The 66701-nt window shown below is 43.6% G+C and overlaps 2 protein-coding genes and 1 long non-coding RNA gene across 5 annotated transcripts; 1 reads left to right on the plus strand and 2 right to left on the minus strand.

Moving 5' to 3' along the window:
• Positions 1-31689: 31689 nt before the first annotated feature.
• Positions 31690-41661, minus strand: GLUL (glutamate-ammonia ligase). Of its 3 annotated transcripts, none has more exons than XM_057552799.1 (8): positions 41503-41639; positions 40337-40450; positions 38313-38491; positions 36832-37008; positions 35128-35274; positions 34585-34712; positions 34180-34379; positions 31690-33610 (listed from the first exon to the last, which is right to left on the minus strand). In XM_057552799.1, exons 2-8 carry the CDS (start codon positions 40345-40347, stop codon positions 33292-33294), a joined length of 1161 nt encoding a protein of 386 aa, XP_057408782.1. In that variant the 5' UTR covers positions 40348-40450; positions 41503-41639; the 3' UTR covers positions 31690-33291. The 3 variants fall into 3 exon arrangements, with proteins under 3 accessions (XP_057408782.1, XP_057408788.1, XP_057408798.1); XM_057552805.1 differs by having other exon boundaries at positions 36847-37008; positions 41503-41638; XM_057552815.1 differs by lacking the exon at positions 40337-40450 and having other exon boundaries at positions 41503-41661.
• Positions 41662-41878: 217 nt separating this feature from the next.
• Positions 41879-45313, plus strand: LOC130708834 (uncharacterized). The gene is made up of 3 exons (XR_009009242.1): positions 41879-41989; positions 42345-42985; positions 44181-45313. It is a non-coding gene; the product is annotated as an uncharacterized LOC130708834 (long non-coding RNA).
• Positions 45314-47612: 2299 nt separating this feature from the next.
• LOC102998223 (transmembrane epididymal protein 1A) lies at positions 47613-48557 on the minus strand. Its single transcript, XM_028164755.2, is given in 3 exon segments — positions 47613-48278; positions 48280-48326; positions 48329-48557. Coding segments are annotated over 3 exon segments (942 nt in total).
• Positions 48558-66701: the final 18144 nt, after the last annotated feature.

The raw sequence follows: 66701 nt of genomic DNA on the forward strand, positions 1-66701 counted from the left end.
TGATTTCATGATCCATATTCTGTTTTTCTTATAACAGTTTTGTATGGACTTAAATTTGATACTTTTCTGTTGCTCATTTTTATGTGAATTAAATTTTCTAGAACTGTTAGAAGGAGCCTTGATTCAGGCAGCTTCTCTAATTTCAAAGAGCCTCCTCCTCTGTTGTTTTGGGTAATATTGAAAACCAAACAAACCAAAACAAAATGAGCCATGGTGGCTTTTTTTCTGAGATTTCCTGGTTCTGTTTTCCTCTACCACTTTGCTTCTCTTTCTGCATCTCTGTTGTCCTATTTTGTTGTATTTTGAATCCACTCCCAGCAGTTTCTCCTCAAATAAGACTGTGTCCAGGAAGGGAACCTAGAATGGGCAGTTTCAAAAGTTCAAAGGGACTGATGTGCTCCAGCCCTGACCTTAACCCAGGCCCTGAAGTCACCCACCAGCAGAATACTCTTCTCAGACTGGCCTCCTGTGTCTTCCAGTGAATAACTGTTGGCTATTTTGTGATTCTCCTGTCCTCAGGTCCATCAAGTCCCTTGCTTTCCTCTGCAGAGAAGCTGATACTATGCAGGTCTGTGGCTTTTGGTGATTTGTTTTGTCCATTTCTTTTTTGGGGAGTTGTAAAAACACCTTGTCACCTAGTTTTTTGCTTTTTTTTAATTGGAGTATAGTTGCTTTACAATGTTGTGTTAGTTTCTGCTGTGCAACGAAGTGAATCAGCTATATGCATATATATATCCCCTCCCTCTTGGGCCTCCCTCCCACCCCACCTCCACCCCCCAATCCCACCCATCTAGATCATCAGAGAGCACCAAGCTGAGTGTCACCTAGTTTTGAGCTAAATGATGTCCAAGAGTTTTAGTTTTCATTCTAGTTTCTCTGTCTGTTTTTATGTGGAGATTCAGAAACATCCCAAAAGTATGCCACCACTGCTGCTGCCATCTTACCAGAATGATCCTTTTGAATCATGTCAGATCATGCCACTTCTCAAAAATCCTGAAATGACTTCCCATTTCACTTAAAGTGAAAGCCAAGGTCTTTACAATGGCTTACAAGACCCTGTAAGGTCAGTACCTCCCCCCATACTCCTCACTTCTTTGAACCCTTCTTCTATTCTTCCCTTCTTTGCTGTCTCCCCTCCAGCTACGCTGGTTTCCTTGCTGTTCATTGAACAGGCCAGACATCTTCCATCTTTGCACCTTTGCTCTAGAAGTTAACTCTACTTTGACCACTCTTCCCTCAGATAGAACCTAAGTTAACCACTTCCTTCAAGTCTTTGAAACCTCTTTCTCAATGACATCTAATCTGACCACCCTGGCTAATAGTGCAACCTCCCCACCGGCACTCCTGATCTCCTTTGCTCTGCTCTTTCTTTCTTCCATAGCATTTAACATCTTCTAACATTAAACATTTTACTTATTTATGATACTTACTTATTATTTATTATCTATATTCCCCTTGCTAGAATAGAAAATCCATGAAAGCAAGAATGTTAAGTCTGATCTTTTCTCTTATGCCTGTCAAGTTCCCAGAACAATGTCTGACAGGTATAGTTGCTTAATAAATGCACAAATGAATAAATAAATGAATCAGCCAAGGGTGTGGCTTGCTCTAAGCCAGCCAGTAGAGAGCTGCTTTGGTGTGTGCTGGGTCACCACCTCCATCACCCTTCTGCCCTGACCCCTCTGGATGCCATGGTCCACAAGCTTATTGTCTGAATGAGTATCAGGAACAGCCGGGCAGAGCATCATGAATTCTCAGAAGGCAAGTAGTGTCAGAAACATTCTTTCTAGGACTTATGAGTTCAGCCCAAGCCAGAAATAGCATCCCAGCACCCCATGTGCCTTCCAGCATTTCAGCAATTCTGCTCCTCATCCCACCGGAAGAGCAGAGGAGCCTGGAGGGCTGAAAACAGAGAGACAGCCCCAGGCCTTGAGAAGGAGCTCAAAGGTAGGGAAGATTTGAATTCATGACAATCTCCCAGCCCCCGGGTGCCAGCCCAGGCCCGCTGTGTTTTGTTCGAAGACCAGTAAGTGGAGTCAGTTGTGTCCTTGTCTCTTTGGATGGAATTCGTGACCATTATTTACGTGGTGTTCTCAGCTTAGTCTCAGGGAACAGATGTCATGTGGCCCATCTTGTAGCTGTTCCAGCAAAACTAATGAAGTCAGGACCGACTAAGCAAGCATGGGACTCAACAGTCTTCCCTTCTAAGCAAACCTAGTAGGTCTCAGGCAAGAGGAGAGAAGGAAGCCTAAGGTGGAGGCCATTTAACAGGAAAAGTCTCTCCTAAACTCTAATTAGTCTTGGAAAATGCTCCCTGAGCTTGGATGCCTGAGAGATCATTGTCCAATCAGGAAACTGCAAGCCTATTTGTCAGGGCCAAGAAAACAGGTAAAAGGCCAAAATTGAGGTCGTTTCCAGCCCTAAGCTTAGGATCTCAGCTCTATCCTTCACTTCCTATTTATTCAGTTCCTATTTGTACGGAAACTGCAAACACAGCAACCAAGATGAAGTCTCATACTCTCTCCACGTTGTCATGGGTGGGATCATGTCACAGTCTCCCCGAACCCTTCTCTGCCCTATCTCCAGGGCAGTACAAACCGCATGTTTTTGAAGCTCTTTTTTCTTTTCTTTTTTTCCTTTCTTATTCCCAGCTGGTGGATGAATATTCTTTAACCAGTAAAAATGAGTGGGCCCCACTTTCATTAACTAAGGGTGGGCCAAGAATCCTCAGATCACAGGAACGTGAAACTCAGACCATCTCTCAAGGTTTCCAGAGATCCCCTGACCTTGGACCAAATATTCAGTGGTCCCAACCATCACCCCACAGCCACAAGGGTTCCCAACTCAGCTGAGAAAAGGACTACTATGCAGATAGTACCTATGATATCTTACTTATTCCATGTAAGCCCCCTTGAGATAAATACCATTATGCCCTTATATACATGAGGAAACTGAGTTCAGTGAAGTTGAGTGGCTTATCCAAGGTCATGTAGTTTGGAAAAGGCCCCGTCAATTTTTACTGCCTTATGACATTTCCTATCTAGGCTATACAAATGTGTTCTCTGTGTTCAAGGGTGTCAGGGACATTCACCTCTGAAAGGTTTCTGAGATGTTATGGAATTAGGACTTCAAAAATAGAGAGACCAGGGAATTCTGTGGTGGTCCAGTGGTTAGGACTCAGCACTTTCATTGCTGTGGCCTAGGTTCCATCCCTGGTCAGGGAACTAAGATCCCACATGCCACTCGGTGCAGCCAAAAAAATTAAAAAAATTACAAACTAAATAGATAGACCATGCATCCTGGTTTCCCCAGGAGATTCTGATATCCCAGTGTTATTATTAATATTGTCCTCTTCTCAAAATTGTCTTAGTTTGGACAATGTTACGTAGTCACCCTATCCAAGATAGACTAGGAGCAAAGGAATAGAAAAAACTACAAAAAGAATTGCTCAAGAGGTCACTGAGCAGTAGGCATGGAAAAGGCCTCATTAGGGCTTTGATGTTCTCAGGGTCTGCCCCACCCCTGCTACTCCCGCCGGCTTTGCCTCAGATGCTCTCTTCCAAAATGCTCATACGCCTCCTTGCACAATGCCAGAGCTATGACCTACAGGACAGGAGGAAATAAGGCTGGAACATGCCAGAGGATTCTTATGACACCAGATGACCCTTCCAGTGGATCCCTGCCTTACTGTGAGCAAACTAATTCTCCAGGCAGGAGACCCACGTCCTTCTAACGCTAACAGATAAAGGACTCTCTCCTGTGGAGGAGAAATCTAAGAGACCACCAAGGTTTTGAATGTCCTGTTTGACCAAAGCTTTTACCCCACAGGGGAGCTCCCCCAGAGATTCTCCTCAATCACATAATGAAATGACACATGGAAAGAGCAAATATTTAGAGATCAGACATACGAGTTTGTATTCTAACTTGTCCACTTATGAGTTGGGTGACCTTGGGTACGTTTCTCAACTTTTCTGAGCTTCAGCTTTCTTTTTTTTGTTTTTTTGGTTTTTTTGGCTGTGTTGGGTCTTCTTTGCTGAGTGTGAGCTTTCTTTAGTTTAGTTTACATTTCATTTCGGTGAGCGGACTTCTCATTGTGGTGGCTTCTCTTGTTGTGGAACACTGGCTCTAGGCCAGTAGGCTTCAGTAGTTGCAGCACGTGAGCCTTAGAGCGCATGGGCTTCAGTAGTTGTGGCATCCGGGCTTAGTTGCTCCGCAGCATGTGGGATCTTCCCGGACCAGGGCTCGAACCCGTGTCCCTGGCATTGGCAGGCAAATTCTTAACCACTGCGCCACCAGGGAAGTCTCAGCTTCAGCTTTCTAATGCATCTGAAAAATGGGTATAAGAATGCCTACTTTGCAACGTAATTACAAAATATCAGATGAGATTATGTGCAAAATATCTGGCACACAAGAGACTCTTATTAATAGCAATGATGATGATGATGATAATGAATGTCGTCTTTCACTGATAGCAACACAGCAACGCTGGTCTCTGGGCATAGAAGGAATATCCCAAAGGCATAAACTCCAAAAGGAATAAGCAATAAATGCTCCTCAAGCAGTCAGAAGATTTGAGGGGAAAGGGTTCAATTATTTAACTAATTCAAACTAAACTGAGATTTACTTGGCAATTAGTGTGTGCCAAGTAAGATAACAGATACTGGGCATTTCAGGGATACATATAAATGAGTTCATGCCCTTAAGCTGCTCACAATCAAATGGAGGAGGTGACAGGTTAAGAGGGGACATGTGGAGAGTTCCCTGGTGGTCTAGTGGTTAAGATTAGGGGCTTTCACTGCTGTGGCCCGGGTTCAATCCCTGGTCAGGGAACTGAGATCCTGCAAGCTGCGCAGCACGGCCAAAAAATAAATAAGTAAATTAATAAAGTCACACAGTTTCATTAAAAAAAAGATGGGACATGTGTCCACACCTCACCATGATGTCAGGCAGAGTTTTAAAACACTGTCAGAGCAAAGAGGATGAGACTGGCCAGTGTGGCTTAGCAGGTGCAGGAACTCATAGAAAAGTAGGAAAGTGAACTGACCCTGGCTAGCTAGGCAGGATTTCTAGGCATCTGACAGCATGTTTATAGCCTAGGCTGAGAAAATTTGGTTACATTCTTCCCTCTGCAAAGAAGACAAGTTGTTTCTCAAAAAGGAAGATAAAGGAGACTCCATACTCCTCTTCCATTTTCTCATCTGAAGTCAGTATCCAATTCTAAAACTGGATACACATCTTGAGAGACACCTAGACCACAACACAGAACTTTTGATGCAGAAATTAATCAAGATTTATATATAAATTCACATATAAAAAATGGTTCAACTTCATAGAGTTCACTTTGAGACATTCAATGGAAAACACAGCATTAAATCACAAAATAAATACACAAAATATGACTTATCAGAGGTAAAAAGATAAACAGTACTTGAGACATGTCACTGCTAAGAAATATTAACCAAGGTCACTGGCTGGAAAGAGGAATTAGAAAATTCATTGGGGCTTCCCTGGTGGCGCAGTGGTTGAGAATCCTCCTGCCAAGGCAGGGGACATGGGTTCGATCCCTGGTCCGGGAAGATCCCACATGCCGCGGAGCAACTAAGCCCGTGCGCCACAACTACTGAGCCTGTGCTCTAGAGCCCGTGAGCCACAACTACTGAGCCCACATGCCGCAACTACTGAAGCCCGCGTGCCTAGAGCCCGTGCTCCGCAACGAGAGAAGCCACCGCAATGAGAAACCCGCACACTGCAATGAAGAGTAGCCCCCGCTCACCGCAACTAGAGAAAGCCCGCGCGCAGCAACGAAGACCCAACACAGCCAAAAATAAGTAAACAAAATAAATAAATTTAAAAAGAAAAAAAGAAAATTCATTCATTAGCCTTCTGCTTCTACTAATATTCTCAAACGTTGTTTAAACTAGTTAAGTTAGAACTTTTTGATTAAATAAACAAAGAAGTAATTAGCTCTGAATGGAAAATGAAACAGAAGCATAATTCAGCTTCCTTGTTTTTGTTTGGATATCAGCTTGTAGAGCATGAAGTGTTTCTATGTCTGCTACTGGCCATCTTGTCCAATTTTCCCCCATTTGCTCTAAGTCTGAAGCAATAGTTCTCAAGGTCGGGAAATTGCTCCCCAGGGGACATTTGGCAGTGTCTGGGACACTTGATTTGGCAGTGTCTGGGACATTTGATTGTTAAAATGGAGGGGGGTGGGAAGTGCTATTGGCATGTAGTGGGTAGAGACCAGGGACGATGCTAGTCATCCTGCAATTCACAGAACAATTGGATAAGCAAAAAAGTCATCCAATATGGCAGTAGTGTTGAGGTTGAGAAACTGGACAAAGTCTGGGTAAGCTGAGAAAGGCCTTGCAAAGAAAAAAGAGAAAATAAAATTCAGGAAATCCATAGCTTTCTTAATCAGGAAATTGCGAGAAGAGTGTTAATATGATTTTAATACTTAAAATCAAAGATCCTACAGCATTTTGAGAAGAGCAGATTAGAAACTCCATAGTTGCTGTTCAGGTTCTGCAGTGATTCTATTTTATGAACTCCAAATTGAAACCATGGTTTGATAAAAATTTTCCAATTCTGAATAATGAATTTATGTGAACATTTTAAACAGTAAAAAATATACTACATGTGTATGTATGTGTTTATCTATATCTGTATTTATATATATATATACACACACATATATACATATGTAGATATAATCCCATTCATTAAAAAGAATAATACTATGGAAACAAATATCCATCAGTGAAGGACTGCTAAAATAAATTATGGTACATATCTTTATATCAGAGTATTTGTGCATCCATTAAAAATAATAAAGATGAAAATAGAAATATGATATGCTTTAGGATCTTACAACAAAAATTTTAAAAGAAGAGTAGATTTAAAAATTGGCAAATTATTAATAATTGTTGAAGCTGGATGGAGGTTATATGAAAGGTTACATTTTCTATATACTAAGTTTTAAATTTTCTATTAATAGAAAAAGTCAAAAGTAATCATTGGGAAGCACTCTATGTTTTTATATGGAAATATCTTCAAGATATAATGTGAATAGAAAGAAGTGAGGAGCAGGATGGGGGGACACAGTGGGGAAACATACATCTGTAAGTACCTAAATAAAGAAATTATGGAATGCTATCCAAAAATGAATTAAAGTGGTTACGTGGGGGGCATGGAGACAGAAGTCAGGAACTAAAAGGATGGGGGATAAGGATGGCAGCAAGACTTTTCAATGTATACCTTTTTGTACTTTTGAATTTTTGAACCCTGTGAATGTATTACATATTCAAAAACTTAAATGTATGAAATAAGAGTTCAGCAGATAGAAATGAATCTGTCCTCAAAAACTGGGGACATGTTGTTGCCATAGTTACATTCCAGCCTTGAAGAGAACTCAGACTACTTTCACAAAGATTATCTCATTTATCTTCACAAAAACCCTGAAAAATTAAAAACGGGCATGGGGGAGGGGGAAGCAGGAATCTTCAGTCTGATACAGGCTGGGCACGTCACATGAAACAGGAATTAGGTTTGTTCTCCCTGGATCTTAGGGACAGGAAAGAACCAAAGTATAATGGTGAAGAGAGAGAGGGGAATTCCCTGGCGGTCCAGGGGTTAGGACTCCATGCTTTCACTGCCAAGGACCCAGGTTCAATCCCTGGTTGGGGAACTAAGATCCCACAAAAATAAATAAATAAATAAAAAAGAGAGAGAGAGAACATAAGACTCAACAGAATGAACTTTTAACAGAGAAAGCAGTCTAAGGCAGCCCTCAGAAGTAGCCAATTGCCTGCGTAATCTCCATATAAAATCTTGGTGGAGCATGCAATTTAACAGACATTTATTGAGCTTAGACTGTGCTAGACCCAAAGGTAGAATGAAGTTAAAGATGAACAAACCAAATTCTTAGATTTGGCTATCTCTGCGGGGGAGGAGAGGGATACTTGGCAATATCTGTAAAGATTTAAAATGCCTGGGACTTCCCTGGTGGTGCAGTGGATAAGACTCCACCCTCCCAATGAAGGGGCCCCTGGTTTAATCCCACATGCATGCTGTAACTAAGAGTTTGCATACCTCAACTAACACCCAGCGCAAACAAATAAGTAAATAAATATTAAAAAAAAAATGCCTGCATCCTAAAACCCAGAAATTTCATTTTATGGTATCTACATGTACAAAAGAGGCATATGTATAAGGATAATTTTTGCATCATTGTTCTGCAGTATCCTAAGTTGGAAATGACCTATATGTCAATTAATAGGGGATTGACTGGCTAAAGAAACCAGAGTATTATATATTCATAGTAGGAAATACCAGGAAGCAGTTTGGAAAAAGAAAATAAAAGACAGCTTGAGAAAGCTATATGTAATAAAAGAATAGATTGCCAAAATTTATGGTTGAATTGGAAAGAAAAAAAAAAAGTTGAAGGATTATCCATACAATATGATACAAGTAAAATTGTTTTAAAACTTCGTATTTTCCATGTACACATATACATGTATGCAATACGCAGGAAAAGGTCTGAAGGAAAACCAAAAAGTGATAACAATAGTCACTTCCAGGGACTGGGAAAAGGAATGGTGAAGGGATGCCTTTAGCCTTCTCTGTAATCTTCTAAATTTTTACAAGGCCAGTGAATTTATGGATCACTCATTTAGTTAAAATAGTTGCTTTCATACTTAAAAGCAGAGAAAAGGAGAAGGTAGCATCCTTTCTCAATAATGCTGGGAGATGCAAAAGCCATCTTTAGACCATGAGAAGAGCCACCTACTAAGGACGGTGGAGCAAAAACGTCTAAGGAGTTTGGTACCTTAATTACATCCTGGCATTGCTGCATAGCCTGGGCAGCTACCTATGACTTCTTGTTCTGTGAGAAAAATAAACCTTTTGGTTAAGCCCACAGTCAGGTTCCATGCTGACAAGTGTTGTCTAACAAACACACGGGACTCTGGAGAGGTTCATTTTGGGGAAAGAATAGAGGTGCCTGAAAGGCATTAGCCTAGCTTGGCTTTGAAAACGCAAAAGAATTGCTGCTCCACTCCAAGGTTCCCTGGGACCACCAGGCCCAGAGCATGTGCCAGACACACTGGGCATCAGATAGACCCACAGCCCTCAAAGCCACGGGGAAACATGGAATGGGGGGGGGAGCGCTGGTGCACGGGCTTCAGGTCCCCCTAAGCAAAAACACAGGGCAGAAGGACAGGCTGCTAGAGAGCTGAGTATCTGCAATTTGACTCCAGCGTTCAGGGCCATAGATCTCACTCTACATATAGCAGCAGCAAGTGTGGGGGAAGAGCTGGCGCTTAGGCAGCTGTTTGTTTTGAACCTGCCTGGGCAGCTCCCTGAACATTTATTTCAAAAGCAGGCAAGGGAAGGGGACATTTCAGGGGTGGAGAGAAAGAGCTTAGGAGAAGGGAAAAGAACGGCACACACCCTTGAAATGGATTATATTCCCCAAGGCAATCTTGGTCTTTTCAGATGGGCCAAATCTCCCCTGATGGGATTCCTGGAGGCTGACCACACCCTAGACCTGGGCTCAGCCTAGGGTCAGCCAGACTAGAGCTAGACTAGACTGGAGGCTGTTTGAATGTCAAAAGGAGACCAAAGTGTCAGTCACTGACATGAAAGGGGAGGAGTCTTTTGAGAAGGAGTCAACTGGGTGGAGCTACTCAGAGAGGCCTGGGAAGATGGTGGTGTGGCCAGTTGGCCAGGCCGTGTAGGCAGGTGGGGTTGGCCATTGTTTCCTAAAGTCTGGCAGTGAGGAAAGAAACAAATATGGTAGCAGCTTTAACAACACGGTGGAGCTGAGGAAAGAAGGGAGGTCCAGGCAAGAGAGGTAGCCAGTAGGACCGAAAGGGCACACAGAGTGGGAATTTTAGATCGTGGCAGGCTGCAGCCATGCCTGCTCTGCCACCCCATCTCCTAGGGTGCCTCCTATCCTTTTGTTTGCTCTTAGGGTCCTTTAATCTTTTTTGCTTTTAGGATCTCCCAGAGAATTTGAACTTCAGCTAGACAAGCTTAAAAATGAAACTTTTTTTTTTTTAATAAATTTATTTATTGTATTTATTTATTTTTGGCTGCATTGGGTCTTCGTTGCTGCACGCGGGCTTTCTCTAGTTGCAGCAAGCAGGGGCTACTCTTCGTTGTCATGTGTGGGCTTCTCACTGCAGTGGCTTCTCTTGCTGCGGAGCACAGGCTCTAGGCGCAGGGGCTTCAGTAGTTGTGGCACGCGGGCTCAGTAGTTGTGGCTCGCGGGCTGTAGAGTGCAGGCTCAGTAGTTGTGGTGCACGGGCTTAGTTGTTCCACGGCATGTGGGATCTTCCTGGACCAGGGCTCGAACCCGTGTCCCCTGCAATGGCAGGCGGATTCTTAACCACTGCGCCACCAGAGAAGTCCCAAAAATGAAACATTTTTAATGTCCAAAGACATGTTATAATGGTAAATGCCAAGTGACAAGGGTAGTGTGATCATTTAAAGGATGAGACACAGAAGCCAGCTCTCAATAGAAACTTGAGAATATTTCCTAATGACTAAAGAGAGGTCAGCAGCCTAAAACTTGAAAGTGAGAAAGGAATTTGGACCACCTAATCCAACCCCTTTACTTTATAAATGAGAAAACTGAAGGTCAGAGAGAGGAAGTGAGTAGCCCAAGTCACACAGCTAGTTCAGGTATTATAAAAGCAAACACAGAGCACATATACCAGGAACTTTACGCTTTCCATCCACTAATTCATTTAATTTTTACATCAGCCCTATCAAGTGGATATTCTGAGGCAAAGTAATTCGTCTGAGGTCACACAGAGACAGTAAGCTGCAGAGCTGGTATTTGAGCCCACATAATCTGGCTCCAGAGGGTCTGTGCTCTTAACCACTTTTTATTCCCTTGCTTCCTCAGTAGCTTTTTCTCCACTCTCCCAAGCTACCTCCACCACCCCCCATCCCTCTACTTCCTCACCACTACTATCCGCACCCCCCCCACCCCCGCCTGCCATCTCCTTTCAATGTCAATAGGATGTCCTTGCTTTTCTCCTGTGTTCGTGTTCGGATAGAGGCAGGAGAGAAGGCTGGTTTCCTGTGGTGTGAAGAAAATGGCAGAGGAAGAGTAAAGGGCAGATGGCCACCATGGAGGCCAGGCAGGGGCTGAGGCATGAGCCAACGAGGATCAGGGCCTAAGCCTCTGCTGAGCTCCTGGGGTGAACTGGCCTCATCTCCCTCTCTTGTTTGGAACAGGAAGTTGGAATGTGGGGTTCGTAGAGACTTGGTGAGGTGGGGATGATGAGCGCCAGGAAACGGTGTGCAAAACTTTGATCATATGCATTTTTTCACATTACACCTCCTCCAGTACATAAGCTGCTGTAGAATGAACCAGACTCTGCGTATTGTCCTCTCCCACATCTCCTGGGATCCCAGGAAAGACATCCATGATAGAGGCAAGAGCACTGGGGCTGGAGTTAGGAAATTAGGGTTCAGATCCTGGCTCTGCCACTTAACTAACTGTGTGGCCTTAAGAAAATCACATCATTTCTTGGAACCTCAGTTTCTTTTTTTTTTTTTCTTTTTGGCTGCGTTGAGTCCAGTTGCTGAGCAGACTCTCTAGTTGCGGCGAGCGGGGGCTACTCTTCGTTGCAGTGCGCGGGCTTCTCATTGCGGTGGCTTCTCTTGTGGTGAAGCATGGGCTCTAGGCTAGCAGGCTGCAGGAGTTGCAACATGCGGGCTCAGTAGTTGTGGCTCACAGGCTTAGTTGCTCCGCGGCATGTGGGATCTTCCCGGACCAGGGCTCGAACCCGTGTCCCCTGTATTGGCAGGCGGATTCTCAACCACTGCGCCAGCAGGGAAGTCCTGGAACCTCAGTTTCTTCATCTGTTGAGAATAACTTACCTCTCACCTAGAGGAGTTGTGATAATCAGATGAACACTTGCTGCGAGCAAGTGCACCCAGCTCAAGCTTGGCATGGAGTTGGCCTTCATAGACTGTTGGTCACATCTGAATCTTGGGAGACGGGCAGCCCTAGCTCTCAGGGAAAACCTGAGCAAGATTCCTAGCTACAGGGTCTTAGTGGCAGCATGGTTGAAAGAGAGCTCTGGGCTATTTGATTTGAAGCTCTATTTGCTTAGCAAGCACACCCTTTTTTGTTTTGTTTTACTTAAAAATTCTATCTTGTCATAACATAAACCTCCCTATTAAGAAATCAATTTTAAACATTTTCGTTATAAAGTCCTACATTCTCATTACTAAACATTTTAAAATGTAGGAAAATCAGCCATAGTTCTACCATTTAATTTTAACATTTAACATATTTTTTCCAGTGTTTTTTCAATGTGTGCTTTTTTTTTGATTTTGACTTTGGTAAGATGCTGATAAAAACTAATTAGGTTTTATTTTCTTCTAGGACAAAATTGTAAATACAAATATATATATGTATACCTATAATAAATATAATATAAATATATAATATATAAATATATAAAATATATATATGAGAGTGAGAGACAGAGAGAGAGACAGAGACAGGGAGAGAGAGGGAGGGAGAGAGAGAGGTTTATCTTCAGGAACTGGCTCACAGGATCATGGAGGCTTGGCAAATCCAAAGCGGGTGGAGATTGAGGGAAGAGTTGCAGTTTGAGTCACAGGAGAGTCCCTTCTTGCTCTGGGGAAGTTACTCTTTGTCCCACTTCAACAGATTAGAGGAGGCCCACCCACATTATTAAGGGTAAACTGCTTTACTCAAAGTCTACCAATTTAAATGTTAATCTCATCCAAAAACACCTTCACAGAAACCAGGGGCAGGCACCATGGCCCAGGCTAGTTGATATATAAAGCTAACACTTTGGTACTTCCATGGTCGTCCAGTGGTTTAAGACTCTGCGCTTCCACTGCAGGGGGCGCGGATTCGATCCCTGGTCGGGGAGCTGAGATCCCACATGCCACATAATGTGACCAAACATTAAAAAAAAAAAAATTAACACTTTGTAAAAGTTTTTTATAAATAAAATTTCTGAGGGTTGAATGGAGCTCTGTGTAAGCTGCTTCTCATACCATAACAGTATTTGTGGAAATCATGCCAGGTGCTGAACCCTGGGCAAGTTTACTTAATTCTAGGAAGAGTTTTCTAGTAGGTGTGGTAGTACGCGTGGAGTGCTTTACTCTCTGGAATGAGCAAGCTCACTGCTTTTGTTTAGATTGTAAGATGAGGATAGGAGTTCGCAGTAGAGCTGATGGAAACTGTGGATGGAGGTGGTTAAATCACATGACTTTCCCTAGTGAGGTCACTTGGCTTGAAGGAACCAGGTGGGACAATGACATCCTGACAGCACCTCTTAAGGAGACAATGAAATGTTCTTGGGTGTTTCTCTAGATTGTGTCCTCTGGAAAGCATGCAAGTTTTGACAAAGCTCCATCACCCTCAGGAGAGGGCTTGGGGCGGCCAAGGCAATAAAGGGAATTAAAACTCTGGCAAAGGTGAAAAAAGACTTCAGGCCAAAGTCCCCTTCCCAAAGAATGGGAGGTGGAGCCATGAGCCCTGCTATTTCTATCTTCCCAGAGATTACCAGGATGGCTGGCAGGCATCTCTGTCAAGAGAAATTTGCAGAGCATGAGAGCCAGTAGGTCAGAAGGATCTGAGGAAGGAATGGCCCCACCCCTGCCCCACCTCCCAACACACCCACCGCCAACAGCCTCCGTCATCAGCAACTTTAGTCATCCCCTTAGCAGGAAAGGTCAGTTGATTTAAATAGCTGTGGCATCCGCAGCAACTTTCCTGGCCTAAGAAAGGAAACCCAAGCCACAAGAGATGATGTGCCCACGGCTCTACCTATGGTGGCAAGGACAGAAACGGAGGTTAACGAGCATTTGTTAGACATCGGCTGTGTTCCCTACTAGTGTGCTTTGGCGCATCCACAGAGTGACCTTACTTAATCCCGAGGGCTGTATATCATTACAAACATGTTGTAGGTGATGAAAAATCTCAGCAAGATTAAATGACTTGCCCAAAGGTAAGAAGATCAGACATCGCTCCTTCGCTGACTCGGTGCTGTAGACTTACGGCCATGGGGCTGAAAAGTGTAGACTTTTTCTTCTGAAAAGATGATAAATGCATGATTTTTTTAAAACTCCAAACTGTAGAGAAAAGCAACCACAAACAATTCGCTCTTATCCTTGTCTCAAGGAAGTCACCATCAGTACTTGAAAATTTTACCAGGAATAATTTATGAATATAAGCATATAATTGTGCCTGGGAGTGTGTGTGTCTGCTTTTGGTGTGCGCCCACCTTTGCTTTTTCACTTAACAATATAGGTCCAATTTCCCTATCAGTACACATAGACCTCCTTCATTCTTGTTAACAGCTGCGTAATACCTATGAATGGGCCTTACTTATCTAACCACTTGGTTTCAATAGTTTGCTAATATAAACAATAGGGCAATGATCTTTCCTTACAAGTATTTATGCATATATGCAACCATATATATTTCTAGAAGGATATTTGCTGTGTCAAAAGGATATGTGCATTGGAAAGAGTAATTTTTTTTTTTTAGTTTTTTTAAATATCTTTATTGAAGTATAATTGCTTTACAATGTTGTGTTAGTTTCTATTGTACAACAAAGTGAATCCGCTATACATATACATATATCCCCATATCTCCTCCCTCTTTCGTCTCCCTCCCACCCTCCCTATCCCACCCCTCTAGGTCGTCACAAAGCACCGAGCTGATCTCCCGGTTCTATGAAGCAGCTTCCCACTAGCTATCTATTTTACATTTGGTAGTGTATATATGTCAGTGCTACACTCTCACTTCATCCCAGCTAAACTTCCCCCTCCCCGTGTCCTCAAGTCCATTCTCTATGTCTGCGTCTTTATTCCTGCCCTGCCACTAGGTTCATCAGTACTGTTATTTTAGATTCCATATATGTGTGTTAGCATACGGTATTTGTTTTTCTCTTTCTGACTTACTTCACTCTGTATGACAGACTCTAGGTCCATCCACCTCATTACAAATAACCGAATTTCATTCCTTTTTATGGCTGAGTAATATTCCATTGTATATATGTGCCACATCTTTATCCATTCATCTGTTGATGGACACTTAGGTTGCTTCCATGTCCTGGCTATTATAAATAGTGCTACAATGAACACTGTGGTACATGTATGGGAAATAGTAATTTAAATTGCCAGATTGCCCTCCCAAAAGGATGTCCCAACTTCCACCTCCACTAACAATGTCTGAGAGACTGCTGGCGATCCCAACCTGCCATAAGACCGAGAACCTTTCTACATTGTATCTGACAGAACCAGTGCCCAGACCCAGGACTTCTGTTTTTAATTCTAGTATTTGTTTATTTTTCCTTTTATGCAAAATTACCTTCCACATAGACATGGTCTAAAGGAGATGGGAGAAAGTCAGAATTTAAATGAAACAGAAGGGATAGTGTCTCTACCTTTGGAGCTTAGCTCCTAGGAGTAAAGAAAGCAATACAAACTTTTGAACAAATCACTAAACAACTCAAGGTCCAATGGCCAGCCCTCTTTCTGAGCCTCAGAAGTCCAGCGCTTGCATGGATCTACTTTATGGTACTACCTTGTCTCCACTGAATCTCTCCAAGGTCTTCCCTGGGCCTCACTGGGCTTGTCTGGCTCTGAAGTTTTTACTGTGTGGGTCCATAAAGCTTTGCCTTCTTTCCCTAGTGTCTGTTCTCCAAGAGTGAGGGCCCTTGTGTCCATTCTACTGGTTTGCAAGATACAGGTGCCCAGAGCATTCCCTGATTCATACCATAAAAATGGGAGGTGAACTATAGAAAAAAACTTTAAAGACTTCTTAATAATTCTTAAAATGATTTTTCTTGGGATGTAATTTTGTGAAAGTGAACGTCTTTAAAAATGCCACGTCCAGTGCATAGTAGCAGGAAAAACATTTCTTAGCACTTCATGGATGTTAGCTCATTAATTGTAATGACTTTATATTGCTATGTTAATCCCATTCTACTAATGAGAAAAATAAGACAGAGAGAAAGTAAATTGCCAAGATCATATAGTAGGTAAGTAATGAGACCTAAAATTAACCTAGGCCTTCCATTGAATTCCATATCCCAAAGTCTTTCTAGTGTCTCATACTGAAAATAATAATTAGCATTATAAGGAATACAGATAATCAACACACAAATAAATAGATTAGCATGATAATGTTATGCTAATTATGATACTTGTGATGAAAGAAATGTTAAGATGGATGTGCTAGAATAAAGCAGAGGACAGAGTAGAGGGTTTAGAGAGTATGGTTAGGGAAGGCTTTTCTGAGAAGGTGGCAGTTGAGCTGAGACTTACGAAAACAGACAGCTCTGCTTGGAATTTGAGGAAGAACCTCTTCTGACTGAAGAAACAGCACACCCAGAGGTCACCATCTTGGTGTGTTCACAGAACAGAAAGCAGAACGGAGGGACTGAGCAGAGGGAGTGAGGGTGGGCTGGTCTAAGATGAAGTTGGAGAAGCAGAAAGGGTCCAGATCAAAGGAAGACATAAGAGACAACAGAATGGAGCTTGAATTCCATAACAACAATGGGAAACAAACCATTAAAAAGTGTTAGAAGAGATGAGACATAATCCAGTTTGGGTTTTTGAAAGATTTCCCTGGTTGCTGTTGGGAAATACATTCATCAGAGCTTAGAGTTGAAGGAGAAAGACCATTTGCAAGGCTTAAGTGGAAGGACAAGTGAGAGATGATGGTGACTTGGACTAGGAATGTAATGGTGGAGATAGATAAAAATGGGAGGATTCACAATACATTTGTAAATAAAACATAGAGGATTTGCTGATAGACAAGATGGGGAAAGAGCATGCTGTAAATGAAAAGGAAGACGCAAGACCAACTGCTAGGTTTGGGGCGACAATGACTGGTACCAGAGAGAAGAGGAGGAAGAGTCCTAGAAATGGTGCTCTGAAATAAAGAGCTCTTTATTGGACATACTTGAGTTTTAGATTCTTATTGATAACCAAGTGAGGTTCTCAATTATGTAGTTGGATATAGAAGTCAAGAGCTCAAGGGAAAGATCTAGGCTGGAGGTAAAAGTTGGGACATGTAGTCTGAGGGTTACCAGGGGGGGGATATACATTAAAAAAAGAGTCTAGGATAGAGCCCTAGAAACTCTCCAAAATGTAGAGATTGGAGCCAGTCAAGGGAGGAGGAGGAACCAGTGAAAGAGATTGAAAAGGAAAGGCCAGGTGAGATGTAGAGGATGAGAAAGGGCTAAGAACTCACAGAAACATCTAGGAATCCAAGAGCTCCGGACTCATATCCAACTGGCCCTGAAGGGGAGCCTTGGTCAAGGCAATGAGATGGAAGGAATAAGTTAGGACTATATGTATAGAAAGTCGTTGATCACAAGCCAGGCATTCTAGCGAGCACAGTGGAGGGGTCAGATGTGGGGAAGGAAGGAATAAATTGGTCCACATTAGGTAATGTGTGGAACAGCATGGATATGAGAGACCCTGCAATAAAGGCTGAGGTTTGGAGCTCTGGCTGGAATGGGAAAAATAGGGATGGGGGCTTGATGGAATTCGTATTGGGTAATCAGTTCAAAGTACAGTCCAGAATATTCCTAATGTCTGAGTGAGGAGATTAGGCTTTGTAGCAACAAGCTCCCTTGTGCAGCTTGGGGTATTATGAGTCCTGCTTTACAAGTATAGAAAATTACACTTGATGAGTTTGAGAAAATTGATGCCAGATGGAGCGTGAACTAGGTCCTTTGAGTCCAAAATCTGGGCTTGGGCTGGCACTCCGAAGCTCAGAGGTATTTCCTAAACTTGACTGAGAAGAGTCATCTGGAATGGTTCTTAAAAATATGTACTCCTTCTCTCCCTCCTCTGGAGATTATTATGTAGTTAGATCTACGGTGGGGTCCCTGATTCTGAAAGTTTATAATTTGCCCCATTACTGCAGTTGTGGAAAGAAGATGGTGCTGGGAACACAGAACTCTTTGGTTAGTTTGGAATTTTACAGGACCATCTTTTATATGATTGTGATGTTTGAGGAAAAGGTAGAGGGGAAGTGAAAGGTTGGCTCTAGTTTAGTCTAATGTATCCCCACCAATTAAAAAGAAACAGCATACAAATAAGTCCTTTGCCTTTTGAAAGCAAGAATTATATGGTCAAGGAATACACTAGCTGTATAGCAATTGTAGATCTATTAATCATTTTTCTGAGGGACCTCACACTTAGTTTCCTTGCCCCTTTCTTTACTTGAACCTCCTGTCCCCCTGCCTTTTAGGGATGTCCTGAAGGTTGCCCGTTAGCTCCTAGTATGTCCCTAGGTGTGAAGACCTCAGGAAACTATGAGAATCATAGTGGAAAATTCAAGCTGTCTGTTTTTCTTCTTCATCCATCTGGTCATTTTAACCCTTGTTGCAGTTCTTTAAGAATACAATAGAGGGACTTCCCTGGCGGTCCAGTGGTTAAGACTCCCCTTCCAATGCAGGGGGCACAGGTTCGATCCCTAGCCTGGGAGCTAAGAGCCCACATGCTGTGAGGTACAGCCAAAAAAGAAAAAACAAAAAACTATAGAGTTATTATCATAACACTTGGTCTTTTCATATCACAAAGGAAAAGTTAAATGGATTTGACATACAGGTATCCCCCACTTTTCAAAAGTTCACTTTAGGGACTTTCCTGGTGGCGCAGTGGTTAAGAATCCGCCTGCTAATGCAGGGGACACGGGTTCGATCCCTGGTCCGGGAAGATCTCACATGCCACAGAGCAACTAAGCCCATGTGCCACAAATTCCAAGCCTGCACTCTAGAGCCCGTGAGCCACAACTACTGAGCCTGCGTGCTGCAACTACTGAAGCCCGTGCGCCTAGAGCCCGTGTTCCGCAACAAGAGAAACCACAGCAATAAGAAGCCCACGAACCGCAACGAAGAGTAGCCCCCTCTCGCCGCAACTAGAGAAAGCCCACGCACAGCAACGAAGACCCAATGCAGCCAAAAATCAATCAATCAATAAATAAAATTTCTATAAAAAGTTCACTTTATTCCAGGTTCCTTTACACCTCTCCGATTTTAGGAAAGACCTACGGTAGTACTTGTTTTTGCTAACTGAAAGAAATCCGAAGAGGATTTTTGCTTTTACAAAAAAAGTCTAAAAGTGAAAGTAGGGTTCAGTGTTGTTTTGCCGGAGCCTCCTTAGTAGAACAGCACACACCCCACCCAAGCAGTGAGAGTGGCCCCGCCAAGCTCCTTCCTGGGACCCACACTCAGCATCTCAGCAGCAAACCGCCATAACTTTGAACTGTGTCTGTGAGCGCCTGTGCCTGATCTCAATTTATTTTGTGCTTCCATTAGCAAGATGTGTCCTAAGGTGATTGCTTCTTTGAGTTACACCATCTCGACTTCTTAGGAAAGGTTTCAGAGGAACACACCGAGGCAACCAAGAAGTCAAACTTAACCTGAGTTAGAAATGTTCCCTTTCTGAAACACGAAGGCAATGGAGCAGAAGCCAAGAACACAGGCTCTAAAATAAAACTGTGACCACGGGCTTCCCTGGTGGCGCAGTGGTTGAGAGTCTGCCTGCCAATTCAGGGGACACAGATACGAGCCCTGGTCTGGGAGGATCCCACATGCCGCAGAGCAACTAGGCCCGTGAGCCACAACTACTGAGCCTGCGCATCTGGAGCCTGTGCTCCGCAACAAGAGAGGCCGCGATAGTGAGAGGCTTGCGCACCGCGATGAAGAGTGGCCTCCACTTGCTGCAAATGGAGAAAGCCCTCGCACAGAAACGAAGACCCAACACAGCCAAAATATATAAATAAATAAATTAATTAAAAAAAAAAAACCTGTGATCACATCACGAAAAGTTAAAACAAGAGAAAGGGCTCGCTTATTCTTGTAGCTAAAATTAATGTACGCCAGTGCCACATAGTGCAATTTACAAAGCACTTTCACATTCACTATGTCCGCGCAGCAGTAGTGGTGGGCACGTGACAGCTATCACTGCCATTTTAAGGATGACAGACCAGAGTCCCAGGAAGCTGTGCAACTAGACTGTCTGGGATCAGATCCTAACTATGCCTCTTACTTGTGTGTGGCCTTTAGCAAGTGAGTTAATCTTTATGTGCCTCAACTTCCTTATCTGCAAAATAGGAATAATAATAGCAACAGCAGCTGATAGGATTGTTGTGCAGTTAAATGAGTCACCGGCACCTAGCATGCAGTAATTACCAATAGGGAAAAAATCCTTACGGATAGTCTTTTATTATAGAGATTTTTGTAAAGTTTATATTTTTTTTAATTTATTTTTATTTATTTGTTTATTTATTTATTTTTGGCTGTGTTGGGTCTTCGCTGCTGCGCACGGGCTTTCTCTAGTTGCGGTGAGTGGGGGCTACTCTTCGTTGCGGTGCGCAGGCATCTCATTGCAGTGGCTTCTCTTGTGGCGGAGCACGGGCTCTAGGCGTGTGGGCTTCAGTAGTTGTGGTTCACGGGCTTAGTTGCTCCACAGCATATGGCATCTTCCCAGACCAGGGCTCGAACCCGTGTCCTCTGCACTGGCAGGCAGATTCTTAACCACTGCACCACCAGGGAAGTCCTGAGTTTATACTTTTTTTAAAGCACACACTCAAAAGGTAAAGGAATATAAATGAGTAGCTCAGCTCCATTAAGAATTCATTCACATGGGAATTCCCTGGTGGTCCAATGGTTAAGATTCCAAGCTTCCACTGCAGGGGGCACGGTTTGATCCCTGGTCAGGGAACTAAGATCCCACACAAGCTGAGTGGTAGGGCCAAAAAAAACAAAAAAACAAACAAAAAAACCCTGGATATATCCATGCATTCAACACTTATTGAGTATCTACTAGGAACTTGGATAGATATCAGAAAGAATGCCAAAGATAAGGTAGAAGGTTCTGAATTTACACCCATAAAATGTTATTTTACTTCATCTGAAGCCAATAGTAGTGATATTGAGGTGGCTTCAGCAATCTCATAATCTCCATCAGAATCTCTACTCAGCCATTCCAAATAGATTTACAAGCTAAGTAAAAAGTGTCCCTGTTTTCTAAACGCAGGGACAAGTCTCCAGGATAAGTCTTCTGGCTGCCCTGATGACCCAAGAGCTGCCCTGTGCCCCTCCTCTCAATGGAGCCCTTGCTGCACTCCGAGCCTGCATTGCGGGGTCCCTGGCCCTGCCCAGAGCTGGAAATAAATTCAGGAGAATTACCTGGTGCCCAGAACACAAGGAAAAGGTGGCAAGTGGCTGCTGCTGGTGATGTCACTGCCCATGGTCCCCTGGAAGCAGGTGGCCTCCTCGCCACTCTGGCCCAGCCTCTTCAGGTGAACCCTGCCCCCTTCCTGTCACCTTCCTGGACCCCCAAAACAATATCAATGTCCCTTGTGTCTTGGGGAGTATTTCCTTTAAGTCTTCTCAGAGGCTCCCTTTCTTGGGGAGCCCTCTGTGCCCTCCCCCAGTAAGATTTAAAGTGTTTGAGCTTTCACTTAAAGACTACTGGGGAAGTAGTCTCCCATTAGCTTCAGATTTCCACCCAGCTTCGGTTTCCACCCAGCAACCCAACCTTCCCCTGAGGCAAAGAAACAAAAATCCCAGCTAACCGATGGCCAAGCTGTGGGGTCAGCTGGGGGTGGGGGAGGGGAGGACTACCTGCTAAAGTGCTCTTGGAACCACCCTCAGTAACCTTAGCACAAGGGTAGACAGGATACTATACACTGGGTGAACGCTGCCCTGATTTTTTAAAATACAAATTTTGGTAGTGAAACTGGCAAGCTTTTTATTTTATTTTTATAATTTTTAAATTTAAATTTATTTATTTATTTATTTATTTATTTATTTATTTTTGGTTGTGTTGGGTCCTCGTTGCTGTGCGCGGGCTTTCTCTAGTTGTGGTGAGCGGGGGCTACTCTTCGTTGTGGTGCACAGGCTTCTCATTGAGGTGGCTTCTCTTGTTGCAGAGCACGGGCTCTAGGCATGCGGGCTTCAGTAGTTGTGGCATGCAGGCTCAGTAGTTGTGGCGCATGGGCTTAGTTGCTCCACAGCATGTGGGATCTTCCCGGACCAGGGCTCGAACCTGTGTCCCCTGCATTGGCAGGCAGATTCTCAACCACTGCGCCACCAGGGAAGTCCCTGGCAAGCTTTTTAATACCGACAAAATTTTAGAAAAATCATGAAAGCAAATTATCAAGTGGTAATCAGAAACAAAAGGCCTGATCATGACAAATAGGCTAACTAAGAAAAAGTCATGACAACCTGGCCAGATACTTTTTATTCTTTTCTTTTCTTTTTTTTTTTTATAGTGTCACTAAAGTAGTAGATAAGTACAAATCTTTTCTGACAAAATTTGTCTTGATTTCGTAAGACATTTGAAAAAAATCTCTTATGAGTAAACTAAACAAGCTGAAAAAAATGTAAACTGGATTTAAGTTAAAGTTAGATGGATTGGTATCTGGTTGAACAACGAATATTCATAGAGCATTGATTGATGAATTGATTCCAACCTGAAAGGAAGTCTTCCAGAGTTTTGCAGCAGAATATTCCACTTAGCTCTGCCTCCATTCTGTTTTTTGTCATTTACTTGATTGAAGAATTTATAGTAATCCAGTTACATAATTTACCAGTGACTCAAAGGGAGAAACAAGATAAATTCAAAAAGATCACAATGGCTTGAAAAAGTTGTACCAAAGTCAGCAAGATGATTTGTAACAAGGATAAACTTTTGGTTTTTTAATATTTGTTTTATACTGGACTATAGTTGATTTACAATGTTGTGGTAGTTTCAGGTGTACAGCAAAGTGATTCAGTTATACATATACATATATCTATTCTTTTTCAAATTCTTTTGCCATTTAGGTTATTACAGAATATTAAGCAACGTACCCTGTGCTATACACTAGGTCCTTGTTGATTATCTATTTTAAATACAGTAGTGTGTTTGGACTTCCCTGGTGGTCCAATGGTTAAGACTCTGAGCTCCCAATGCTTATGAAGGCCTGAAATTCAAGAGCACAAGTGTATGTTGGTTTAAGAGCAATGTATTCCTTTCCCCAAGGATTTTAATAGACTGCAAATGCAACCGGTATAAGACTTTCAAAAAGTCAACAAAATTTTTCTTATGTTAATTAGAAATTTGGTGTCTAGAAGAAGAAAGAAGCAGGCACCTGTTTTTTTTTCTTTAATAAATGTATTTATTTATTTATTTATTTATATTGGCTCCGTTGGATCTTCGTTGCTGCGCGGGCTTTATTTGCGGTGAGTGGGGGCTATTGTTCATTGTGGTGTGCGGGCTTCTCATTGCGGTGGCTTCTCTTTGTTGCAGAGTATGGGCTCTAGGCGCGGGCTTCAGTACTTGTGGCACGCCGGCTCAGTAGTTGTGGCTTGTGGGCTCTAGAGCGCAGGCTCAGTAGTTGTGGCACATGGGCTTAGTTGCTCCGTGGCAAGTGGGATCTTCCTGGACCAGGGATCGAACCCGTGTCCCCTGCTTTGGCAGGCAGATTCTTAACCAGTGTGCCACCAGGGAGGTCCAAGACACCTGTTTTAAAATCATACCCATTAGAATTGTCCTAGAGAATCAGCCTTTTAGAACTGGATCACTGACCAGAGAATATCTAGAGGAATGAGAACAGGCTGGGGAAGGATCTAGAAGTCATTGCAGGACAGAAGTAACTGGGAATGTTCAATGTGAAAAAGAAATGACTCAATGGAGACATGAGTCCTGTCTCAACTCTCTCAAGAATTTTCATCTGAGAAAGATTAGCCTCCTGGGTCTGTGTAATTTCAGAGGGCAGAATGAGGATAAAGATGAAAAGAAAGGAAAAAACAAACAACAACTACAGAGAAGCAACTTTTACCTTATCATAAAGAAAAGCATAAAGCATTGCATAAATGGAAAGGGCTTCCTTATGATATAGTGATCTCCCTGCCCTAGAGAGTTTGAGCCTAAAGTGCATGACAGCCTATAATGAATGCTGTAAAAACAGTTTCTGAACCTGGAAGGCTGCACAAAATCAGCCGTTGGGCAGGAGTTTTTAACCTGAATCCCTGGGTAGGCTTCAGGCAGACTCTGAACACATTGAAATTATATAGGAGGGAATCTGTATCTATCCATAACTGCTTCTATTTGTACCTTTTAACCAGAGTGTCCAAGAAAGGAATAACCCAAAATAAAGTTTAGGGTGACTGTCCTAGGCTGACTTCCACTTCTGATTCTAGGATTCAAATTCCTGCACCAACATCTTTGCATGCCAAAGGTCAGTGAAACTTCCAATGAGCATGCATTGACAAGAAAAGAGGATTCTTTGGATGCCTGGGACATAGATGTGGGCCATCCCTACCTCAGCATCACTACTTTTGGCTTCGGATTTTTTTCTTTTTTTTTTTTTGGTCATGCCGTACCATGGCTTGCGGGATCTTATTTCCCTAACCAGGGATCGAACCCAGGCCCCCCGCATTGGAAACTTGGAGTCCTAACCACTGAACTACCAGGGAATTCCCTTGGCTTCATATCTAATCTGGAGTAAATGAAACAAAGTGACATTTTGTGGGTACAAATTCAAAACCCTTTAGCCTTCTTTGGCACCTGCTCCTGATGTCTACCCAAGCTCCTAGAAGCAGGTGAGAGTAGGCTCTAAACTTCCGAAATAAGGCAGAAGAAAAAGGCCTCAGGTCTTCAGGACCCTCTGGGGCTTTCCCACTCACCAGCCCCTGACTCACGCAGTCAGCATGGAATTGTCTTGGAGGCTGCATGAATGGAGACAGTGTCATGCCTGTTTGTCTTCCACCTAGAACACTCTGTGCTACACCATGCCAGGCAGCTGCAGCCTCCAATAGGACACCAGTGGGCCCCGGGGTGATGCCTGCAGACAGCTGGCACTCAGCGAGCTTTTCCACAGATTGTGACCTGAAGGAGGCCCCCAGCCCAGCTCAGATGAGGGGCGGAGAACTTTTCAGGTAGCATATCCTGTCACTGGAGACCAAGAACATATGAACAGGCAGGAGAAATAAATAGTCTCCTTATCCCCACTCTCCCTTCCAGTTTTTCTCTCTTTTCTGCTCCTCCATTCTTACTCTCTTTCCGTATTCTCTCTCCACTGCTTTTTTTTGGTAATCTTTTAAATTTTTTATTTATTTATTTATTCATCTTTGGCTGTGTTGGGTCTTCGCTTCTGTGCGAGGGCTTTCTCCAGTTGCGGCAAGCGGGGACCGCTCTTCATCGCGGTGCGCGGGCCTTTCACTATCGCGGCCTCTCTTGGTGCGGAGCACAGGCTCCAGACGCGCAGGCTCAGTAGTTGTGGCTCACGGGCCCAGCTGCTCCGCGGCATGTGGGATCTTCCCAGACCAGGGCTCGAACCCATGTCCCCTGCATTGGCAGGCGGATTCTCAACCACTGCGCCACCAGGGAAGCCCCCTCCGCTTCTTTTATTGCTCTTCCCCTCCCCTTCTGTGTGACATCTCAGTTGGCTCAGTGCCACTATTCAAAATTTTAGTTACATAATATGGCTTATGAAAGTAAAATAACCCTGCCACCTGCCATGCCAGGCTGGGTGAAACCCAGATGAAAAAAAAAAAACACCTGGTGCTTGGTGCTTCTGGGTTTTCTTGGATTCTTCGCAAGGAGGATCAGCAGAAAAGGGCTTGCATGTTCTGAGGGCACCAGACATCTGAGTCTCCCTTCAGATGAACTCAGTCAGGTCTTGGAGCTTTCCATCCTGTTAAAAGGCAGAGGAAGAACAGGTCAGAGACAAGGGAAGGTGGGGCCGGAGTGATCGGTGGCAAAGACAGACTCAATGATTAAATAAACGTGAGAACTAGGACAGGAACCTTCCATTCTTTCCATACTCTGTCACCACCTCTGGAATTCTAAGTTGGCATCTCTGCTGAAAACTTTGCACAATACACACTAGTTTAGTAGCCACTAGACGTATTTCTTGGTTTCTCCATTGATGTGAAGACAAAGGGCAGGTCCATATCAATAGCTTCAAGCTCCCAGAAGTGACTTAGGTTAACCTCGTCCCCTGGGAGATGTCCCTGGCTCCCAGATCTTGATTATTCAGGCAGAAATATTAATGCAACCCCCCCCCCCAGGGGTTTCTCCTGGGAATGCTGTGGTAAGAACATAGTTTTTTGGGGTTTCTGGGTTTGTATTCATTCTGCTGAGGACTCGCCTTTTTCTCCTAAGTATGGATCAGGAAAAGGGCTCATCCATAACGTCATTTTTTAGGATTAGAGAAAGTTTAGCCTAGGCTAAAGGGGAATCCATCACACTGTGTATATATCTTCTCCAAACATTTTAATCCAGGTGAAATGTGGATTACAATGACCATCAAGGGTATCTTTGACAGAAAGGAGATATCTCACAGAGGAGCATGCAGGTTTGGGCTTGTAGTGGAGCTAATATGAATGGAGAGGTTGCACCTGGCTTTGGAAGGCCTATAGGAGTCCAGTCTGGGAATTTACTTTATATTCACACACACCTGGGGGCATTTTTGGTCCCTGGAAACATTGTCTCTATTTTCTTGCCTGCTCCGTGTTCCCTGTATGGCTCCCAGAGGACCTTCCTGCTGTTTGGGATGGAGAAAGGGAAAGACATATCCAAATTATTCCTCGGTCCCAATTAAGTGCAGGCAATGAACTGGAAATCCTTAATTCCACTCTCTGACAGACAAGAGAGAATCATTAAAAATAGGAATCAAAGAAATGAAACCAGAAACTGTAAACAAAAGACTTTCTCCCAGGATAATACTTCAATCTTTACTATTGTCTCAGGGCCAAAGCTGCCCATTGTGATACATTTAAAGATTGGCCCAAGCTCAAGAGGTGGAGTTTTTCCTTCCTCTAAGCATGGACTGAATTTCGTGACTCAGTTCCAGCATATAGAGCATGGCAAAAGTGATGGGATATCACTTCTAAGATTAGGTTATCTCTCTCTCTCGCTTTCATTTTCTTTCTTGCTTCACTCACTCTGAAGAAAGATGTGTCTTGAGTGGCACTGTGGAGAGGCCTGTGTGGCAAGGAACTGTAGCCTCCTGACCAGTCATGTGACTGAGCTTGGGAACAGATCCTGTAGTGCAGTCACATCTTCATAAACTGCAGCTCTGACAGTTTGACTCAACCTCCAAAGAAACTCTGGGCAGAACCACCCAGCTATGTCACTCCCAGATTCCTGACCCCAGGAAACCGTATCAGATAATAAATATTTGCTGTTTTCAGCTGCTATATTTTTGGAGTAATTTGTTATGCAGTGATGGGTAACACACTTCAATGCTTTCAAATTGTATATATCCCTCAGGGATGGAGAGTACTGGGTTAATTTCCCTGGGAAAGATTGTCATCCAGCTTTAAGATTCCTGTACATGAAGCAGGAGTCTTCAAACAGAGAGAAACTGTTCTCTCTAACCTAGAAGAAATGAGTTTTAAATAGGTTAAATATTCCTATTATTACTCATACTAAAATGTTGCCTCATATTTTTTCCCCCCAAAGAAACACTGTGTCAAGGTGTGACTTGTTCATTTCTTTCAGACTTCTCCAACATCCCTGACTTTCTGAATTTAGCTGTGAACCTTGATCACAAATAAATAACTGTAAGTTGAAAGCAGTCATCCTCCAAGAAAGCAAATTTAACCCTTAACTGCTTCATTTCACGGTAGAACATGGTTCACTGCACGGAATTCTAAATCCAGAAGGAATTTCAGGGATGTCCATAGCTTATCTCAGGCTGATTCTATTAGGATGGTGTCAATTTCTGTACAAATGAATCATTTAATGCCAGATAATCTAGGTATCAATGTGTTCCCAACTGTCCCCTCCTTAGGGAAGGGAGGAACCTGCAAGACTCAGCTGTTTCCAGGATAGAGCAGTTGGGGTGATCATCCTTGAAGGCCCTGCATTTGGGACCAGGGAGAGGAGACTATTTCTGGACCAGGTAATTTGGGACAAATGGCAGGAGTAAGGAAGCTCATACACAAATCATTAACATCTAAGATTCATGCTTGTGATAAACTGCCCTCCCACCCCCATCCTCCACCCTCTATTCACTTCTTTTAGCCACTGACACTGATAATGACCTTTCCAGTTAATTCGACAAACATTTATCAAAGGCTTACATGGCTACAGTGCCTTAAGTAGGTTAGGCCATAATGTATTTATGTAAATATGTTAATAGGGTGCCAGTTTCTGGTTCCTAAGCCCACCTAGGAATGAGTCTGGAGGTAGGTTATTTGGGGAGGAGAAACCCAGTACATTCATTTCATGATCCTCTCTTGTAAAGAAAGCCCTGGGGAAGTGGATTCTCCTACTATACCGTCTCTCTTAATATATCACAAATTCCTTGCCAGAGACCAGACAAGTCACTTCTCCTGCCCTCCCCCAATCCTCTTTCCTCCCTTCTACCAGTATGATACTGTACTTCATTATATAGCATTATTTGAGTAGTTATCAAAACAGCTCAAAAAATCATTTGAGGATAAGCTAGTATACATAGCAATATGCCCAGAAGTCTCATACTGTTTCATGATGCCAATGACACTCTTAGCTGTCAGAGGGAGGGGCATGAAGAAGAGGAAGAATTTCTATTCACTTGACACCCTCATTCCTATGTTTGCACCAAAACACCAAAAAGTAATGCCTATTTGGTCTGCATTATATCTATTAAATTTTGGAGGTATCTTGAATGCGTCTCCCATTTAACGTCAGTAGAGCAGAATAATAGTCACAAAGGAGGAGTTATTCTGAATCTTTACTGAAAGGCAGGTGCAGAAAGGCTGTCATGCAGAGTTTAGATTTGATGAGTGTGCACCCACTGGAGTTAAGCCTATATAGATCTGCTGACTATGCCATAAGGTGGAGGAGTAGAGGAAGCTGAGACAGTCACAACCTCAAGACAATGCAAGTAACTTCATCTGAAATCCATGAGAAAGAGGACAACTTGCTGAGGTCCAAGGCCCTGCAAAAGCAAGTCATCAAATGACAACAGGAACTGCATAGACACTTCCTCTGTAACATGGGACTAGGACACCACCCCCTTTATATCAGAGGGGCTCCAGGCAGTGAATCATAGATAAACAATTAGTTGACAGTGCCCCAAAACTTCTTGTCCATTACGCCCAGGAGAGGGTAGAATTAGAAAGGGTTGGCAGTAGAACCATGCTCTGAGAATGATTATAGCATCTATGTCCTGCCTCCCCACTCCTAGTGACAGCTTTTCAGACCAATGAATCTGCTTGAATATGTACTGCTTCTGGAAGAGATATTCTTAAGTTCTTGTCTCCTTTATAAGGTGCTATAGCTTTTGCAGAAGGTTCATGTAGGGTACCTGGATTGTGTTCTAATGTGTACATATATGCATATGTCCCAACATGGTATGTGTCTGTATTTTATATATGTGCATATATCTGAATATTATAAAATCAAGTTGACTTTTTTTTTTAATGAGTAGCTGGTGATTGAGCTAAAGCCTATAAAATGATAGGGCTCTAATCAAGTCAAACTGTTTACAGTAGCAATCTACCTGAAGCCTTTGGAATGACATGGTAACTTGCCACTACTCATAGAGCAACATGAGGCTCTTGGCAGTCTGACTCCAGCCAGACCCAACCACGCCAGCAGTCATTAAAAATTCAGTAAAACAGAACTTCACCTTAGTGCCATGACCAGAGTTAAAACACAGCCAAACCACCAAGACCTCACGGGTTTAACACCACCCAATAGAGTTGTGGGCTTAAAGCTTGCAAAACTCGTACTTAAAAATAATTCATGAAACAAGTCCTGTAGGCACCATGACAGGTCGGGATACAGCCCTGAGAAAGAAAAACAGGATTCCTGCCTTCATGAAGTTTACAATCAAAAAGTCTAGTGAGTGAAGGGCTTTCTTTGTGATAGCAAGTTACTTTTCAAACTTTGTACTTTTATTGGTGTAAGGGCCAAGGAGTAGTTGGAATTACCTAAGTGCAGCCTTTGGTGAGATATTTGGAGCCCCGGCAACAAGTATTTGTTTAGGAAGTTCTTTTATCCACTAGGGTAACATTCTACCCAGCAGCGCAGATCTGGCTTCTTAAATGATCCCAGTAGTAACCATCCAAGGAACTCCTTGGAATCCCTTATCAGCTCCTTGACGTTCTTCTACTAGCTTGTGTTGTCATTTAGCTCTTATCCAATAACTAGCAGGATGGAATTAAGGGAACTCGTGTTTAAAATGGAGAAACTCCTTTTGTGAATACTGGCCTGTCTCTTTAAGGCTGAAGGCTTGGCCGTCATTCTGTTTAATCTATCACTGATAAAGTTATCACGTAGCCTAGTGTCTGCTAAATGAGCTATAAAAACCACCTTAGAAATACAAGGGGATTGCACTGTGACCTGTAGGTCAAAGCTAACTCTATGTAAGAGGGTGGAGAAGGAAATATACTAGTTGTTTCCACCTAAATCCTGATCACATTGAGAATTCCTTTCTACGTCATCTGTCAGAGAATTGCTAACAATGAGCACACAAGCAGAGTGCTCAGGTTATTTCCTTAATGTAGTGCTTGCGCTGTGCAGAGTACCCCTCACCAAGAACTGTGTGGGTGACCCAGGGAAGGGAAGCCAACTTCCGCTGGAGAGAGGGAAATAGAGCTTCCGTTGAAATAAATAATTTATCAGCAAAACCTGGAAAACGCTGAGAGCAAGAGGGCACTCTTAATAATCATGCCAAAACATGGTGCAAACTGGGACCACTCCCAGCAAACCAATAGATAAGATCATCCTACTTTGAAAATAGGACATAGCTTAGAAAAAAAAAAAAAGCAAATATCTAGGATTACCTAAGACTAGAGCAATAAGCACTTGCCCAAAGAAAACTCATCTCTATAAATTTGCTCTAACAGGCACCAGCTACCTCCAAACTGATAGAGGACACTACTTTTTAAAAAGGTAATTACGATTGCCCACAATACCTGGTACCTTACAAGGTCAAAGGATGAGTAAGTGTTTTTGCTAGAGGTACGTGCACAGCACCGCAGAGCAGGAGGGAGCTCCTACCCAGCCTGATGTGGAAATGAACTAAGGTAGGAAGAAGCCAGGACGGGGTGGAAGAATTTCCAGGTAAAGGGACAGGGAGCAAAGGCACCGAGGTGTCAACATAGTGCTTTTGGGGGTATCACAAGCAGCTCACTGGTCTAGTGCAAGGAAAGCGTATCCAAGGCATGTCTGGGGTTGGCTTGCCCTCAGCACAGCCAGCCTCGGAAGGCTTTAACCAGCGTAGCAACGTGGTCAATATTTGCTATTTAGATGAATCACTGGCAGCTGGGCACAGGATGAAACGGAGACCAGTAAGGATAGTGAGACCAGTTGAAAGCACACTAAACACTTTAGGCTGCTATAACATTAAGCCAGAGGGGTATTCAAAACAATGTGATAGCATGATAGGTCACAGCCAAGCTCTGGAGCACACGGAGGGGACAGTTGGTGTTTGTACCCTACTGCAAAATTCTAAGGCTGGGATACGCCTTAACCCAGATATCCAAATTCCCAAAGCACGGGAAAGATCTGGTTGGCAACGACTCAGGAAAGATGTTTTTCTAAATTCCAAGAACAGGTAAACGTGAACTTACTTTGCACCTCTTTTAAAAAACTCCCCTTTTTTGGTAGTAAAAGGGAATGAAGTGGCACATAGGGATTTAAAAGAATCACAAAGAAGCAAGTCAGAAGAGATCTTATAAATGTTAGGTTGATTTATAAGAGCTGCTCTGGGCAGTTAACACAGTTTGTTTACAATGAGTAGTTACCTAACTCTGAACATACTGTATGTACATGGCAATTAGAAGTTGTCATGCTAAGAAAAAACCATAGCCCGCCTGCTGCAGCCAACACAAAAACAGCCAGAAACACTAGGGGAAACGTAGGGACAAAGGTGGGGCTTGTTTTTATTATAAAAGAAAAAAAAAAAAAAACTCCTCAGGAATCTTAACAAAGGAAGGGAATATTTCACACTCAGAGAATAGACACCAGGACACAAAATTACAAGTGTTTTGACTCCAGACCTGTCCTCATCTCCTCCAACAGCAGACATGGGAAAGAGACAGCTGAAGCAAACAAGCAATTCTGCAAAACAAAGACTTAGAAACCCTACAAATATGATTAAAATCTAAACTTGTTTTGCTTTAAAAAAAAATTTTTTTTTTCATATATCAAAAGGCCTGCTTTAGTGACATGCTAGTCCCACCAGAAAATAACCCCCAAAGCCCCTTGTCAGTAACATGCTCAAGTTGACCAGCCAACTCATATTTCCAAACCCCTGTGTGTACAAGTACGTGTGTGTCTTTTGAACCGAAGCCCCAGGGCTCAGGTGACTGCTGCTGCTTCCGAGGGCTGCCACAGCCAACCTGTGTCAGCCTCCCCAGAAGGGTGAGCAGGGCAGAGAAGTCCTGAAGCGGTAGTGAGGGGATAAGAGCCCAGCAGCCAACTTGTCAAGCACCCCCCCACCACCCCACCACCCCCCGCAAAAGGAGACCCTTATTCTTAACCAGACTACTCAACTCAAATTTGGCTCCCTGTGACCAGAATGGTTTGTACTCCCTAAGGAGAAAACACACATTTATCTGCACACCCGTATATATAATTTTTTTGTTTTTACATTTAAATATAAAAATACTACTCTGCTTTGTGTTATAAATGGAGGAGCAAACAACACGGGACTCTTTCTTTTAAGGTAGGGCTATCCATCCATTTATGCTGAGCTTGTCAGGGCATTTAGCCCCAGGCAAGGGAAGCACCACACCAGGAGATCTAGGGCGTTTTCCTACCTGATTTCCCACCCTTCCTTCTCCCCTAATTCTCACTTTTAATAGAAAGTTGGTTATAACCTTTATAAGTAATGGAATTTCTCACCAAGAAAGGGAAATCCTAACCTTACCACAGAATCAAGCCCCCTGCCCCCCACTCAGCTACCACGCAGAGAAAGTCCTCCCCCTCCCTTCACAAATACTATGCTCTCTGTCTGGATAGCTATGCTTATTGGACAAACACACCTGATTAAATGGAAGCAGTGGTTATGTTTCCCCAACCCCGCCCCGACTAACGCACTAGAAAGCTTCAGTGATAGGAAAAAAAAATGGGGGGGGGGCGGTAGGTGGGTGTGAAGAGATTAAGAACTTGACCCCTCTATCCTGGCCAAAGAAAGCAAGAGTGAGGAATAAAAAAAGACCATGATATCCCACCCTTTGAGTTAACAGCTATTATGACAGGTGAGAGGGGCGAGAGTGGGAGCAGGATGTAGGATTAGGAAGGGTTTTGACGGCTGCAAGTCTAGTCCACTTAGTTTTTGTACTGGAAGGGCTCGTCGCCAGTTTCGTTGAGAAGACACGTGCGGATGAGGGCTTCCGTCACCGCAAAGGGGTCACAGTTGGCAGAGGGGCGACGGTCTTCAAAGTAACCCTTCTTCTCCTGGCCGACAGTCCGGGGAATGCGGATGCTAGCGCCGCGGTTGGCCACACCGGCAGAGAAGTCGTTGATGTTGGAGGTTTCGTGGAATCCAGTTAGGCGCCGGGCGTTGTCCAGGCCCCCCTTGGGATCGTAGGCTCGGATGTGGTACTGGTGTCGCTTGCTTAGTTTCTCGATGGCCTCCTCGATGTACCTGGAGGAGACAGTTAAGATGAGGGTCCAACCCGCCCTTCAAGGGCAGAGGAGCAGGTGTGGATCCAAGAATGGAGTGACTCATCTACCAAAGACTGTTTTCCAGGGTCTAATTCACCAAAACACGGCCCCAGGAGAACAAATTCTCCACAAGGGCAGCACTTTGCCTTGTAACCTGTTTGTCTCTCAGTGCTCAGAAGAGTGCTAGACATGCAGTAGATGGCATTTGTTGAATGAAAAGACCCCAATCAAGGACTTTCTTTCTCCCACCCGCAGGCATTAAATTCATTCATAAGCCTGTACTGTTAACTAATTTAGTTCTTACTAAAGACTTTCAAATGCATTCATCTGTGTCAGCTTTCCCCTATCACCATCCTTGAATCCTACTCCTAGAGTATTTTTTGGGTACTTTTCAAATAGAAACAAAATGACAGGATCAGAAGACAGTTTTTGAAGCCAAGGGCTAAGGTACGAACTGAGAAGGCGGCTTACTCATCCCCAATACATCAAACCCTTGGCAAGTATTCTTGCCAAGAGAGTGAAGCAGCCCCAGCAGGAGGCGGCACTCACTTCAGACCATTCTCCTCTCGCATGGCCTTGGTGCTGAAGTTGGTGTGGCAGCCGGCACCGTTCCAGTTCCCAGGAATGGGCTTAGGATCAAAGGTGGCAATCACTCCGAAGTCTTCACACACACGATGCAAGATGAAGCGGGCCACCCAGAGATGATCTCCCATGTCGATTCCTTCACAGGGCCCTATCTGGAATTCCCACTAGAGAGAACGAGAAGACTGGCCTTTAAAGCAAAACCCACTGCTCACCCCAACCCAGAAGCTCTGACGTGTGCACCCTTCTCACCTCTAACTCCAAGCCACCTTGAGGACTTCGGGTTAAGGAGCGGGGCCCCAGAGCAGCCCTTGCTAGCAAAAGTCCCCACTTGCCTCTAGGCGGGGAAGGTGATGGACTAGAGCCATTTACCTGGGCAGGCATGACCTCGGCATTGGTGCCCCCGATCTTGATGCCGGCATACAAGCAGGCCCGGTAGTGCGCCTCCACGATGTCCCTGCCATAGGCTTTGTCTGCTCCCACTCCACAGTAGTAGGGACCTGCAGAGGCGTCAAGATGGAAGGTCAAGAGGCAGGACATCAAGAACATTCCTATCTATGTGAGATGCACGGTCCAAAGTCAGAAGTCAGAAAGCTCTCAACACTTGCTCTCTCTGGAATCACCGTCCCTGCCCTCACCTGGAGGTGCAGGAGTGGAGTGCAGGGGGCCCTCCTGGCCACATTCTCAGTAGGGCCAAAGGTTTTCCCGCAATGTTAATGTCTCAACATCCACATCTGGATTTGGGTATAGCACGAGGGCTCTCTCTCTTTACCGTATTATTTCAGCCAATCTCAGGGATACTCCCCTAGCTTTTTGATCCACAAGGATTCACTCCCATCTCTGGAGAGAGAGACTTTCCTTGCTAATTAAGCACTTGGGGAGGAGCAAGATTCACCCCTCAGCAAGGGGACTTACCTTGGGGCCCAGGGAAGCCGTTGGAAGGCCAACCAAAGGGATGCCCATCTGTGCCCATGAGAGTATATTCCTGCTCCATTCCAAACCAGGGGCGCTGGTTGCTCACCATGTCCATTATCCGTTTACAGGTGTGCCTTAAATTGGTCTCTAGGAAAAAGAAAGAGTCAACACACTATTAGAGACATATGGACAAATGTACCGAATTCCTGCATTGACGGGAAATAGTCCTTGGGCTCCAGGTACTTGAGATGTTGATTATAAGCTGAATTGACCCAGTGTTAACCTTTCTGTGCCCCGGTCGGTGTAAAAGGGGATGATAAGAGAAGCTATGATTATATATCTGCAGGGAGACTCTCAAAAGGCTTTATTTATAACTAAACTGGGTTACAACAAAGTCACATGGGAGTGGATCCAGAACAGAGCAAGTTTTCACCTTATCTGCAAGCTGGCTCCTTCCCAAATACCAAATGTCAGGCACTTAAACCCTCTATTCACAAAAGAACTGCTTCTAGCTGTCAGACTTATTCCTAGTTTCTCAAGCATTTAGAGCCAAATCTACAATTTTTATTGAGAGAATCATTTGCCTATTAAGAGCCTTACATTCCAGGTGAGCAGATAAAGTGTTAAGTTCTATATAGTATTGGTTAGTACAAAAAAATAAAAATAAAATAAAATGCGACAAGCTCAACTGGGAACAATTTCTAACCCAGAACAGAACTTTATAGACTCATTATGGCTGTTTCACTATGTCCCAGGAACCATTTTAAGACCTCTACGTTATATCAAAGAAAACCCCCAACTTCGTCTTCCTAACAGCCCTGAGGTGGGTATTACGAGTCTCCGCTTTTACAAATGAGAAAATGAGGCTCAGAGATGGTAGGTAGCCTGCCCAGGGCACAGCACAAGCAGCAAAGTCAGGAAACCCTGCTTGTCGACTTCAGAGCTCAGGCCCTTTACCACAATTTGATAATGCCTCTCAAAACAAACACAAGTAAGGTCCAGAGTCACTAAGTGACTTGCCAAAAAGTCTCACTGGCTGAGACTCCAGCTGAGCTTAAAAAGGTGAATGGTGGAGAATTGGGAGCAATGGGTATGCCAGACAAAAACCAAAGGTGCAGTTACAGCAAACCTCAAGGCAAACATTATGTTATCAGTGAACCAAGATGCTCTTATTTTAGTCAGTGGACAGAGAAAGAAGACAAGCTCTCTGGAATGAAAAGGCAACCAATATTTAACATACAATTCTTCTCTATCATTTGCACATACTAACTCAATTAATCCTCTAAACAACTTTATGAGATGGATTTCATTATTTTCCCCATTTTAAAATCAGGGAAGTGAAAAGTATAGGGGAAAAATAACTTGTCCAAGTTCATACCAAGTAAGTGACAGATCTAGAACTCAAACCCAACATTCTAACTTCAGAATCCGTGTTCTTAAAATCTACAGGCAGGAGAACTGTGACATGCGGCACTCCCCCGGCAAACAGATTTAGAAGAATCCAATGTCGTTTTATGGAACCAACAATGGGAGGATGGACCATACAACCTCTCTGAACAAGGAAGTTCAGGACGGAGAGGTCCATGTCCAATCCTTCAGACTTCTAAGACAGTTCTGAGATAAGCTCGTCTTTCCAATACCGATTTTGGAATATCCTCTCCCGCCCGCCTTTACAATTCATGGATTGGGGTGGGGTATCCATACCTATCCTGTACACACCTGCAGGCTTTCGGTTGTACTTGAAGACTTCACAGAACACCAGCTTGTTGGGGTCCTTGCGGAAAGGGTCCCGAAACATGGCAGCAGGGACGAGATACATGTCACTGTTGGAGCCTTCGGATTGAAAAGTACTAGAGCCATCAAAATTCCACTCCGGCAACTCTGGGGTAAAAAGAGAGGGGAAAATTATAGTTAAAATGCACAGGAACTTTTCAGGTCTTCACAAGATCTATACTCTCTTGTCCAGAAAGCCAGTGAGGTACGCATGACTGCCACTATTAACATGCAAACCCTGAGGTTCGCAGGTAGCCCTAGAGTCCTTCCTATCTGAGTTCCTAGTAAGACCATTGGCATCACTTTCTTAAAAGAAGTTAACAGTCACAAGAACAACCTAAGAATGACGTTTCCTCCGTAAATAAGTCTACTGGACACCAAGGAGACAAACTGGATATCACCAGTCAGTCAGTCAGTCCTCATTTAAAGTATTGAAATAGGAGAAATAAAGATTCTCTGACAGCCAACTGTGTTGCTTCTTTCTCTAATTCCTCCCCCCACTGTGTGACGGACTGTCCTAGTTCAAGTGGTGTCCTTATTTTAACAGATGAGGAAACAGACACTAGCCGGTTGACTTATTCAACGGTGCTCCCATGTCACTTATCCACACTATGTTTTAAAGGCCAGTTCCTTCATCACTCCAGTTGACTATGAGTTCTCCGAAGGCAGAGACCAGACTCTCATCTTGTATTCCCAGGGCCTATCCAATACCTGCCACATAGCAGGTGCACAGTATATGCTTTATATTACAGTCATCCATTCATTTGCTCAAATGTGAACATTATCAGAAGAGTAACCTAACCTAAAAGCAGGTAAAAGATGATGGACCACGGTCCCTTTCCAGAAGGAGAGTGGCTATGATTTGTTCTAGACCAAAAGAATGAAGTTGTCACAACTCATAAAATAGCTCCTGTAGGATAAGCAATCAGCCAGTTTAAGAATTTCCAAAAGTGGCATCAACTAAAAACTAATGAGGGTTGGTCCTAGAGACCACTTTAGGGTGTTTGTTTTGCATGTAGAACCTCAGTGACTCATGAGTCTGAAACAGCATTCAAAGAGTTTGTAAAGTAGATGGCATAGTCAGGTTAGAGCGGTGGTTTTCAAACTGGGTTCCTGGCGGTACCTTAGGGCCAATTAAGTAGGACTGCCCAAGTCAACAAAGCTTCCAACCCCTCTCTCCCCCCAGACTTAGTCTCTTTTCCTTCAATATACTGGCTTCCACTCAAGATGTCATTTAAATGAAGGGGTCCATTGCTGTTATGCTTGGAGGCAGTGTAGGAGCTTAATGTTGGTTGAATGAAGTCTGAAAAGCCCCGCCTTCGAAAAGCTTTACAAACAGAGGCCAAATCTAGTGGCTCGGTCTCAGGCTGCTGCCCACCCTCACGCTGCTCCCACCCAGCTCAGCCTCTCACCTTCTATACACTTGGGCTCACAGTCGAGGGTCCGGGTCTTGCAGCGCAGTCCTTCTCCAGTACCGTCAATCCAGATATACATAGCTTGGACTTTCTCACCCTGAGGCAGAGACATGTACACCTGCTTGATGCCTTTGTTCAAGTGGGAGCTCGCCGAGGTGGCCATGGTGGAAGGTGTTCTGGAGAGAGACAAAATAAAATAAAATAAAATAAGAACACCAACTCCAGGGGGCTTCCCTGGTGGCGCAGTGGCTGAGAATCTGCCTGCCAATGCAGGGGACACGGGTTCGAGCCCTGGTCTGGGAAGATCCCACATGCCACGGAGCAACTGGGCCCGTGAGCCACAACTACTGAGCCTGCGCGTCTGGAGCCTGTGCCCCGCAACGGGAGGGGCCGCGATGAAGAGCGGCCCCCGCACCGCGATGAAGAGTGGCCCCCACTTGCCGCAACTAGAGAAAGCCCTCACACGAAAACTAAGAGACCCAACACAGTCATAAATAAATAAATAAAATAAATAAATAAAGTATTAAAAACTATTAAAAAAAAAAAAAAAAAAAAAAGAACACCAACTCCAAACAGATCCTCTGACGCAATAAGGACAATTAAATCAAGAAGCAGCGGGAGTGGCGGCCCCTCCCTTTGGAAGTCACACACTCAAAAGTACAGTATGTTTATTTAACTTGCTTTCAGGGAGATTAAACTTTTATACTAGACAAAAGTCTCCTTATAAGCTTCCTCAAGCCAGAATCTAAACTTGTGAGCACTAAGCTCTACTTTTTGCAGTTTATCAGAGGTAGAGGAATTGTTTCATTTTTCACACTAAGATACTAGAGGGAGAAAAAAAAACCCCAAACACAATGAAGATACAAAAGTTCTGAAACAGAAAGTCTGCAGAACAGACATTGTCTCCAAGTAGAATCCAGCCACAGAAAGGCTTGGCTGCTATGATCTCTGGGTTAAGTCTTCCCTTTTCCTCACACCCCAGAGGATATCTTAGTAAAAAGGCCTTTTGAAGATTCCTCCACCCTTCCAGAAAACAAACACCTCCCCCCCCATTTAGTTGGTAGGATGAAACAAGGGGGCTAGCTAGAAGATTTAAGTGGCTGGTGGCTTCCTAAAAGAACAGCAGTTATTACAATTACCAAGATGTAAACATAGCCAATCCAAGTTGGATCCTAAGATACACGCTAGCATAATTTGCATTAGTCTGAGGCAAAGTTCTCACTTCAGAGAGGAGATTTAAGTTTGACCAGATTCTTCCACCAGAGACCTTTTCAAGTAATTAAGAAGCTTTTCTAAATCAAAAAGCTCTGGGGTTTCAAAAGCTGAGGCATGCTAAAAACTGCGAGCCTCCACCGCAAAACCCCTGAAAGAAGAGACACTGAAGCCACAAAACCAAACCAAACCTCAACATTAAGAGGAAACGTCCTACCCCTCCCTCCGCTGTCGACAGCCCAGGGTGGCTGGAAAGGGAACACACTGTTCTCCTCCAATGACTTGGGTAACTTTCTGAAGTACAGTGGCAGAGTTTCTATGGGCAACCGTCCATGTTTGCCCAGCTGAAAACATAACTGCTTCTCCCTCCAACAGCCTCCCCCTCCCCCCCCCAAAAGAGGAGTAGCTGTCTGTCAAGCAGTGTTAGCAGAAAACCACTAACCTTGCCTACTTCCTCTAGAAGACTTGGTCAGTCAAATCCCACCCCCGACGCCCATCCTGCCTTTAAAAGCCAGAGGAAGCAATCCCTGACCCTTTCAGCTCCCACTAAAAGCTACAACTCGGTCTCTGGCTTTCGTCCCCAACCTGTTACACCTCCAATTTCAAACCACGCTGTCTCTCTTTAAGCCTCGGATCCTGCTCTTTTTGGTGACGAGTTGCATGCCAACAGCCTGGTCTACTATATCAACTGGTGCCGCCGAGGTGCCAAGATTACGTGGTGGGTGCTGGGAGGGATGGGATTCTGCAGTTTTTAGCTGTTTCTGCAGCTGCAGTGGGAGCCGGGGTCCTCATCCCTGCTCCTCACTCACCCCAGCCACATAAGGTCAACGGTATCGATGCCCTCCTTAGCCTTTCTCCTTTTGGAGCAGCGTTCGCGCCTCTCGTGGGTCTCCGGCTCTCGCTGGTCCAGGCACCGGAGCTTTCTGGGCGAGGGAGACGGAGAGGGAGAGGGAGAGGGAGTCGGAGAGCGGTCGGGATCGGACCGGGACGAGCAGGAATGCGAAGGCTGGTGGGTCAACGTCTCGATCTTGACTCGCGGTTTCTCTCTGGCGTTCACTGAGTAAGCGACGAAGCCGAAGCAGTTGGAGAGGGACCCCGAGGACCGAGACTCTAGGTCGTCATCTTCGTTCGTGGTCTTCTTCACGGATTTGCGGCCAGGGGAGGATCCCCGCTTCCCGCCCCCGGGGTGGTTGGGATAATCCACTTTGAGAGCAGCCCTTTCCCACAGAAAGGTCCCGAAAGTCGGCGCCCCGCCCCTTGGGCCCCCGTCTGGATCTCAGGGCCTAGCCGAGGGGGGCCATCCCTCTCCAAGGCCAGGGCTAGGAGGGGCGGGGGATGGGGACATCCGCCGGAGGGACAGCGTGCCGCTGCTGCCCCTGTCCGGCCGGCCAGGCCTCTCCACCCGCCGCGCCCGCAGGCCATGCCGCATCCCGGGCTCCCCATTGTTCAGTCACAGGGGTAGGCCCCCGGGAGCCCGCGGCGGGAGCGGGCCGCACCACAGACGCTCACAGCCCCTCGCCTCCGCGCAGGCGGCTAACCGCGACGACCGCCCCAGGGCCCGCCTCCGCGGAGGAAGAGAGCGAGGCTCCAGCAGGGGACCACTCCATCCACCACGCACACCACACGGCCGAGCCGGGGGCGCCGGGCCCGGGCAGTGGCTCCACAGCTCGCCCTGCCAAGCGACCTCCAGGGGCGGCGCTTAGGACCGCAAGCAGCTGAAGGAAGATCAAAACAACTCCCCGCCCTTCTCGAAGCCCTGGCGACTCGCGCGCCCCGCCATCGCCGACCCAGACCCGCCGGGAGGCACGGGCGGCGGAAGCAAGCGGGAGGGCCCGCAGGCCGGGGCGCAGAGTAGAGGCAGGAGGTGGGAAGGGGCCGAGCCGAGCTCAGCCGATCGGTCAGAGCGCGGCGGCTCGGGAGGCGGCGGGGGCGGCGCGCGACACTTCCGAGCCCCCCGGGCCGGCCAGGCGTTTACCTGGGCGGCGAGCAGGCGGCAGGGTGGGCAGGCCGTGAGAGCGAGGTGCGAAGAGGAAAGGCGAGGAGGCCGGAAGAGCTCCTTATACAGCCGGTTCTTCTCCCATTCTCGGCTCTGCAAGGCCGTCTGCGGCTCCGCACGCTTTATCGGCAGCCGGGGCCGCCCCCGGAGCCCTGATTGGCTCCCAGAGGCCCAGAGCCCGGGCGGATCAGCTGATGCGCGTCCCGGCACCGCGGCCATTGGGCGAGCCGTCGAGCGGGCGCCGCCGGGGTGGGGGCGAGCCGGCCCGGGAAAGAAAGAAAGGGAAAGGGCGGTGGGGGAAGGGGGTGTGGGGGAGGGGAGCGAGGAAGGGCGGGGCGGCGGCGGCGGCGGCGGAGGGCCCAGTGCCTGCCGGGAAGGACCCCGCCGGCCCGGGCTGCCGCGCAGCGCTGCGGCGCCCCCGCCTGCCTGGCCTGGGGCCGGCCCCGCAGCCCACTGCTGCCTTCAGGTCGGATATTTTGCGGGAGAGTTCTCTCTTTTACTAGATCACACTGCACGCCCCAGAGCTCCCAGAGGAAATTCTGACCCACGGGCACTCACTTTTGCCTTTTGTTGTTAGAGAACCCCCGGCCCCCTTTCCCGGCCCTCGGGTCAAGTTTGTGAGGGAGCTCGCGGGACGGGGGAAGCCCTGGGCTCGCCGCAGCCGTGGCCAGGCGTCGGAGGGGGCGGCGCAGAGAGGGGGCTGCCGGAGGTAGGCCTGGAAGAGCCCCCTCCCCGGCTCTCTTGGCGGGTTTGGGGATGTGAACAGAAGTCTAGGATCTCACATTGGTAGTGAAAGTGCTGTGTTTTGTCTCATTCCACAGAAGGGATCCTGGCGGGCGGAGACACAAAAGTCGGGAGACCTGATTCTGCCTCTGCCACACCTGAGGCAACTCTCGCAGCCTCTCTGGGCCCAAGTTCCCTCATCTATAAATAAAGCGGGACTTCCCTTGGTGTAGTGGTTAAGAATCCGCCTGCCAATGCAGCGGACACGGGTTCGAGCCCTGGTCCGGGAAGATACCACATGCCGCGGAGCAACTAAGCCCATGCGCCACAACTACTGAGCCTGCGCTCTAGAGCCCATGAGCCACAATTACTGAAGACCACGCGCCTAGAGCCCGTACTCTGCAATAAGAGAAGCCACCGCAATGAGAAACCTGCTCACTGCACCTAAGAGTAGCCCCCGCTCCCTGCAACTAGAGAAAGCCCGTGCACAGCAACGAAGACCCAACACAGCCAAAAATAAATAAAATAAAATAAATTAATTTAAAAAAATAAAATAAATAGAGCGGTTCAAGAAAGGACCTTAAGAGTCGCCCATCAGATTTGAAGTTCTGTTCAATAAAGCGGTTCAAGAAAGGAACTTAAGAGTCGCCCATCAGATTTGAAATTCTGTGTGCAAACTGTTTCCCGAGGGCAGCTGAAAGGAAGGTGAAGTCTTGGCGTCTCCCCTTTGAAGCTCAGGGTATGTCAAAAATTGAGAATTCCTGAAACGATTTCTGTCTGTTTTTGTTTGTCAAGTAATTTATTGCACGTTTTTGTAATATGGAAAATGAGAATCAGTACACCTTCCTCCTCTCTCCTCATAGCCTTGCTATGATAGTTGAGAAAACGTGTATGTGAACACAATCTTGAAGTGGATGCTTGTCAACAGATACACAATAATTATATATATGTATATATATATACATATATATGTATATATATATGCTGTGTATACACATCATACACAACACACACGTGAATATAATGTTTTCATTGCTACCAGTGCTATTACTTGATCATACTATTTTTATTGCCTGAATCCATCTGATGGTGTCTAGCCTTTATTTCTTCTTTCAAGAGCCCCAGTATTTGAGACTTTGAGGTTTTCTGTTTGAAGACTAAGAAGTCATGTTTCCAGGGCCTTTGGAAGAGGAAGGGAAGAAGTTTGCTCTTCTGGTTATTTTTTGTACCACAAATATGGAAAAGAAATGTTGCCTGTGACCACACACACGTAACTTGGCTTCTTTGGTCAACATCCCTTCCCTGTGAGAGTGTGTCTAACACTGTAGTGATTTAAAATGAGAGATGCAAGATTCATCTCAAACAGGGGCTTTTGGTATGTTTCAGACAGGTAACATTGTGGACCAGGTAAGTTGCCTTGCAAGTGTAAGGGATTCCATCCTTTGTGTGATCCTTTGATATGATTGTTAAAAGCTGGGCTTCAGTTCAGGCAACGCAGGTTCAGATCTGGGCTTTACTTCTTACCAGCTTTGTGTTGGGGTAGATACTTAGCCCTAAAGTCTCAGATTCCTTGCCTCCAAAATAAGAATAACAGCTACCTTATATATTGTAAGGATTAATTGTGATGGCACATGCATATAGTAAATTATTAGAAAAGAGCAATAATAATTATTACAGGCCAAGATAATCTGATGGGATTGGATTATTTCTTTCCCCACCAAAATCTGTGAAGTACAACTTTCTAACTTCATGTAATGCTCCACCACTGGTTTTATGAGAGTGGGCTTAGACCTGGTAACAAAGTGAGCTGTCTTCATTCCATTTCTTTCTGTGAGGTCTTGAGTTTAAATTGTTGAGGAGGGGGCATGAGGGAGGGGAAAGGTCATGTTCTTGTTTTTAAAAATGTTAATTTCCGGGCTTCCCTGGTGGCGCAGTGGTTGAGAGTCTGCCTGCCAATGCAGGGGACACGGGTTCGAGCCCTGGTCTGGGAGGATCCCACATGCCGCGGAGCGACTGGGCCCGTGAGCCACAACTACTGAGCCTGCGCGTTTGGAGCCTGTGCTCCGCAACAAGAGGGGCCGCGATAGTGAGAGGCCCGCGCACCGCGATGAAGAGTGGCCCCCGCTTGCCACAACTAGAGAAAGCCCTCGCGCAGAAACGAAGACCCAACACAGCCAAAAATAAATAAATAAAATAAATAAAATTTAAAAAGAATGGCTTTAAAAAAAAAAAATGTTAATTTCTAGTTGCCAAACTGCCAGAAGTGAGCCAGAGCTTTTTACTGTGCTCGTCACCACCAGCACCCGAGGTGGGGATGGCACACAGAATAGAAAATGGAAAAGTAAGAAGCATGTGCAGTTCTTAAAGCTTCTAGTCTGTGAGTGCCTGCTGCCCTTGCTGGTGTCTTAACCTCCCTGAGCAGCTTATTCATCTTAGTGTCCCCCAGTAGTGTCCAGGGTGAGTGGTCAGTAACCGATGTTTGTTGACCACACAGAAATGACAGCGGCACCATCAAGAGAACATGTGCCTTGAGCTGCTTTTCCAAGAATGGAAACGGATTTGCTTTGATCCATTCATGTGACGGGGGCATACTTTGTGAGGGTTAGGAAGGTAATACATGACTACTGAGTTTTTCAGGCAGAACAAGAGGCCTTGTCCCCCTTAGTCAGCCTCATACTTACTTAACCCAACCAAATTAGGGCCCAAATGAGTCCAGTGATTGTTCAGGGAACCTTAAAAGAGTATGAGGGAAGAAAAAGCAGAAGAAAGTCCTTAAACTCACTGGTTCGCCCCCAGAAACCCAGACTGTACTTTTAGAGAAGTTAGAAGTAGAATGGACTGTTGGATCCTGTTTGACTTTGCTGTGTCTGCTGCCCTTTGTTCTCTTTCTCCTTCTTCCCTAAATTGCTACCCGCCCCCATTCTCCACTCGCTCCCTAAAAAGCATTAGAGCACTTGAACGGATGAACTCTTCTGCCTCCTGGTACACCCAGTATCAAAGCACACAGGGGATTCTGTTACATGTGCTTTGAAGTCAGGTTTTTCTCTCTTAGACTAGAGCAGCTGTGTCCAAGGGGTGGGTGGAGTGGGAGAGAAATATCACAGGTAAAAATTTGGTTCCAAATCTGCAGAAATGACTGGGGACTAAAAAAAAGCATTTCTTCAGTGTTGTTCTGCTGCTTGAAATAAAGGCCTTGTCTTGGGTGGGCTTTACCTGTGAGTTCTCTCAATTTCTTTCTCTCTCTTTTAAAGGACCCATTCTCCCTCTGCAGGTTGTTAAGCCCTTAATCTAGTGATCTGAGCGTGCCTTCCCAGGGCCTGTGTGGTTGGTTGCTTTGCACTCATTAGAGACAAGATTTGGGGTAAGGCTCAAACGTACTCAAACCTTCAACCAGAACATGTAGTTTGGGAAATGGAATTTTTCCAACATTTGAGTGATTTCAGTAGGCATTGAACAAAACCCTTACCTTAGGCTAAAGAGACGTAGCTGAGACTCAGGCTCGAGGAACACCCTGGAAACCCAACCCAGAATTATAATTTTTTTTTTTTTTTAATAAACCAACGCCAGTTCTTTCCAAAAGAATAGACCATTGTATATCTTAAAGCAAAACAAAAGAAAAAGAAACAGCCTTGGAAGCTGATGTCATTACTCTTAAAGCACATTTTGGGGAAAAGCTGCAATTGACCAAGCTTTCAAATTTCACAGTACACAATTAAAGAAGGAAAGACCAGGTTTTACATCAATTTGGTATCTAACACTGAACCCAGAGGAATTGTTCTTTATATCTTTTCTGATTGTTTGATATTCTTAAGCTCAGGTTAGGAAATTAGAAATTCAAGTCTCAGCAATTTTTTTTTTTTGTCTGATTTGAGTTTTGTTGAAGGCCCCTGGAAACCATTCAAATATAGAGAACACTTCGTTTCCCAGCCTACACCTTATGATTGAAGGTTTGGTTCTGAGCCCTACCCCAAATCTTGTCTCTAATAGGAAACTGCTTGGAGAGTTGGGAGGAATTAAGTTCATCTTAGCTAATGACATGGTAAAGTAAGTGCTACTGAGAAAATTACAGCTGTACAATTCTAGAATTAACCTTCAAATCATTCTAGCTGACCAGTGAGGAAGCTGAGGACTTGCTCACTTGCAGTAGCTAGCTGGACTCAACCTTAGTGCAGTATTTCACAGGCTAATATGCTTCCAAGGTGCAATTCCCTTGAGAGCCTTTTTCTGTTTCCCTTCCTTCAGCCTTCTCAGGATGTGGATGATGCATTCCTGGGCCACCACCTCTAAACTCTGAAATCCCTACTGTACCCACTAAGGAAAGTACCCAGTCCAGAAACCAACTTGTTTACCTCTGAATCCTGCATTGTGGCTTACCCAGTGCCTTACATACAGTGGCCACTCAATATATTCTTTGTGAATAACTAGATTACCAGGGGAAAAATTGCTGTATGACAGGTTCTTTTTAAAGGAATCTTTGGAGATCATTTTGTGTATTTAATAATCTGTTTCGTTGTTTTGTGAATCTGGGATCTTCATAGATAAATTTTCTTCCTATTCTCAAGGTATGTATGGATTTATCTTTGTTCTCTAGATTGATTGGAACATTATTGAAGCTTATTTAGAAGTTTAGGAAATTTAGCATTGTGGTCAAAAACTGACTCGGATCAGAGTGTGTCCTTTAGTTGGTACTTTCCCCAAAGATATCCTCAACTGGATCCACAGCCCATCCTCCCGCACTCCTATCCCATTAGTTGATTTGAATCCTTGTTTATTTCACATTTCCACGCCAAATTTTAGCGGGAAGCAAATAGCGCTTGGGTACATTTTCTGGATACTTGGACAATACGTAAACTTGGCTCTCTATTTTTCCTGACCTCCTTTCCCCTCCCCCCACTTCTTTTGAACCGGTTGTTAGGAGACTTTTTACTGGGTTGGAGAGTGAGAGGCTTGGCTGGGGTGATGTGAATGTAGTGCCCTCTGGTGGAATTTTGTGAGGATTGCAAATTTCTCCCCCCAACCTTAAGAGTGTTTGGGAAGTCTTTTCTTGGCTGGCCTTCAAGGGGAGGGCTTCTCTGTTACATCTCAAATACTACAGTAAATTAATAGTATGCAAGTTTATTACCTATACTGGATATTTTAGAGATATTGTGTTGGGGATATCAATTGATTACTTGAGGTTTGTTTATCATTATAAAATTAGACCTCAAATGACTAGAAATGGGCAGCTGGCAGCACCTGTGCTTTTTCATCATCTGCCACCAATGTGTATGAGAGGTAGAGAAAAAAGGAGTTCCCCTAACAAAGGTAATTGGAAAGAGTCTAGGAACCAAGAATTCAGGGAAAATAGCAAGGATCAGAAAACTTGGTCACAAACAGTTGTTATCCTCAGCTCTCACTAGGATCTGAGCCCAGACATTTAAGACCCAGCTAGAAGTTGAGAGTCTGCCAGACTCTGACTGCTCCACTTCCCGCAGCAATTTGTAGAGGGGTCCCGCGGTGCTCGTGTAACATGGAGCTTCTCTGGACCCCGTCAGCTTCCAGCTGGGACAGTAACAATGCCAAAAGTAAGAGACACCGTAGATTCCCAACAGGCACAAAGCATTGATCATCACATGCCAGCAGAAGAAGGTGGTGGCAAACATGATGTCACTGATGTCATCGTCCTGCCACGGGTAGCCAGTGACTGGTTTGTACAGAATGAAGCCAGCCTGTACCAGCCAGGAGCCCATGATCTGAAACAGAAGGGTCTCAATCACTGAGAGTTGAAACGTGTCGGGAGCCCACAGCTGTACGGTCAACACCAGCATCAGCAGCAACACCACCAAGATGAGCAGAGAGTGAACCTGCAGCTCCACCCCTGCTGAGTCCTGAACATGTGACACCAACAACAGCAGGAGCACATAGAAAGTCAGCACCAGGGTCCCTTTTTCTAGGGGCACACAGCGCTGAGGCAGCAAGTTTTTGCCCACGACCCCTACACAGCCGTTGAGGGTGAGAAGGATGAACATGGTGAGGTGCTGTCACTCTTTTGCCGTACATAAATCTTGGTGGCAGCTCCCCGTTCATCAGTATCACCCCGCATTAACGCAGCTGATCTCCTATGCTGTCAAGCCAGAGCCAGCCAGCGTCTTCAGCAAACCTCCGTAGGATATTTTCCACAGCCTGGCCCATCTCCCCTTATTCCTGGGAGGGGATGAAGGATACAGGAAAGAGTCATTGAATATCACAGCTTTGGAGACTACTACTGCTTGATACAGTCCATATGAGAGTAGAAACAGCCCTGGGTACACCTGACCGATAAAGAATCCCATTGAACTACAAATCATCTAATGAAGGTGAGAAGAGTAAAACCAGAGCACGTCCACACCTTCTGGGGCCACTTGAAGATCTGGACTTTGGAAAGAATTGCGTTCCACCAACTTTTATCATTTCGCCCCACCCACTGCTCCCCCACAGAGAGGAAGTGCTTCTTGAAACAAGCCTACGACCTTGGTGGTGTAAAGCCTCATTGTTCCATTCCATTCTGGGACATTGGGAACTAACTGGCTTCTGCCAAAGAAGAAAGCTGGTGAATGTGCCTTTAAGGGCACCCCTCTAGGGCCCTTGGGGTGCTCTGGTCATACTTGTCCCTTTCTCCTATGGCTTCCTTCCCCTGGTACTGCCCAGCACTCAGAGAAGGCTACAGAAGCATGGGATGGGGTTAGGGCTTGCCATGGTCTCCAGAGGAAGCCTGAGCACTCACAAATCCTCGCGTTTCCTTTGGTATCTCTCAGACATAACTTTGGCCTGATTGCAAAGTTTTCTTTCTGAACACATATATTTAAAAACATTTGGATATATGAGCATGTTTCGTACCTATCTGGCTTTTCTTCTTTCATAGACATGTTCTGAGGATCACCAAGAAAACTCCCTTCCTCTCCTCCCCTTATCTTTTCACCTCCCCACCTTGGTCTCCCCACTTCAGCATTTCTACTGGCCAGTAAATGGATCTGAAAAGCTAACTTTTGATACTGATTTTAGGAACAGTGGGTATTTTGTACTGTGTCAACCTAACTAAGCTTGAGCCATGTTTCCTAGAGTTACCTTCCCTATATGATTCCAGATTGAGTTGGCTGCAAGAGAAGTTTACAAGTGAATCTAAAGATGGAAATGAAGCAACCTAAGACACTCTGAAGGTGTAGGGTACCAGGCACCACTGCAGTTCACGCATTCAGTTACAGATCTGCTGGCTCAACTCCTTGGCATGGGCAGCCAGGCCTACAAGCTCCCTCAGCTTCTCTTTGTGCGAAGGGCACCAGCTGCTTCTGCAGGCCACCTGCCACTGAAGTATGAGGTGATGAGAGGAAGACAGAGGCTTCAGTCTATCTTCATAAGCTGCAGTTTGTCCTTGCTCTTCCCCAACTTCGTGTAATATACTTCTTCCTGACTGCTGCCAATTTGAGCTGAAATGGCCTCCACCCCATCACACAGAGAGGCAAGAGCCTTCCACAGACTTCCTCACTACAAATGTGTAAGGTCTAATATCCATAAGAAATCCATATTCCCATGATCTATCCCTAACTGATACAAGGGATTAAGGTGTAATCCCTAAAATATAGATACCGTTGAGAGGAGTGACTCCAGTGAGCTAGTGTTGGCCATTTGGATTTTAATGTGAATTAGCCCATCAGCTTCATTTACCTATGACTCCACTAGTGTCTAATGCACCTCAGAAGACAGAGTCCTAGGTATTGGGTAACAGCCAGCTGAGTATAAAGCAGAGAGGATGATGAAGAACAAAGTACAGATAATGTGAAGCTCATAGTGGTTCTGGGTTTACTGTGGGAGGTACATGGAATAGGAATTTCTCTGGGGGTGATAATAATGCTGAGGGGAGAAGTTCACTGCTCAACGTGAATGGTACTGACATCACAGTCTTCTGCGTAATCATCTGTCCTTACAGTACAAGTAATGCTGTGGAGCAGAGAGGCAGCACCTGTAGGCTGACAGTGCCCCTAGTGAAGAGGAGGAGAACTTACACACAGGTCACAGCACTGCCTCTGAGACCTCACTCCTACCCAACTACATACACTTCCGCAAGTCTGCTTAATTCCAGTAAAAGTTAAATCTCTTTCTGCCATTGAGGATGACAGTAATTCAGATTTCTTCTTGCTATTTAGAGGTTTGGTGGGGCTAGGGATTTGAGTGTGAAGGGAAATTAGAAAAGCAAAGCTTAATTCAGCTTTCTGGGGGAATTTTCTAACTTTAAATTTTAAAGTTAGGTATTTTTATTCAATTAATATACAGTCATTATAGAAAAGTCATATAAAATGCATCAGCAAAAAGAAGAACATTACAAATCATCTAATTTCATAATCTAGAGGTGACCATTGTTACCACTGAGGTGTAGAAACACAGTTCTAAGAAAGCAGCATGAAAAAGTGGAAAATGCATCGACTGGAAGTCAGAAATCTGCCTTCTCACTCCAGTTCCCCTTGATTTGCTGCATGTCATACCCCTCATCTAAAAAAAACTGAGTGTTGAACTTAACTTTCTATTAAAGTGAAAATAAAAGGGCATGAATATGGTTGTACAGAAGTGAACATGTTTATCTTCTGTCTCCTTCTCCCTTTTGGTGAATTATCAAAACACTGGGAGAGCTCTGTAGTGCTCAATGCTCAGAGGGAGGAGATTCAAAGGGAAAATCTGAGTGACGCTTCTGAAGTAAGTCAGGAGGAGAGAATCCGAGGGAGTCTCTTAGGTTCTTGGATTTGCTCTGGGAGAGGCACAGGGTCCATCGCTCCTCTATGTATCAGCAGGGCCGGGACAGGAAGCATGTGGTTACAGGCCTCAAGAGGAGCCACATTTGGTTGCTTTTAATGTTGCTTCTAGTACTTCGAGGCTGTGGTCCTAGTAAGGTGGGGGCAGCAGAGCTTTCTCCAGCTCCTATCCTCCTCTCCCCAGTTGTTCCTGCAGCTGTGAGTCAGTGGTCAGAAGAGGAGAGAGAACAGCAGCACTGACCCAATAGCAATGTGAGGTTGAAAGTGGAACATATGAGGACAAGGAGCCCCACTTAAGATCCTGTCTGGGTTGCTCAGGCCCCCTCCTTGGCCAGTCACCAGGGCTGCATGTTGTTCATTAAAACGTGAACATCCTGACCAAGACTTTGAAGTTAGGAATCGCCCATCCCAAACCAGACACTCACTGCCCACAAGTAGCCAAGAAGGAAGCGAAAGGTGGTGAATGATTAGCAGAGCTGGCAGACAGCTCCAGAGTCTGTGGACACCAAGTACGTGGAAAGAGTTTCATGAGACAAACTCAGCTTGACCACAGGAGCCTATGGAGGTCCTTCATGGCCTGGCTGCTCCACGGCGAGACTCCCCCTCAGACCTGTTCCCCCCCCGCCATGTTCTTGAGGGGCCGCAGGCACAGCCACTGTCACTTGTCTGGCATGAAATGCCAGGATGAGCCAGAATGCCTTCGGGAATTCAGTACATATAAATTTACTAACTGCTGTGGATTCTGCTGAGTACAGCAGGCATATAAAAAAGTATATGATGTAGTTCTTATCCACAAAGGACTTACAATTTGAAGGCATACATCTCTACACACACTCAAACACACATACACAAACACACAACATATAGAGAACTATTTAGACTACCTTGGTTCCATAGAAATCAAATGTCATGTATGTAATTTTAAATTTTCTAAAGCATTTGATAAAATTCAACATCCATTCATGATAAAAGCTCTCACCAAAGTGGGTATAGAGGGAACATATCTCAACGTAATAAAATATGTTTATGACAAACCCATGGCCAGCATAATACTCAATGGTGAAAAGCTGAAAGCCTTCCCACTAAAATCTGGAAGGAGATAAAGATGCCCACTCTCACCACTTCTATTCAACATAGTATTGGTAGTCCTAGTCACAGTAATCAGACAAGAAAAAGAAATAAAAGGTATCCAAATTGGAAGAGAAAAGGTAAAATTGTCACTATATGCAGATGACATGATAGTATATATAGAAAACCCTAAAGACTCCACACAAAAACTACTGGAACTAATAAATGAATTCAGCAAGATAACAGGATACAAGATTAACATGCAGAAATCTGTTGCATTTCTTTACACTAATAATGAAATATCGAAAGAGAAAGTAAAAAAAAAAAAAATCCCTTTTAAAATCGCATCAAAAAAAAAAAAAACAACTTAGAAATAAACCTGACCAAGGAGGTGAAAGACCTATGTGCCGAGAACTATAAAACAATGATAAAGGAAACTGAAGATGACATAAATAAATGGAAGGATATCCTATGCTCTTGGACTGGAAGATTTTATATTGTTAAAATGGCCATACTACCCAAAGCAATCTACAGGTTTAATGTGATCCTTATCAAATTACCCATGACATTTTTCACAGAATTAGAATGAGTAATCCTAAAATTTATATGGAAGCATAGAAGACCCAGAATTGCCAAGGAAGTCCTGAGGAAAAAGAACAAAGCTGAAAAAGAACAAAACTACAGAGCTACAGCAATCAAAACACGGTGGTATTTGCACAGAAAACAGACATATGGATCAATGGATGAGACAGAGAGCCCAACACACCTATGATCAATTAATCTTCAACAAACAAGGCAAGAATATGCAATGGAGAAAAGACAGTCTCTTCAGCAAGTTGGGAAAAGCTGGACAACCACATGTAAATCAATGAAGTTAGAACACTCCCTCTCAACATACAAAAAAATAAACTAAAATGGCTTAAAGACTTAGATATAAGACATGATACTGTAAAACTCCTAGCAGAGAACATAGGCAAAACATTCTCTGACATAAATCATACTAAAGTTTTCTTAGGTCAGTCTCCCATGGCAATAGAACTGAAAGCAAAAATAAACAAATGGGACCTAATCGAACTTATAAGCCTTTGCACAGCAAAGGAAACCATAAACAAAACAGAAAGGCAACCTATGAACTGGGAGAAAATATTTGCAAATGTGTCGACCAACAAGGGCTTAATTTCCAAAATATAAAAACAGTTCATACAATTCAATAACAAAAGAACAAACAACCCAGTCAAAAAATGGACATTTCACCAAAAGAAGACATACAGATGGCCAATAGGTATATGAAAAGATGCTCAACATTGCTAATTATTAGAGAAATGCAAATTGAAACTACAGTGAGATATCACCTCACACCCATCAGAATGGCCATCATTAAAAAGTCTACAAATAACAAATGCTGGAGAGGGTGTAGAGAAAAGGGAACCCTCCTACGCTGTTGGTGAGAATGTAAGTTGGTGCACCTACTATGAAAAACAGTATGGAGGTTCCTTAAAAAGCTAAAAATAGAGCTGCCATATGATCCAGCAACCCCACTCCTGGGCATATAGAAAACTATAATTTCAAAAGAAACATGCATCCCAACATTCAGAGCAGCACTATTTACAATAGCCAAGACATTGAAACAACTTAAATGTCCATTGACAGATGAATGGATAAAGAAGATGTGGTGTGTGTGTGTGTGTGTGTGTGTGTGTGTGTATACACACACACACACACACACAATGGAATATTACTCAGCCACAAAAAAGAATGAAATAATGCCATTTGCAGCAACATGGACGAACCTAGAGATTATCATGTTAAATGAAGTTAAGTCAGAAAGAGAAAGACAAATACCATATGATATCACTTATATGTGGAATCTAAAATATGATAAAAATGAACTTATTTACAAAGCAGAAACAGACTCAGAGACATAGAAAACAAAGTTATGCTTACCAAAGGGGAAAGGAGGTGGAGGAGGGATAAATTAGGAGTTTGGGTTTAGCAGATACAAACTATATAAAATAGATAAACAGCAAACGGCTACTGTATAGCTCAGGGAACTATATTCAATATCCTTTAATAAACTGTAATGGAAAAGAATATGAAAAAGAACATATATATAATGTGTTAGATTCTGGTATACAGCAGATCAATTCAGTTATATATATATTATATATGTTAGTTTCTGCTGTACACCAGAAACTAACACAACATTATAAATCAACTATACTTCGATAAAGAATTAAAAAGCAAAAAAAATTTTTCTAACAGCAACATTAAAAACATAAAAAGATGAAATTAATTTTAATGAGATATTTAACTCAATATGCCCACATATCATTTCAACATGTAATTAATATAAAAGTTATAAATGAAGTATTCTTTTTATAAATGAAGTATTTTAGATTCCATATTTCATACTACGTCTACAAACTACAAAGTTTTTTTTTTTTTTTTGGCCGTGCCTCAGGACTTGTGGAGTCTTAGTTCCCCGACCAGAGCTTGAACCCGGGCTCACCGCAGTGAAAGCACCGAGTCTTAACCACTGTACCTCCAGGGAAGTCCCACCAGCATTATGTTTAACATGTACAGCGCATCTCATTTAAGAAGAGCCATATTACATGCTCAATAGTTACATGTGGTTAGTGGCTGCTATATTGATATACACAGATTTAGACAGTATAGAATGACATGTTGAGTGAATTTTAGTTTTAGTGAAAGGAACAGTTCATGGTGGAGGTAGAGGTTTCTTCAGAAATGGCATCTAGACAGCTATACTATAAACTTAATGGTTGTAGGATTTTACTATGGTGCTTTCGAAAAGCATCTTTTAATTTACTTCCTTTCTGTTTGGGAGGGGCACCATTATCATCATCATCATCAAAAAATGATTACAACTCACCTTGCTGCTAGGCAGAAATACACCACAGGAAGAGAGAAAGCCAGAGGTAGGGGCTTGAGCAGAACTACACAGGGAGTGGGTCCATGGAATCACAACAAGGTCAGAGCCCATTTCTTTATGTGCCAAACTTTCATCTTATTTCAAGTAGGGGTTACTAAGTCTTGGGGTTTGTCACTAACTTAACAAAACAAAGCTCACAAGAGATGGAAAACAACATTCTCATTTCTTAGTTTGAAAGGACATATTTGCTTTATTTCTCCTGGCACACCAGCTCATAATTTTCCTCTTTGAAATTTCCCATAATGGGAGTTTTATACCTCATTGCATAACCATGACTTAGGGTTTATAGTTTGTATAATAGATTTCAGTTACTTTTGGTGATCACATTTCAACAGCTGCAAATTTCTTTTTCTTCTGAAAACTTTTGGCAAGGTGGAAGCACATACTCACCTTACCTCTGTTATACCTATTTCTTCCCTTATGACTATGGTATTAACTCACACCCGTGGCTGAGGACAGAACTCAAAGACCCAGAGTCTGTTTCTCCATAGATCAATCCTATTCCAAACCAGAATCTGCATCCCCAAATCAGGAGTTAACCTTTGTGCCCTCTTGTGCAGGATTCTTAACTCTGCAATTTGGGAACCCCACTGTAAATTTCAAAATTCCCTGTGGGAGATACATCTATCTCACCACTGAATATTCTTGCTCCCCTCCTACAATGTAGGGTGTTGTTGGGAAGTTGCCACTTAGCCAGGGACCATGTTACCTCCGTGTTCAGTGACTGAGTCTGGGCCAGTGGAATGTGTGTGGAAGTGATGTACACCACTTCAAGACACGGCTCATAGAAACCTCTCTCCTATTCTTCACCCTTTCTTTCTCCATATCTGCTGGCTGAATACAAAAGATTATGAGGCACTAGAGAAGGACAAAGTCACAAGATGGGAAGAATCTGGCTTCTGAAAGACCAGGTGAAAGGCTGCCTACTAACTAGAAATGCTGGCATTTAATTTTATGAATGTGGGAGAAATAATCTGTTGTATTAAGCCAATCTGATTTAAGGTTTTACCTGTTTTAAATCAGTTAATTAATCTACATTGTCTACCAGGCCTCTAACAGGCCCATTGAGAGCTCATGTAAATGCAACTCTTGGCCATCACCTTTGATGTGCAAACTACCTGAAGGGTTAAGTTGATTACTCCCACCCAACTCCCTCCTCTGCCTTCAGTATCCCAAAGTCTAGAATTCTCACATACCCTGGCCAAGCCACTGCTTCTGGGGCCCAGGAAAGTGAATTAATGAAGGTGCCTTATGATTTTGGGTACGGAGCACAATATCTTGGTGGTCCTGAAGCTTCTCATTCTCATTAGGACCTCTGCTTCATTTTGGATACAATCTTCCAATAACAGGGCCACACATCTTAATGAGATATAGCGTTTCTCATCACTGACCAGTGCTTCACCCCAAACTAATACCACCTGTAATTGGTTTCCTATTGCTATGCCACAAATTAACATAAAATTAGGAGCTTAAACAACACAAATTTATTATCTCACAGTTTCCATGGGTCAGGAATCCAATATGGGTTAGTTGAGTCCTCTGCTCAAACTCTCACCAAGCTGATATCAAGGTGTTGTCTGGCTCAGGATCCTCTTGCAAGCTCACTGGCTGTTGGAAAAATTCAGCTCCTTGCTGTTCTAGGACTGAAGCTCCCATTTCTTGCTGGCTGTTAGCAACTAGTGGTTGCCCACAGTTCCTTGCCATGTGGCCCTCAGTGGAAGTTCACAGCATGGCTGTTTGCTTTCTTCCAGGCCAGCTGGAGTGCATCTCCTTGATGATTCACCTGACTAGGTCAGACCCATTCAGGACAATCTTCTTTTTCACTAATTCATAACTCAGCTGATTAGTAACTAATCATGGGAGTGATATTCCATTATATTCTCTGGTCCCACTCACACTCAAGGGGAGGGTACGGAGCATGTATACCAGGGGCAGGAATCTTGGGGCCATCTAGAATTCTGCTTACCAGACCATCCAATCCTCCTTTTTGTTCATTACTCTAAGTTGCAATAAATTGTGCACATCTTTGTATTTTCTCATTATTATATTGCTAATACCTTCACAGTACCTGGAAAATAGTAGCTATTTTAGGACTTTTTTAATGAATTAATTAATCCTTTGGTCATCTTGATTGAATTTGGAAGACTTCCTTAATGTATTACCTGCAAATTTACAAATTAGTCTCCTTCGTTGTATGTGCACTTTTGTGAAATTCAGTTGTAAATTTTTTTCTCTTGTCATTGTTCCAAATATCTGGGAGTAAATTCTGTTTAAGGCTTATGGCCTCCTATGCAAGTACTCCACTGGTGTTTCAGATAGGGTCCCAACAGAAAGTTGATGGCAACCCAAATTGGGATAGTTCAAGGAAGGTTTGTTAAAGGTACTTCTTACATAGACGTGGGTAGGGTGTAGGGACACCACAAGGAATAGTTGAGTAACCGTTGGAGCTATTACTACCTCTAGGCCCCAAGGGACATGGGATGAGCAAAGTTCCTGGGTATGTGCAAGTACAGTGTTGTGGGTTGCATGATGGCCCCTAAGAATATACTTCCAAGTCCTGATCCCAGAACCTGTGAACGTGACCTTATTTGGCAAAGGGGTCTTTGCAGATATAATTAAGGATCTTGAGGTGAGATCATCCTGGATTTAGGGTGGGCTCTAAACCAATGACAGATGAGCCTATAAGAGAAAGAGCCTATAAGAGAAAGAGACACAGAGGCACACAGAGGAGCAATGTGAAGGTGGAGGCAGAGATTGGAGTGATGCATCTACAAGCCAAGGAACACTGAGGATTTCCAGCAGCCATCAGAAACTAGGAGAGAAGCATGGCACAGAGCCCCCTAGAGCCTCCGGAAGGAACCAGTACTGCCTACACCTTGATGTTGGGACTTCGACATCCATAACTGTGAGAGCATAAATTCCTGTTGTCTTAAGCCACCACGTTTGTGGTCATTTGTTGTGGCAGCCTGGGAAACTAATACTGATGGTGTTGTGGTGGCAGGGTACAGCCAGCCTGAGGTGACCCCAGAGATAGCAGCTAAGAGAATAATACCCTAATCTCGCTATTCTTTCCGTCCTCTGCTGGGGCTAGTCATTGGCCAAGTGCTGCCCGAAGCCAGAGGATAAGGGGGCTCAATGATGTGTTACAGACCAGGGCAGTGTTCGGGGGGAGGGAGAAGGGTGGAGGTGAAAGATGGATTTGGAGGGGCAAATGGAAGACATATGGCGCATCTGTTTGTAGGTTATGGTAGGGTAACCATAGATCCCGATTTGCCTGGAGTAGTTTGGTGTTTACCTGTCGTTTCAATGGAAGAATTAATTTTGCATCTTTTCTCTCTCAAGTGTCCAAGTTTAAATAATAAATCATGTAGTCACATTAAGTATAGGTTAAAATCCAATTGGATCCTTACTCAAATGGAGATAAAATCTGCTGTAGGGTATGTTAAGTAAAGCAAGTCACACCCATCAAGATGTCCTCTCTCTTGATTGCCGTATGGTCGTAGCCATTCTTGACAGGTGTAAGAAGAAAATTTAAGACTTTCTGAAGGTAACAAGAACGCACCTGTCTCCAAAACCTGGATCATATGCCCCATATTTTCTGCATTCAACTTTTTTCACTTCGTCTTGGAGATCTTTTCACGTCAGGACACAGATCTCCCCTATTCCTTTTCACTTCTTCATAGTACCCCATAATTTATTTACCCATTCCCCTATTGGTGAACATTTATTATTTAAGGTTACCTATAGGGACTTCCCTGGTGGCACAGTGGTTAAGAATCCGCCTGCCAATGCAGGGGACACAGGTTCTATCCCTGGATCCCACATGCCACGGAGCAGCTAAGCCTGTGCACCACAACTACTGAGCCTGCACTCTAGAGCCCATGAGCCACAACTACTGAGCCTGCGTGCCACAACTACGGAATCCCACACACCTAGAGGCCGTGCTCAGCAACAAGAGAAGCCACCGCAATGAGAAGCCCACGCACCGCAACAAAGAGTAGCCCCTGCTTGCTGCAACTAGAGAAAGCCAGCGCAGCAATGCAGACCCAACGCAGCCAAAAATAAATAAATAAAAACAAATAAATTTATAAAAAATAAAAAATAAATAAAGTTACCTATGGACACAGTGCTTCAGTGACTATTCTTGAACATGTTTTTTGTGTAGATATGTGAGTATTTCTAGAATAGGCACTGTGAAAGAGTTCTTAGCTACAGACAAGAATCCATTCTGGCTAGTTTAAGGGAAAGAAATTTATTAAAATAGATGTTAGTTCACAGAATCATTAGGAAGCCTGGAGAAAGGCTCCAGGTTAAGTTTGAAGGACCAGTGCCCAGGACTTCACTGTCAGATGGGCTTAGGTTTTTGCTTCTGGCACTGACCTCAGAACTACAGGGCAAACCAGCTTGGTGATGAACAGAGGCTGCCATCTTTGCCACTACTCTTGTTACAGAATAAAGACCCCATGCAGATTCAGTTTTCTTACGTTGCTCAATTCTCAGTTGAAATCTTAAGTGGGTGTGTCTAACTGGTCACATGCCTGTACCCTAGCTGGCTACAAGGGAGGTCAGCGTTAAAAACAGAAATCTATCAGGAAGGCAGACCTGACAATGTGGAAACTGATCAAAGTGTTGGGAGGCTATTTCAAAGATGTTGTTAGGCTCACATGACAAATGTCCACTGCAGGTAGCAGGAAGTGGAATTGTTTGCTTGAAGGGTATATGCACTTTAAATTCTGGCACACCAAAAGTCTGCCAAGCTGACTTCAAGGAAATGTAGACCAATTCATATTTCCACCTACAGTGTACGATAATTCCTTTTTCCCTAACCTTCTTCTTCTTCTCTGGATAATATTGTTTCTTCAAAACTTGTGACAATTTTTGACAACCTGTTGGTGAAAAAAAATCCTACTTTATTTGAATCTGTTTTTCTCAAAATTGTTTACGTTAACATTTTTAAAAATAATTTTTTGATGACTAATAAGAACCTGCTGTATAAAAAATTAAATAAAATAAAATGCAATAAAAGTAATTTTTTATTTGTGTTTTGAACAGCTCTATTTCAGTCTATTTATTTATTTATTTATTTACTTATTTCTGGCTGTGTTAGGTCTTTGTTGCTGCGCGCGGGCTTTCTCTAGCTGCAGCGAGCGGGGGCTACTCTTCATTGCAGTGCACAGTCTTCTCATTGTGGTGGCTTCTCTTGTTGTGGAGCATGGCCTCTAGGCACGCGGACTTCAGTAGTTGTGTCACTAGGGCTCAGTAGTTGTGGCTCGCGGGATCTAGTGTGCAGGCTCAGTAGTTGTGGTGAATGGACTTAGTTGCTCCACAGCATGTGGGATCTTCCCAGACCAAGGATCAAATCCATGTCCCCTGCATTGGCAGGTGGATTCTTAACCAATGCGCCACCAGTGAAGTCCCTAGGTTAACAATTTTTCTCTTTATTAATCATTTGTTCTTCTTCTGAGTCATAGTTACTTACATCTCCTACTATTATTTTGTATTAAGTTGTCTTTTTGTTTGCCTATTAATGTTTTCTCTATATATTCTGGGTATTGATTTTGAGTGTACATTACATATATTGAGCTATACAGTAGGAGTTTGTTGTTTATCTATTTTATATATAGTATTGAATAGTTTGTATATGCTAAACCCAAACTCCTAATTTATCCCTCCTCCACCTCCTTTCCCCTTTGGTAAACATAACGTTGTTTTCCATGTCTCTGAGGCTGTTTCTGCTTTGTAAATAAGTTCAGTTCCACATATAAGTGATATTGTATGGTATTTGTCTTTCTCTTTCTGACTTAACTTCATTTAACATGATAATCTCTAGGTTCATCCATGTTGCTGCAAATGGCATTATTTCATTCTTTTTTGTGGCTGAGTAATATTCCATCGTATATATATACCACATCTTCTATATCCATTCATCTGTCAATGGATGTTTAAGTTTCTTCCATGTCTTGACTGTTGTAAATAGTGCTACTATGAACGTTGGGGTGCATGTATCTTTTCAAATTATAGTTTTCTCCAGATGTATGCCCAGGGGTGGGGTTGCTGGATCATATGGCAACTCTATTTTTAGCTTTTTAAGGAACCTACACACTGTTTTCCCTAATGGCTGCACCAACTTACACTCCCACCAACAGTGTAGGAGGGTTCCCTTCTCTCTACACCCTCTCCAGCATTTGTTATTTGTAAACATTTTAATGATGGCCATTCTGACCAGTGTGAGGTGATATCTCATTGTAGCTTTGATTTGCATTTCTATAATAATTAGCAGTGTTGAGCATCTTTTCGTATACCTATTGGCCATCTGTATGTCTACTTTTGGAGAAATACCCATTTTTTGATTGGGTTGTTTGTTCTTTTGTTATTGAATTGTATGAGCTGTTTGTATATTTTGGAAATTAATTCCGTGTTGGTCGCATCATTTGCAAATATTTTCTCCCAGTCCCTAGGTTGTCTTTTCATTTTGTTTATGGTTTCCTTTGCTGTGCAAAAGCTTATAAGTTTGAGAGTCAAAAGAGGATCTTCCCCAGGCTCCCACTGTCCACGGCTCCTCCTCCTGTTCCTGCGGGTGTGATTCCTGGGACTCAGGCTAGAGGTGAATCTGCAGCCAGTGGCCAATGATTTAATCAATCATGAAAAAGGACCTGGTTCAAAGAGCTTCCAGGTTGGGGAACCAGAATGGTTCCGCATGCCATTATCCATTGTGCAGTTCCCCAAACTCTATGAGGACAGGAGCTCCTTTGTTCAGGACCCCAGTTTATGTGTCTCTTCATCTGGCTATTGATCCGGGTGAGTGTTGAGCTTCACAGAGAAGAGCACCCACTTTTCCTGCCAAAGACCCACTGTATCAAGATTGGAAGCAAGGAGAACTAGCACAACTCCTGTCTATCTTCGTGGGTTCCTGCCCGACCTCGTGGACTGCTGCTCACCTTTGAAAACTGCTGTCAGGCAGGGAGTCTCCTCCATTCTGCCTTATTGTAATTGACCAAAAATCTATTTCATGCAAGCCATCTAAAGACCAGAATCAAATGGTTCCTGGACCAGTATTTGTATCCAGAGTTCAATTCGAATGGCACTGCTTTAGTTCTTAATTTCCATCACAGCTCTGCATAATAGGCTTTCTCAGATTTCATGATTCCTGGGAGAGCTGTGAAAAAAAGAGAACCCGCTCCTCTCGGCTGTGACAATTTCTCATATTTTCCTCATTTTTGATGACGTTGACAATGCTGAGGAGTACTGCCCTGTTCTAAAGCCCCAGAGCCTTCTGCTTCAGTTGGCAGAAAGGGAAAGAGACAGTGGAGGAGCCACTTCAGATTCATAAAAACCCCAGCTTAGAGGAGCTGTCATCCTTTTTTATTTCTGGTATGGAGTGATGGAGATCTCCTCTAGCATGCAGTGCTAAGGCAACATTTCCAATTTGAATATTCCATTGGTCAGGCTGCTGCAGGTGGCCTGGCTTTAGGAAGACCAGCTGGGTGGCTGACAGAGTCTTGGCGCTCCAGCTGGGTGTCAGGCCTGAGCCTCTGAGGTGGGAGCACCGAGTTCAGGACATTGGTCCACCAGAGACCTCCGGGCCTCATGTAATATCAAATGGCGAAAGCTCTCTCAGAGATCTCCATCTCAATGCTAAGACCCAGCTCCACTCAACGACCAGCAAGCTACAGTGCTGGAAACCCTATGCCAAACAACTAGCAAGACAAGAACGCAAACCCACCCATTAGCAGAGAGGCTGCCTAAAATCATAATAAGTTCACAGACACCCCAAACCACATCACCAGATGCAGTCCTGCCCACCAGAAAGACAAGATCCAGTCTCATCCACCAGAACACAGGCACCAGTCCCCTCCACCAGGAAGCCTACACAACCTACTGAACCAACCTTACCCACTGGGAGCAGACACCAAAAACAATGGGAACTATGAACCAGCAGCCTGCAGAAAGGAGACCCCAAACACAGTAAGTTAAGCAAAATGAGAAGACAGAGAAATACACAGCAGATGAAGGAGCAAGGTAAAAACCCACCAGACCAAACAAATGAAGAGGAAATAGGCAGTCTACCTGAAAAAGAATTCAGAGTAATGATAGTAAAGATGATCCAAAATCTGGGAAATAGAATGGGGAAAATACAAGAAATATTTCACAAGGACCTAGAAGAACTAAAGAGTAAACAAACAATGATGAACAGCACAATAAATGAAATTTAAAATACTCTAGAAGGAATCAATAGCAGAATAACTGAGGCAGAAGAACGGATAAGTGACCTGGAAGATAAAATAGTGGAAATAACTACTGCCGAGCAGAATAAAGAAAGCAAGATGAAAAGAATTGAGGACAGTCTCAGAGACTTCTGGGTTAAATTTAAATGCACCAACATTCGAATTACAGGGGTCCCAGAAGAAGAAGAGAAAAAGAAAGGGACTGAGAAAATATTTGAAGAGATTATAGTTGAAAACTTCCCTAATATGGGAAAAGAGATAGTCAATCAAGCCCAGGAAGCACAGAGAGTCCCATACAGGATAAATCCAAGGAGAAACACGCCAAGCCACATATTAATCAAACTATCAAAACTTAAAAACAATGAAAAAATATTAAAAGCAGCAAGAGAAAAGCAACAGATAACATAAAGGGAATCCCCATAAGGTTAACAGCTGATGTTTCAGCAGAAACTGCAACCCAGAAGGGAGTGGCAGGACATATGTAAAGTGATAAAAGAGAAAAACCTATAACCAAGATTACTCTACCCAGCAAGGATCCCATTCAGATTTGATGGAGAAATCAAAACCTTTACAGACAATCAAAAGCTAAGAGGATGCAGCACCACCAAACCAGCTTTACAACAAAACCTAAAGGAACTTCTCTAGGTAGGAAACAAGAAAAGGAAAAGACCTACAATAACAAACCCAAAACAATTAAGAAAATGGTAATAGGAACACACATATCGATAACTACCTTAAATGTAAATGGATTAAATGCTCCAACCAAAAGACATAGACTGGCTGAATGGATACAAAAAAAGACTTGTATATATGCTGTCTACAAGAGACCCACTACAGACCAAGGGACACATAAAGACTGAAAGTGAGGGGATGGAAAAAGTTATTCCATGCAAATGGAAATCAAAAGAAAGCTGGCATAGCAATTCTCATATCAGACAAGATAGACTTTAAAATAAAGACTATTAAAAGAGATGAAGGAAGACACTACATAATGATCAAGGGATCAATCCAAGAAGAAGATATAACATTTTAAATATTTACGTACCCTACATAGGAGCACCTCAATACTTAAGGCAAATGCTAACAGCCATAAAAAGGGAAATCGATAGTAAAACAGTCATGGTAAGGGACTTTTAACACCCCACTTTCACCAATAGGCCAACCATCAAAAATGAAAATAAATAAGGAAACACAAGCTTTAAATGATACATTAAACAAGATGGACTTAATTGATATTTATAGGACATTCCATCCAAAAACAACAGAATACACTTTCTTCCCAAGTGCTCATGGAACATTCTCCAGGATAGATCATATCTTGGGTCACAAATCAAGCCTTGGTAAATTTAAGAAAATTGAAATTGTATCAAGTATCTTTTCAGACCACAATGTTATGAGAGTAGATATCAATTACAGGAAAAAATCTGTAAAAAATACAAACACATGGAGACTAAACCATACACTACTAAATAACCAAGAGATCACTGAAGAAATCAAAGAGGAAATCACAAAATACCTAGAAAAAAATGACAATGAAAACACGACGACCCAAAATCTATGGGAGGCAGCAAAAGCAGGTCTAAGAGGGAAGTTTAGAGCAATACAGTCCTACCTCAAGAAAAAATAAATATCTAATATAAACAACCTAACCTTACACCTAAAGCAATTAGGAAGAAGAACAAAAAACCCCCAAAGTTAGCAGAAAGAAAGAAATCATAAAGATCAGATCAACAATAAATGAAAAAGAAATGAAGGAAACAGTAGTTAAGATCAATAAAACTAAAAGCTGGTTCTTTAAGAAGATAAACAACATTGATAAACCTTTAGCCAGACTCATCAAGAAAAAGGAGAAGCCTGAAATGAATAGAATTAGAAATGAAAAAGAGAAGTAACAACAGACACTGCAGAAATACAAGGGATCATAAGAGATTACTACAAGCAACTATATGCCAAAAAAATGGACAACCTGGAAGAAATGGACAAATTCTTAGAAAAGTACAACCTCCTGAGACTGAACCAGGAAGAAATAGAAAATATAAACAGACCAATCACAAGCACTGAAATTGAAACTGTGATTAAAAGTCTTCCAACAAACAAAAGCCCAGGACCAGATGGCTTCACAGGCGAATTCTATCACACATATAGAGAAGAGCTAACACCGATCCTTCTCAAATTCTTTCAAAATATAGCAGAGGGAGGAACACTACCAAACTCATTCTATGAGGCCACCATCACCCTGATACCAAAACAAGACAAACATGTCACAAAAAAAGAAAACTACAGACCAATATTACTGATCGACATAGATGCAAAAATCCTCAACAAAGTACTAGCAAAGAGAATCCAACAGTACATTAAAAGGGTCATACACCATGATCAAGTGGGTTTTATTCCAGGAATGCAAGGATTCTTCAATATATGCAAATCAATCAATGTGATACACCATATTAACAAATTGAAGGAGAAAAACCATATGATCATCTCAATAGATGCAGAAAAAGCTTTCAACAAAATTCAACACCCATTTATGATAAAAACTCTCCAGGAAGTAGGCATAGAAAGAACTTACCTCAACATAATAAAGGCCGTATATGACAAACCCACAGCCAACATCGTTCTCAATGGTGAAAAACTGAAAACATTTCCACTCAGATCATGAACAAGACAAGGTTGCACACTCTCACCACTATTATTAACGTGGTTTTGGAAGTTTTAGCCACAGTAGTCAAAGAAGAAAAAGAAATAAAAGGAATCCAAATTGGAAAAGAAGAAGTAAAACTGTCCATGTCTGCAGATGACATGACACTATACACAGTGAATCCTCAAGATGCTACCAGAAAACTACTACAGCTAATCATTGAATTTGGTAAAGTAGCAGGATATAAAATTAATGCAAAGAAATCTCTTGCATTCCTATACACCACTGATGAAAAATCTGAAACAGAAATTAAGGAAACACTCCCATTTACCATTGCAGCAAAAAGAATAAAATACCTAGGAATAAATCTACCTAAGGAGGCAAAAGACCTGTATACAGAAAACTGTAAGACACTGATGAAAGAAATTAAAGATGATACAAGCAAATGGAGAGATATACCATGTTTTTGGATTGGAAGAATCAACATTGTGAAAATGACTATACTGCCCAAAGCAATCTACAGATTCAATGCAATCCCTATCAAACTACCAATGGCATTTTTCACAGAACTAGAACAAAAAATTTCACAATTTGTATGGAAACACAAAAGACCCCGAATAGCCAAAGTAATCTTGAGAAAGAAAAACAGAGCTGGAGGAATCAGGTTCCCTGACTTCAGACTATACTACAAAGCTACAGTAATCAAGACAGTATGGTACTGGCACAGAAACAGAAATATAGATCAATGGAAGAGGATAGAAAGCCCAGAGATAAACCCACAAACATATGGTCACCTTATCTTTGATAAAGGA

This window comes from Balaenoptera acutorostrata, chromosome 1 (assembly GCF_949987535.1).
Source record: "Balaenoptera acutorostrata chromosome 1, mBalAcu1.1, whole genome shotgun sequence".
NCBI classification, from domain to species: Eukaryota; Metazoa; Chordata; class Mammalia; order Artiodactyla; family Balaenopteridae; genus Balaenoptera; species Balaenoptera acutorostrata.

Bases quoted from the DNA above. Each gene is read 5' to 3' on its own strand.
- GLUL (XM_057552799.1), bottom strand. The intron at 35,275-36,831 runs GTATGGATACCC...TCTTTTTCCTAG, and splicing joins TGCAGGTGTGTACAGGATAG to AGACCAATTTAAGGCACACC. The intron at 34,380-34,584 runs GTAAATGGCTCT...CGTTCTCTCTAG, and splicing joins CCGAGGTCATGCCTGCCCAG to TGGGAATTCCAGATAGGGCC.